Below are 72,089 nucleotides of genomic sequence, written 5' to 3'. Positions count from 1 at the left end.
ATCAAACTATCACTGGCTTTGTTCAGAATCAGGTCCATACTAAGAGCTTGACTACGGACTTCATCCCGGATTTCATTTTACAGTCAGGCAGTGTGTCATCCTGGTCATTTAGCCTGTCCACTCATACCTGCTATGCCTACTAAATAGTATGAAAGCCCCGTAAAAAACAACCTAGAATTCTACAGTGGTGACATGCTGACACCTGTTGGATGACTAGAAAACTGCACTCTATGGTTACGGACACAATGCTTAAGAGACACAAAATAAATTAGTATCTTGGTGATATGGTGTACTGTAGTATGAAATTGGTTTACAGTAAAAGAGCGTGAATGATATGTGTTGTATTCACAATGAAACAAAAACAAAATCAATGGAAAATAAATAAGAATATAAGATAAATAAGATTTAAAAAATTAAGAATCCCCAAAATCTTTGCTCTTTTAATTAATTTGAGCAAAATTTACTAATCATTTGAAAAAAAACAATAACTTTGGACATAAACCCAGTATTTTCACCTTCGGCTTCTCCTTTCCCTGACAAATATAAAGGTTGGGCTTTCGATAGTACATCAAACCACACCTCAAAGAAACAAATCTTCTCAGTTGATTTTTTTTTTTTAAATGAGGAGGTGGAAAATAACCAAGGTGAAATCAGCCAGCACAGTACCTCTTTGTAAACCTCTATGTATTTCAGAAGATAAAATCAGATGCATTCACCAGATATCTCAACAGATGAATCTCCTATCCCTCCAGTCCTCCAGTTCTACACGTGTTTACATCGTAATAGAGTTGAACAGTATTTGTTATTATTTACACAAGTGAAATAAGGGAATAGTCTCTGTAATATCTACAGTACAAGCACCACTGTGGTACTTTGGTACGTGTGCAAATCATTTGACTGAGAGACTGTTCAGACTGAAGTATTTCAATATGTTTGAATCGAGCGCGGTTTGTATAATTTGAGAGCAGTTTGAACATTGAATTTTGCAAAACAAACGAAATTAAACAAACCACACTCAGTCGACCTGAGGAGGTGATCATTTTACATTGTTGTGTCATGTCATGTGATTGTGTCATAGGGGTAATTTATTTTTACTTTTTGGGTGATTTTCAAAAATTAAAGTTGCAAACTCCCTCAACCTGGCTGAAAACGTGTAGTTTGAAAATCACTGTATTTATTTCTTTATTATAACCCCCAATCTGAAAAGGGTAGAAAATCTGAATGCAAAACCTGTTTGACATGTAATGAATTATGTCTTCCAGCAGAGGTCAGCAGCACAGAATTCTGGCACCGGATATGAGCAATACACATCAGTGTTTGATTCTTTAAGAAACACAATCGTTGCATCTTCACATAAAGAGTTCAATATTAATTTCTGCCATTGCTGCATCATCATGGAACATGATATTGATATTGAAAAAATGTAGCGTGAATGCAAATGTTTTGTGATATCCAGTGTGGTGTCAATATTCAAAACTGTGAGTTGGGGGAGCAAACCAGCTGGTGAATTGATTTGCATGCCGGTGAATTATTTCCTTATCTGAGAGTGGCGCATTCATGGTGAATGACGTTTATGGATTTGGAGAGTAACTATTACTACTATAGTACATATTGTTTCCTCTTCTGCCATGAATCCCCAGAAATTCAAACAAGGCCTATGTTTTTAATGTTTAACGGAAAAATACCTAACAATGTGTGAGCTAATATTCTACTTTGAAAATAGTGAAACAGTAAGCCTACAATCCTGACTTCACTGATCTTTAGGCATAGGCATCTTCAACTGAATGTAAACAACCCCCCATATTTGTGGCTCTCTTGAAGTGGTCTCTCCAGCATCTGGAGTAAGAATTTGGTAAGGTTTCATCAAATCAAAATGTATTTATATGGTACATTGCATACACAGATGCAATACATGCACTTTACGTAAATAAAAACAAATACCTTAATTGTCTGTCTAGTTAGTACTTTATTGTTTAAAACATTAAGATGCAGCTACTTCTGCGACATGCTAATGAACATTGTTGTGTAACCTACATTGACTAAATTCCTGACTAACTTTTTAAATCTTTAATTGAATCACTTTACTTTTACACCAGATATTGTAAGTTCATGGAAACCTGGCAGAATACATTTCTATAACTTTAGCTCTATTTGCCAATTATTTTGTAAATAAAGGTTTTGAGATACAGTACTGAAGTACTATTGACGTCTTCAGATCATGCTCTCTGTCCCATGCTATCCAATGGCTATTCCCCTGACTAACACATTTGAGAAGAGCTGAGTCAGGACCGGCAGTGCATTGGGCAAATACACATGTTTGCACACTGTCTCTGAGTCCAGGGAAAATCTGGACATCATCTCCAAGAAAGCCAACTCAGCAGAGCAGAGAAAAGCCCTTTAACCCTCAATCAGAGCATGGGCCTGGCCTACAACTTCAAAAGCAAGTGTCAAATCATAAAAAACATGACCTCTATCGACTGTCCTTTTCATACACTATGCAATGTGCAACATTAACCACAAGTTAATAATAGAGGCCTTGCTCAAAGCTCACTGCCTCCTTTTGGGCCCCACAATCCTGGTTCCGGCCCGGGTGACCCATGATAAGCTCCATAGCATGTGAGTTTAGCAGAATGTGCCTAGGCAGGTGGACTCAGAAGTACAAGCTGGGATTTGCTTGTAAATCTAAAATTATGCATAATATGTGGCCTAACAAAGTTGTTAAAGGGGCAATCTAGGATTAAAACAACAACACTTTTTCACCAATTTGATGTCCATAAAAAAAATTATATTGACAGAATAGAATGGTCATTTTTGAAACTCATATACTAGTTGGTAATTGGAATCAGGTGTAATGTCGCTCAAATTCAGTACCACCCCTGGCAATATGGAAATTCAAAACTACAGTACCCTCCATAGGTATTGGAAAAAGGAAGCATTTTGTCTGTTTTTAGCTCTATACTCCAAAAGTTTAGTTTACTATGAGGTGAAAGTGGAGATTCTCATCTTTAATTCAATGTTTTCTTTTTTCAGATTGGTTTCACCATTTAGAAATTACAACCCTTTTTATGCATAGTCCCCCTATTTCAGGGCACGAAAAGTATTGGAAAATTGGCTTGACAGATGTTTCTGGTTAGTCAGGTGTCTTCCATCACATCATTTGTGCAGGCATAAGAGAACTGTTAATGTCTAGTGTTGATTCTAAGCTTTGCATTTGCCTTTGGACACTTATTGGTGTCTGTCAACATGAAGACCAAAGAGATGTCAATGAAAGTCAAAGAAGTCATTCTGAGGCTGAAATATCAGAGAAATCAATCCAGAAACATAGCCAAAACCTATAGTTTCCTGCGAATCAGTTAAACACATGATTGACTTGACACAGCAATCACAGTTGCACCTTAACAGGTGTGGCGTCAATTAGGCAAATCAAATTTTTTGTGGAACACACTCAAAGTGCAGATACACCTTGAGAACAGAGCAATAGCCCAAATAGTTTTAACCATGTTTAGTGTTTGTTTATAATTACATTGTTTTCAAACAATGGAGTAAAACAAGAATATATATTGGGTTATCATGGGCTAAGGCAGTTGAACTAAACTCATGTTATACATTGTATTATTTATCAATCTTTAATTTAAAATATGAATTTAAAAGCCAAAACATGTACTGAAATGATTATAAAACAAGTGACCCATGTGTTTTCAAAGCCACATTAGTGGTAAATCTGATCAGGGATCGGCCACCCCTAATCCCGTTACAGGAAACACACAGTCGCACTGGTCCTTTATTGACGCGATGGTCATCCAATGGGAACCGCTCTGGAACGCCGCTGGCACCCGTTCCCACAACCACTTGCTTGCTTCAGACTTCTACCTCTCGGCTTCTATCAAGTGCTAAAACTCGACGAAGTCGAAGCCATGGAACGCGACTACACGAAAATGCCTGTGTAACTTTAGAAGATATGAAGGTAGGCCTATGTATAATTATATGTGATGTGTGTCTATTATAATAGAAGTTTAGAAGAAGTTTAGTACTGGAAGATAACTCGATGCTTGAGTATGTGTAGTCAGTAGCCAGTGGAAAAGTTTCGTTTCTAAGCGCAGCACTCGAGAGCCTGTCTATTTTAACTAGACTACATATTGGTAGAAGTATGTATGAAGCCTGTTGCTATATTGTGATTAATTGTTTGTGAGAAGAATGAAAGCATACCAGGTAGCCTGTACGCTATATCATGTTTATTTAGAAAAGGTTTAGATGAATTTGTTAATTATATAGTTGTATTACTTTAGTTGCAGTTAGTTGTAAATACAATGGTTGTTAATTCAATTAAATAGATTACAAAATTGACAACATTAAAGGTAGACAGCATTTGGGAACTAATTTCAGACCTATTTTGTAAATGTGACAACATTACAGTACCATAGCACATGAAAACACTGGAGACTTGGAGTAAATTCATTGTTGTATCTGCAGTCTTTATGCATTTACTTCAATTATGTATGGTAATCTGTCCCATATAGTACTGGCTGTTTCTTAACAGTTTCCAACCTCTACATTGAGACCTTGACAGCAGCCACTCTCTTCCAACTGCTTTGTACTTAATCAAAAACATTGTCCCTTAATTTCATCCTTAATTTCATGTTGAGCCACAAGAAATCCCTTCTCTATCTCACTCACTCACTCACACATGCACACGCACACGCACACACACACAGGGCTTGCTTGTTTGGGTAACCAATGTGGTTTGAGGGATTGAGATCAAACTTGCCTGCTTTGTTTACGTCTCTGCTGTGCTATATTTGTGTTCTAACCTGGCCTGTATATACGGGTACAAGTCAACAGAGAGCGAAGCACCCCATCAAATCAAATCCATTTCAGATATGCTTAGTTTGCATTTGTCTGCCTTTGTTTGCAATGTTGAGATTTGGATCAGCTGTCTCAGACTATTCCTAGGATAGTAACTTCCCACAGCACAATAAGTGCCCTAAAACCAATGCATTTACATGGTGGAACATATTGTAGGATACAATCCCTGAAATATTGCATGCGGTAAGACAATCTCAATCTCTAAACCTTTCCTTGTGTCCAGAGTGAAGATGAGACACAAGTCTGACATCAGAGAGCATGCAGCACACAGGTATACATTATATAAGTAGTAATATAAGTAAGTAAGTAGTAATATATAGTAATATAAGGACAATTTACGATGTGTACTAACACTGCCATTACCATAAGCGTACCATGTAAACCCATGGGTTTTAGAATGCTTGATGTTAATTGGGGCAGATATGACATGAACTTGGTTCAACATAGTTTTCTATGGAGTTATTTGTTTAAAGCCTTTTGACAATACAACACTATTTATGTTAGGCATATATTCTTGTTTGACATGCGCAAGACAGAGGTAGAAAAACCCCAGTACTGTATCTTACTATACTACTATCTTACTATTTTCATTTTGTAGATTCATTTGAGCATTTCCACATAAAACCCAGCAATTGATGTCATCCCGTTTTGTATGAAACATATTGGGTTCTGTCTCCCATCACCGTTTAGAGTGGAGAATAGATGGTGCTTGAACCTTCTGTGGGTAACATGACCATACTGTAGTGTGTACAGGAGCACGACTGCAGATGTGCATTCCTGCTGTCTGAAGTGGCATCCAGACTCTAAATAAAGGGTTGGAATGCAAACACAGGACCAGGATGCCTTCGGCGTCTCCTAAAAAGAAATGTGTGCAAAGAGACACAAATCTGACATGGCAAGGATGATGTTTTAATGGGCACTTTGAGCTCAGACTTCAAATCAGGAATGGCAGTCTACTTCTATCTGGTGGTAAGCATTGTTAGAGACCATGGCTTCTCTCCTGTGCTCCTCCCAACCCTAGCATGAATTGCTTTCAGTTTACTGTCCTGCCAACTCTAATTCCCCACATGCATTGCACATATTCATTTCCAGCTCACATTTCAAAATGCATAGAGAGCTTTTGTGTAATCAATTTAAAATTAAACTTGCCTGTTGATGTTCTGTGTGCTCTCTGTGTGTGTGTGTTTGAGAGAGTCCTACTCTGAGTGCCTGCTTGGATTGCTGCCGATGAGCCAGCCAAGTCTGTGAGGCCCGCAGAGCTCCAAGCAGCTTTCAGATTAAACTTACATGAGGCCCTAGATGGGGTTTTAAACATGGTCGCTGTGGCGGCTGCTGAAAAAAGTACTTCTCCCATTTTCTCTAGTTTTTAGAATCAATGGCTAGATAGGGGAAACGTCTGAAGTGTTTAATGACTGGCTGACTCACAGTATGTCCTCTGAGAAGTGTTTATTTTCAACAGAATGGAGGATAGCAGGGTGGGGGGAGGGGGGGGGTAATGAGAGAATAAGAACTAGGATGTGACTGCCTGTAGTAAAAGGAGAATAACTTCTCCTGTGACTCACAGTTCGAGGGGTCATATTCATGTTCGTTCATGACCTGGAAAGATTGACCGTACGTACTTCGACTTTGGGGGAAGGAAGAACAGGAGGTCAAAGGGAATAGAAATGTTTTGGCACCCTATAGGTTTCATTGACATGATTTATTTGTGGGTATCGGTGTCATCACAGTGGTCATTGGTGGAATTGGAGAATAACAAGTTATTTAATTTTTTGGCTTCTAAATGAATAAAGTCAAAGGTTTGAAGAGATTATCTGTATCAGGAATGGAAAAACGGTATGACGTAAGGTGTGTGACTGTTCATGTGATGCTGTCAAATGGGTGTTATTTTTTGGTCTTTTGATCGGTCATGAATATTTGATGAATATTGATGAGTGAAGTCATGACGGCTTGTACTGTAGTCTGCAAGTGAGATGTCATGTCGGACTATTACTCACACTTTGAGAACGTGCAACCCCCGTGCTTCAACTATGATGTCAGTATTGTAGAATTTTGGAATGTCAGAGTGAATGAAAAGATAAGTATCAACCCGCTCTAAGGTTTAACACCTCTCTGTCAGTGGAACATGTTTCTTGTCTTCATGGAAAATGAACTGTAAATTCTATCTTTCCTAAAAAAGACATGGATTGTGTCGTAGTCTGCGATCATGTCTGATTTGGCAGAAAGGTGACTGACTGATATGAATGCTTGAGAAACTGGCAAGAATCGAAGCGAAGAAAAACATCTACTCAAGATGTTTTTCTTCGTTTTTTAGAAGTCAATTGGATCTGTACTATTACATGAGTAACTCTGCAGATGAGCAAGGGGCACACATTTGAGCATCAATCCTTTCCTTTGTGCAGCCTATAACTTTGTTCACAGTGAGTCATGCTACTTGTAGAAAAAAAGCATCTACCAAAAACCAAAAAGGGTTCTACCTAGAAACAAAAAAGTTCTTCGGCTGTCACTGTGAATCCTTTTGAAGAATCCTGTTTGATTTCAGTTAGAACCATCTCAATGGAAGATTTTTACATGGAACCAAAATGGGATTAATAACAACTGATCACTAAATGAAGGGTTCTAAATGGAACCAACAGGGGATCTTCAAAATGTTCTTTCATACGGACAGCAGAAGAACCCTTTTAGAACCCTTGTTTTTCAAAGGGTACATATGGTCAGCCTATAAATGGACCACCATAAACTGCAGCCAGCTGTGGCGTTGAGGTAGACTGTTTGCTCAGGGAGGGTAGGCTTAACACAGGTGTGTGCGGTACTGCTGTCGCTCTGTGTGTGTGTCCATGGTTTCATCTGATAAGAGTGGCTAGCCTGATATGAGTTCAGGTTTGGTCACTACTCTGCAACCTCACCTCTGTGGCTCCAATTTAAATTGTTGTTTACTTTGCTTTGGCCCCTGTACAGTAACTTGCATATCTAGATGCATTTGGTGCATCTCTATAGTGTGTAGCCTCGACGCTGTTGATGGTTGTTTCTTTGGAAAACAGTCTGAGCCCTTTCCTTTTTTCTCATTGTCTCTTCCCTTGGCTGACAACCATAAGCTACAAACACTTTAACCTTGATACTGTAGATGCACAGTGCTTGTAGTGTCTGGGTCAGCAGCTATTGGCGAGTGAGGCAGCCACATTTCTGGTCTGTGAAGTTACCGACTGGCATCTTTAAGGTTCACATAATATTGCTTGACCTTGCCCAATTTAGCTCTGATAATGAGAGAATATGCACAATGGAATCTGTTGTTGTTGTTGTCATCTTTTTATTATTTTATTTTTTTACTCTGTCCAGACTTGCAATTTATTACTGACCCTCTCACTGATTTCTAATCACTCAAACTCGCTTGAATTCTTTATAATCCAATCCCCTCATGGATCTGCCAGTCTTTAACTTGTTTTCATGGCCTTGAAACCTCTCTAATATTATTTTCCCTCTGTGTGGATTCCCTCAAAAAAGTCGTAATTCATTTGAGTGAATTCACACTGCCAAGTCCAGTAAAAAGCTGAAAACAATTTACAAGCCAGCGAGGTTGGCCTTGCTCTATTGACTTAATACTCTTATACCAGTCTGCATTTATAGTCAAGATTTTTCCAAACATTAGCCTCCCTGAATTGGCTCAAATAGGCCTTAAGAATGACAGTAACTTGCTGCTATTGTTCCAGTGCCACATGGTGAAACCATGTCCTCCACTCTGAGTTTGAGGTTACACTCTGCAGACCAGCTACTGTGTCACAGTATGGACAAAAATGACAGCTAAAATAAAGGCTCACTCTGCTATTTGTTTTTCCTGAATGGTGGCCATGGGTGATACTGTATTTCTGGCTTGTGGATCTATGAGGAATTCTGCAGCTACAGCTCCGTTCAGTGTTCCCCTTTGATCCCACCGCCACTCTTTATCTCTCCCTTGCATCGGCCGTGTACCCTCTCTCTCTCTCTCTCAAAACACAACAACCCGTCTCTCTGGGATCACACAGAGTGGCGTTGGGACTGGGGGACCACATTGCTAATGAGCACTAGTTAGAGGTCAGGGACTCAGAGGGGTACACACACAAACCCCTTAGAGAGCTGTTATGATGGAGAAGCTGTGTCTGTCTGACTTGTGTTTGAGGCTGAAGAATGTACGACTGCTGACTGACTGTATGTTGGAACAGCAGTAATGGAGAATGTATGGTGTTCCCAGCAGCATGAGTCACCCCAAGAGTGAAGTGTGTGTGTGTATGTGTGTGTGTGTGTGTGTGTCCAATGTTTTTTTCTTTCTGGAGAGTACCACCAGTACACAGCAAAGTATTTGCTCGGTGATACAGTAGTCCGTTCACTATGTGAAATTCACCCTCTGACTCATTTGGCTCTGAAATAGATAGCAATAAATACATGAGAACACAATCCAAACCCCAGTCCCAGTGAATCGACACACACAGATGACAAGAAAAGAAGTAGAAGGTGTCTTCTCTAATATGCTTGTCAGGAACAACCGTGTCCCCTACACATGGGAAAATCACACACTTGGAAAGACAATGGCCGACATTTGACTCAAACCTAATTTTTCAATCTTCATAGTGCATAGTGGTGTAACAACGTTATTGTTGCCTTTTTAAGAGTGTGGTCTTTTACATGTGTTTTGGATGTACACAGAGGATAATTTCACAGCAAAGCTCCCCAGGTTTGTACCAGAACGTTCAAGGGAAGTGTCATTTGACGCTAACTCCTATGTCTCGTTTCTGGAACTGACATACTGTCATTGCGAACAGAGCGTTTAGTCCACACAATGTGGTAGTGTTAAAAAGCCGAGCTTTGCCCTGGTTCCTGCTCTGTAATTACTCTCAGCGGTAGCATGGCGCCAGCCGAGCCCTCGCTGCTAGGGCAGACGGAGCCGTCGAATCCCGGCAGGGCTGAGTGGAACTGGGCAGAGATACGGCGGGGACACGGCAGGGACGTCGGCACCACTGGACTTTAGCCTGGGTAGCATAGCACCAGTGGACTTTAGCCTGGGTAGCATAGCACCAGTGCTAAATCACCAACAGTAACTCCACTCTGGCAGTAGTCGGCTGGCCGTGATGGAGGGTTGCTTGTGCATGGCAAGTCATTAGATCACAGGGAGCAGATGTTTGTTAGGTCAACAGAGGGTTCGAGGCTCCTCACAACAGTGAGTCACCATGCCTGGTATACAGCTGCCTCCTGCCTGCCTGCCTGCAGTACATCATTGCTCAGTTACTGATGTTAGGTACCGGTAAGGGAGGCAAGGGCCTGTCCAGAAACAATCCCTGGTCCAGGGACACCCCACTTGTTCAGTTTGCACCCCAAATTGATACCATTAACTTCCTGTTACCGCAATAACTTGATGGCAGGTCATGCCAACACATAATAATGACATCCAAGTCTATTCTAATTTACTCAAATGTGCTTCAATTGGTTGGATTTGAACCTCAGAACATAGCGATTAGTGTAATGGAAGTGGTTCTGTGACGACGCTTGCATGATGAGTAACTTTGTGCTAAGATCTGAAGACATACTTTTACTCCCTGAGCTAATGCCCAGGCTTTAAGCTTAGCGAGTTTGTGCATGTCTTCCACACATGTTTGAACTCTGGATGTTCACATTTGCAAGATTGATGAAATTCCACCTAATCTATCAAAAGGAAAGGTGGAGCTTCTTCATTTCAGTCTTCAGGGTGAAGGTGCTACTCTGGGTTGTTTCTGGATGGGGCCTTTATCACTGCTGTACTACTGAGGTACAGGAGGCTATCTATCTAGGGAGGAGAGACGCAACTCAATGAATAATGATTGATCATTCATCCTGAAAATGACAGGACTGCTGCTCTTTAAGGAACGTTGTTAGAATTCCAAGGCTCTACTTTTAACACTTAAGACAGAGGACCAATGTTTTCTGAAGCTTTTAGAGATTAGCTGGGTAAAGGTTGAGGAAAATATCCAGCCATATAGAAAATGTGTTATTGTTAAAGCCAGCACATTTTTGCGAGTATAGCCTTCATCATGGTTTAAAAAAACAAAACAAAACAAAAAAAACATCTAAATTCCTCATCCATTGTCCCCCCAAGAATGGTAGAATGTTAATTTTCAATTTGCTCTTTTGTTCATGTATCTTGGTTGGAAAGAGAGGTTGCGACAATGTTATTTTTCTTTAGTATTGTTAGGTGTTGAGGGAAGAGTTTGACATACCAAGAGGTGAAATGGGAGTGTAGAGAAGTTCGCCATTTCCAGCAGCCAGTCTCTGCCATGCAAGACTGTAATCAGGTAACCTTGCCAAGACTGTTACCGAAGTACAAGGGAATCAATCAGTACCAGAGTACTTTCAGTGTCTCTATTTAATCCTGAAGTTAAGTGATTACACACAGGGTACCTTCAAGCAAGACTTGCTTTGGTGATCACAGACTCACACACACACACACACACACACTGTACCTTCAAGCCAGACTGGCCGAGGATGCGATTATCCTGGGAGGACTGCCAGACAGAGTGAATAGCTGGCATCTGGTAGCCATCTTGTGCTGGCTGTTGCTGCCTGAAGGAAATTCCAAGCTCTCTGGATCGGAGGCCATGATACTGGAGCTCGAGCACAGCATAATACAGCCCAAATCTCTAACAGCGCAACTCAGCAGTTGTTTAATGACAAGTCCATTGTCTGTACAAATGGATGTGTTTATTAGCCGGGATTCGGAACACAGATCCCCCTTTCTTAAGCTTTTGTGAAGATGTCAGTACTTTAACTACATTCATGGCCCTAGTTAGATTCTTTGTGTCTCCACACATCTATCTGCATGGATGGGTAAGTTAATACGAAATATTGGTCTTGTCATGATGGCACAACATACTTCCACATGTAGCCATGTTATGGTCAATAGAGATGAGGCATTAAGGAAGAAAATACAGATTGTTGATCGTTTGTCAAGTTGAATCATTATTTTCCAAATAACGGGTCGCCTCTATTTTAAACCTGTAATGATTGCGAAGCCTATCTAACTAACCCCACGTTATCCCTTGAGGACTCAGTTAGTAGTACTAACAGGCCCAAGTGTACTCTCCCAGACAGACCTTTGCCTAAGTGTACTCTCCCAGACAGACCTTTGCCTAAGTGTACTCTCCCAGACAGACCTTTGCCTAAGTGTACTCTCCCAGACAGACCTTTGCCTAAGTGTACTCTCCCAGACAGACCTTTGCCTAAGTGTACTCTCCCAGACAGACCTTTGCCTAAGTGCTGTGTTGCTCCTTTTCAACTCTGTCTCAACGCTCCACATGTGGCAGTCATTACCTCTCTATGTAAAATGTAAAAAAGAAAAAAAAAAAGACTTGCACCAGACTGGTTGACTCGTTGTATACTGTCCCAGAAATCAAATGAGTATATAATGGAACAATCAAATGTGTCTCAGAGAAGTATACTGTATCTGTGCTGGCTGCAAACTGTGCTTCTAAACTCTTAGCCTAGGGGATGGTTGTAAAGTGCGCTGGATAATTTCAGTGTAGATCTCGTTCCCTTGGTGACGGAATTCCTGCGTTTGGTTGGATTCCTGTCCTAAGCGACCCGGCAAAACCTCCCAGAGCTTTGACTGCAGTGGCCCTTTCCTCACCGTGCGTCAATGGATCAGGCAAAACCTCTTATAATAAATGTACAATAGCCTCTACTAGTAGCCTTTACTAACGTTCAGCCACTCTGCTACTCCTTTCATTGACCTTCATGTCTAGTCACTGGTACACCACTACTCTCCCTTGACCATACACATAGACATGTGAAATCGAAAACTCTCAATGTTTCTCCCTCCCTCCCTCTCTCCTTCTCTCCCTCTACCCCCCCCCCCCCCCCCCCCCCCCTTCTTTCTGTTTTTCACTCCAGTATGTGAACAGCCTGTGCCCTTCTGGTTCAGGTGTGCTAAGCCGGCCATTTCTGCTTGGATGATTTAAGAGGACCTCCTCTTTCCCAGAAAACAGAGGTCCGGTAAAAAAACAAAAACACACCAGGTTCTCACAAATTGTACTCAGTCAAGTGGAACTGTATAGAGACAGATGACCAGTATCTCCACAAGCAGAACTGTACAGCTGACAGGTATCTCCTATAGCACAGGGAGTTATCAGGACCTAATCACACATTTTGATTAGTTTCTAAACACAACGTCATGTAATTCCATGGCAGCTGTGTCTCTATAGATGTATGGTTTGGGTATCTCTTCCCCTCAACTGCTACCACTAGTATATGATAGAGACAGGAAACTGTATCACATCAGGCAGGAAGCTCCAGCAGAAGCGCATGCTAGCTACTTTGCCTTTTTACAACCAATAGGTTGTAACCTACACTGGACATTGTGGAGCCCCATTAATCAATGCATTGTTATCTACAGTATAAAAGGTCAGAGAGACTGAATGTTCCTGCTCCCGTTATGGGAGAGCAGTGTAAATAGTCCCTTTGTTCTCCCACTAACACAGCGGCCATTTTGGTTTTCCCACTCTTGTTGTTTTAACACATCCAACCCTCCAGTGATGACCTTTTTAGATGTTTGCTCCCAGGGGTGTAAATGTCAGTGGTATTGGTGTAGCTGGGGGTAATGATAACAACATTGATTGCATTTATAAGCCTATTTGTTATCCCGTTGGTACTTAGTTATCTTTACTTTCAGGACCTCCAATAATGTTTGTTTGTTTGTTTGTTTGTTTGTTTGTTAGGGTGTATTTCAGAACACCAAAGCTGTGGTATGTCTGATTGGAGGATTAAAATAACTCAGTAGTGCATTTTTTCTCCAACCTCTGCCCTGATACACTCCTGCCCTGTATTTAAAAGCCATGGGTGGTGAAAGAAACTGCTAACTGACTGTCTGTCTCTCTCTGCTTGTTCTTGTCCCTTTTTCCCTCGTAAAAAGTGAATGTGTATCTGCTTGTCAGGGGCGTGAGTCATCGTCCCAGAGGGTGCTGGGACTTGTGCGGCACTGAAAGGGTTCTTACAACTTGGACAAAAAGACTCTAAGACACAAAATACAGGCTGTTCTCTCTCATGGCTTACTGGCTGTGAATATGGACTTCTGGCACTGGAAATAGCTTGAGAGACATTAACTGATTTTGAGATAAATATAACTGATGGCACCAGTTTTATGGGCACCTCTCTTGAGTTGCCTGCCATGACACTGTCCAGTGCCCACATGGTGTATCTCAAAAGTGGTATTAATCTGTTTCTTTAGAAATCGAAAAGAACAGCATGGAGCATATGGAGTTTCAGCATTCCTCCGCCCCCCCCCCCCCCCCGTCTGTCCCTGGCCCTGCTAGACTGTTTGTCCTGTCGTGAGCCAGCTCGTCCCCTGCCCACCACCACCCACCTACCAAGTACCCTTGACCTCCCCCGACCCTCTCCCCTCTCACAGCCCCTCCCTTTTCCAGTGTGCCGCTGTGTTTCCTCCTTCTAATGATAAGAGTTGTTTTTTAGGAAGATGTGCGTGTGAGTTCAAGTGCGTTTGTCAGGCCTAGCCGTGGTTTCAATGTCAGCGGCTGCTGAACGAAGCAGAGAGGATTGTTTGTCTCTCAGTCAGCGAACATTCTGTCCATCATTGACACATCCTGCCCACTACATTGCTCTAGCAACTGGAGAACATGGAACACATCCCATGAGTGGGTGTCTGGGAGTGAGTGTTCAGAGGGACAAGGACCCTTTCTCACACACACACACACACACACACACATATATACTCTCTCTCCGGATCTGGTGTGACTATCTGAGCTCCCCTGAAACTGATTGCTGCATTCTTTTGTCTATTTTGGTCTGCTCTATAACAGCCTGAAGGTGACTGACTGTAAATTGAGAGTGTGAGTCACAGCATAAGGTACAATGATCACAGACGCATGCACACTCAATGCACCAAACATTGAATGGGGCGAGGATTGAAAGATGAATTCCATATATGCACACAGGGATATAGGATTCAGTCAGGTTTTTTCTTTGTAACCTTCAACCATTTTTGTGGTTTTGGAAAGTTCAGTGTTTCTATTACTTTATTTTTTTTATGGAAGTCCATGGCCTCCTTTAGGTAACGGAGAATCTCCAGAGGGGTCAGAGATGTTTTATTCTTCAGCGTATTAAATATATATTATCACCTAATTGAAACCAATGTATTGTAGTAAAAACTTAATTGAATTAAATTGAATGTATTGTGCTATGTTTAAGCAGGTCGAGTTTGTTGTTCACTGCACTGAGAGGGGCTGGGGAGAGAAAGAGGGGGAGCAGGAGATTAAGAGAGAGAGTGAGAGGGGGAGCAGGAGATTAAGAGAGAGAGTCTAAGGCAGGAGAGTTGGAGTGACATAATATGTACAGTGCCTATAGAAAGTCTACAGGGTCATTCAATGTCAAATGAACCAGGGTTGCAAATTTTTACGAAATGTCCTTAATCGATAGTTGATAACCTTAACGATCAATCAATCGATTATTCTTAAAAAAAAAAAAAAAAAAAAAAAAAAGCAAATTGTAGCTTATGACAGAAAATTTGTGTTTTCCTCAATCGAAGCTTTATTTGTACATTTGAGGCATATTTTGACAGCAAAACAAAAACTGAGAAAACAAAAACCAGTGTCGGCTGCATCGCTCGCTTCTTCATCTCTGGCTTCTTCACCTCTCTCTTCTTCACCTCTCTCTTCTTCACCTCTCTCTTCTTCACCTCTCGCTTCTTCATCTCTCGCTTCTTCATCTCTCGCTTCTTCACCTCTCGCTTCTTCACCTCTCTCTTCTTCATCTCTCACTTCTTCATCTCTGGCTTCTTCACCTCTCTCTTCTTCATCTCTGGCTTCTTCACCTCTCGCTTCTTCATCTCTCGCTTCTTCACCTCTCGCTTCTTCACCTCTCGCTTCTTCATCTCTCGCTTCTTCACCTCTCGCTTCTTCATCTCTCGCTTCTTCACCTCTCGCTTCTTCATCTCTCGCTTCTTCACCTCTCGCTTCTTCACCTCTCACTTTAGTGGCCACATCCACATCCACTGTTGCCTCCAATTCCAGCAATTTCGCATTCGCAGCCAATCTAACGTTGAATTTAAATAATGATTACACCAAAAGCTCCCACTCATCCAGTTCGAGACGAGACCACACGTTGTTCAATTTCATTGTTTATTTTGATGCACTTGGTCGATCAAATTCGATTAATCATTAACAACCCTAAAATCAACAAGCCATGACACCCACCATCTCATGTGCTGAAATCGTTTCTGTAGTTAGAAACAGTTTTGTTTCTTCATACTATTATGTATTTCTGGTTAATCTGGTAATCTGGGTGTTGTCCATTTCAAATATATTAGTCATTAAAGTTGTGTGACTAATATCCCATTATACAGTGTGATAGTACCATATGTTGTCCACTAAATGGAGCTGTGCCTGCTGTTAGGTGAATCAAGTGTGAAATTGTATTATTGTGTTAATTCACAACTTTACCTTCAAAGGAAAAATATTTATACATGTAGAGTGAAGAGTTAAAGTCAGAACAGTTTATCCATGTCACTCTCAGACCGAGAGATGGAGTGGGAAGGGGGAGATGGAGTGGGAAGGGGGAGATGGAGTGAGAGACAGGACATTGGGAGATAAACAGAGAGGGGGAGTGGTGTGGAGAGGAGAAGTAGAAACTGAGGGGAAAATGGAGGGAAAAGGGAGTCTGAGAGGAGAGGGAGAAAGGGGAGAGGGAGTGAGAGGTGTCCCTCAGCATAGCTGATTCTGTGGTACATCAGTGTTGAATGTAGCAGACCCATGTGAGATCAGACCATTGAGATGAGCCTGATAGGATATGGTCTAGTGTCTGCAGTTAGAGTTATGGCTATTGGGAGATGACCTCCAGAGAATATTTTACGACACTTGACACATCTTGTCTCTGTCAAACTGAAATCTGATTCAGTCAGGACACTTACGTTGTTTAATGAGAATGTTAATACATTAGGTTTGGCGTAATTGGATGGCTTCGCTCTAATATAGCTCCCCACCCGAAGTTAAACAATCAAATACAATATCATAAGGTGGGGAGCCAATAAACTTTCAGAACCCCTGTAGGTAGGTAAAAACACTGAATGAACCCTTGTGGAGCTGGCTTGCCTGAACCTACTTAGACTTCAATGATAAAACCATAAAGAAGGTATTCTACGTGACGGAGACTAAGACAGGTGACCAATCGATCTTCGTTAGATATGTCATGTTTTCCCACTACACAAACCATATTTGCTCATGGTTTATTAGGACACTTACTGGCTGCTGTAGAAACATCATAACCAAGATAAAACCACCCAACCCTTGTTGATATTGACCCTTTCTGTCTCAAAAGCTGTACAGTATCTTCACCTTTCTGTCACTCATCCATAAAACAATTCCATGCCTATAAACCCGCCCCACTGTTACCACCAAAGCACGGAATAGAGGATAATGGATCTGAGTTGTATTTGTGTATTTGCATAGTTGGATCACTCTCAAGGTCGCTGAAGAACCCCATCTGTCATTATTTCCGTTGATTTGAATGTTTCCATTGGTTTATGATGTTGTCTGAGTGGTCGTGGACATCCCAGTTTAGTTATTTTATTGTTTCGAGGAACTCGCTCTCTGATGATGACGATGATCAGTCGCCTGTTTTATATTAGCTCCTGTTTTCCTTCGTTGTGTAGTGCAGGGTCGGTCGATGCTGAATGACTCACGTCATAACGTTCTGACGTATTTCCTGAAGAATTCCGCCTGTTTGACTGGAAGGGGCAGGCATCGATGATGTCTTTTCTCACCACCCTCAACCCTGTGCTATTTTACCCTGGTAGTAATACCTTGGCGCAATGCCCACCTTGCCCGATGGTGACTGGCACAGATGGAATATTTCACCTCTGCGCTCTCCCTCTCTCCCCATTCTCACCTGTTCTAGAGGGTTAAGTTAAGCCCCTGCAGAGTGTCCTAATTCACTCTTAAAGTGTGGGTGTTGTTGAGCTGCGGTCTGTTCTCCATGTGTGGGTGAGCTGGTGCAGCCTTACAGGTGTAGCCTGTCTGCTTTCTCTCTCTCTCTCCCTCCCTCCTCTTCAGACTTCAGAAGTGTATTGTTAGGGTGATGTGATAGGGTGTTGATATCTCTCCCCTCAGGGAGCAGCTCCAGTATCAGCCCCATAAAGATGACTGACGTGTATGTGCGTGCGTGCGTGCGTATGTATTTGCGTGTGCACACAGTACCTCCATAGCTGCTGGCACATCACAGAACACCCACACTCGCCTGCGCTTCCTCTGAGCATTAAAATGCCATAGTCATTTTCAAATGATTACTGGTGCGTTAGAGCTCACCAGAACACCTTGAGGGTGTTTGATTCTGTGTTGAAAGAAGACAATGCTAGATACCGTCTGGAGTGTTTTAGCCTATACTCCTCAATGGCAAACTTCCACTTTCCCTTCATCAATCCATGTTTTTTTTTGTTTTTTTTCAGATTCTCTTGAGCTGGTAAAAGGAGAAGTGTTGAATTGATAACATGTTATTCATGATCATAGGATGTGAAGGAATGGCCTTCACTGTCATTTTTATACTGTATATTCAACTGCTGTGTCTGTGCAAGTCTTTAATTACATTAAATTACATTTAAATAGCTTGATTGACATGAAAGGGGAATCCAGTGTTGCCAAAGCAGTTATACCACAAGCATAGGCAACTAATCACAACATAACCAATGCAAAAGTAAACTGAAGCAATAGGAATGTGATCCGATTAGAACGAACAAGCATAAGAATGATCAGAAGAATACATCTTTGTCTTCAATGAATGCCCTCTCTGCTCCCATCCGTCTTGGCTGGTCTTTCCAAACGCCACCATTTCAGATTATTTTATTTCCATTCGCTATGTGTCCTACATCTGAACTCACCCTGTTTTGTTTTGTTTCTCTCTCTCTCTCCCACCCCCTCCCCCCCTCCCAGATGCCCTGTCTTGTGTCATGTCCTGGCGGTCTGATAGTCATTGGCCTCATCGCCCTGTCCATCACCCATATCCACTCTGAGATATGGAGCAATGAAGGTAAGACTGGCGCTCCGACCTGAACTTTGGATAATAAAAGACCTATTAAGATAGTGAGAGCCACTCGGTTATAAGCTTATAAGGTGTTCTTTTTCACCAAGCCAAGATTTGTAAATCCACCGTGGCAAGAGGACAATTATTCACACAGTATTTATATGGCAGTGGCCCTGCTGCTTTAAGATCTCTAGGCAGAAATGCGAGGAACGCTGTGGGTTTGCAAATAATACTGTTCTGCCAATAATTTCTGAATGCAGACATTGAAGCACTCCCAGCGCGGGAGTAGATTTTAGGCCCCAGGTACCCAAAGGCTATCCATGCCCCAGAGAGAGAAAGTGAGAGAGGCAAAGTGTGTGTCTGTGTGCATACTGTATGTGTGTGTGTGCGTGTGTGCATGCAGACGTGCTGTAAAAGTACCTACTGAAGTGTGTGTGTGTGTGTTTGCGTGTGCGCGCATTTGTATGCATGCAATTGTATGTGTGTGTGTGTGTGCCCTCTTTGTTCGGAGCCTGGCAGAAAGGCAGTTAAAGTGCCTGTTATTCCACTCCCAGATATAAATACCAGCCTTGCCAGGGGTAGTCGGCGCCAGCCCTGCATAGTATATGCTTTACCACAGTATCAGCCATAGTCTACCACTTCACTACAGTATATCAGTCCTGCATGGACTCTAACATCAACACAATAGAGCTGCTTTCTCTCAGCCACATCACAGCTTTAGCTCAGCTTGGAGAGAGAGACTGTACTGTACTGTACTGTAATGGCCAGGCCCAGGGGACGGATGCCCCACCATCTTTGGTTTGGTGGTGACTATTCTAAGCTATTGATTGCGCAGCTGTCTGTGGGCCTGCAGACTGTACAGTATGTGTAGTAGCAAGGTCATAGATGCAAGATGTATACAGCTACAGACTGGGTCACAGCTAATTCTGACTGCTCATTATTGTTAGCTTAGCTAGAATTATGTTTGCACTCTTCCCTGTACTATGGTCTGCTTATTAGAGAACCGTTTGTTCGTAACTGCAGACCTGGGTTCAAAGAGTATTTTTAAATAATTTTCAAATACAGACCTTTGCTTGATTGAATTTGCCTTGCACAATGGAACCAATGGAATGGTCTTAAAACTGCCAACCCTGCCTATCTGGCACTCCAGACAGGTCCGGCTAGGATATTGATTGAAGATCTGTTTGTAGTCTGAAGTGTTTTGCATTGAAGAAGTGTTTGTCTAGCAGACATCTAGGCGCTAACACCTCTCCTCCATCTCCTCCCTGCTGTGTCTGGTCCTCGTCTAGTTTCAGACGTACAGTACGGGAGGCTGGGATCCAACGTCACGCTGGCATGTGGGGCATCATCACTGGGCCGGTATGTATTATTATTGTTTTGTATTTCCCGGTACGCATGGCTCTCGGGAAGGCTATATTAGTACATATACTGTAAGAGACTCCTATCTTTATCATGTGCACACGGGCCTCGCTAACGTTACAGTACATGTACATACCGGACTGTAGCCTAAGGCTAAGCCTGCCAGTAAAACAGTCTGGTGCCAGTCTGTTTCTAACATGGAGTGTGTGGTGGTTCTTTGTTTGTTTTGCATTTATTTATTCAGCAATTTAGCTAAGACATTAATCAAGATATCAGTTGACACATTAATGTAAATGTGTTGGAGTTTGATAGAGCTAATTTGTTGTTTGTCTGTTTGACATTGGAGTCTGTTGTTTCCTTTGATGATTAGATTAGATTCAACTTTATTGTCATTGTGCAGAGTACAAGTACAGAGACAACGAAATGCAGTTAGCGTCTAACCAGAAGTGCAAAATAGCAGAAAGTGCAATGAACAGTATTTACAGGTAGTGCAATATGAGCAGTAAGTAGTGCAGTATAATATAAGTAGTGCAGTGTAAGCAGTGTAAGTTTGAGTGTGTAGTTACTTGTGTGTCGGACTATGGTATTGCATATGCGGGACTGTTGTGTGTTTGGAAAGTGTGGATACAATATGTGTGAGCTATTGTGTTTTTAATGGTGTAGTTGTGTTTAGGACAATGTTGCGCATAGTGTAAAGTTAGTTGCGTTCGGAAAACATGGATTTATCGACTGTATAAATGTGATGTCTCAGCAGGACATTGGTTGAGTGGCGTCTGAACCGAAGCTCTGCGTTGCCATGGCACAGATTGACATCAGATGGGTCTCTGGTCCTCATACACGCCGATCCCACCAGTGAGGGCAACTACAGCTGCCATGACGACCGCGGCCTCCTCATACGGACCACCAGACTCAGACTGGGCTGTAAGTCAGTCTGTCTCCTCTTTCTCTCTCGGCTGTGACGGCAGCAGCAGAGAATGTATTCTGAAGTGTACAGAAACATCTTGTCTGCTCGAGTGTAAGCAACTGCCTCTACGTCATACAGTAAAACAAGGACCCCAAACACACTGACATACTGTAGCAACTAGGGAGTTTTTCAGGGCCAAAAAGTGGAAAGGTCTTGACTGGCCAAGTCACTCAGTTCAGATTTAAATCCATTTGAACATGCATTTCCTGATAATAAGGTTTTAGGCAAAAAGACCGCAAAACAAACAACTGAAGATAGCTGCCGTATAGGCCTGGCAGAGCATCACCAGAGAAGATACATGTGACACATCTGTTTCAGAGAAAGACATCTGAAGTGAATCAAATCCTCATGAATCCTCTCTTTCCCAGACCCCCCTGGGCTGCTGAGTGTTTCCTGCCGTGTGCCCAATCACAGTCTGGTTCAGTGCTCATGGGTGGAGTCTCTAAAGACTCACCTTCCTGCCCAGTACCACGCCTCTTACAGGTAAGCACTATACAGTACAATACAACTTTATTGTATTTTTGTTTTACTTTTATTGGAATAAATCGTACTTGAGGTTGCTTTTTAGTTTTGGTATAGCTGTACACTCGTTCTGGAAAAACTGCCTTAAAGTGTGCAGCCATTGAATTCAGTACAGTAGCATGGTTTGACGTTATTGTGTGTGACGTTGGTACTGACTATCCTAGCTTGTCCAGGGGAAGGACCCATGTGAAGCCATGTGTGGTGGACTCGCCCGCGCTTCGCCGCTGCACCATCACAGAGCCCACCATGTGGCAGCCCCGCCACGAGATCAACATCACAGAGACCAACCCCCTGGGTTCGCAGACCACCCTCATACGGGTCAAATTCCACGAGCTTTGTAAGTCTCCAGACGGACACTGTGATGTGTGTGTGTGTGTGTGTGTGTGTGCGCCTGTCTGTCTGTTTGTCTGTCTCTCTGTCTGTTATAGGTCTTTTGTCTGTGTGCCTTAACAAAACACAAGCATATCACCTAGACCTTGTTTCCTAGGCTACGAGCCTTTGAAGGTTCTTCACAAACTTTCTGTGTGCGTGTGTGTGTTTACAGTGAAACCAGACCCCCCGGAGGCCGTGATGGCGGTAGGAGTAGAGGGCTATCTTATGAGGCTGCTGGTGGATTGGCGCTACCCTGCGTCCTGGCTCAACGACACGGTGCCCTTCCCCCTCTCCTTTCAGCTACGCTACCGACCCGTAGGCTCCAGTGTATGGTCCACGGTCCGTAATGGCTTGTATTAATTAATATATCCTGTTATCTACCACTATCTGACATCTTGACATGATCTGTCCCTGGTCTGCTGCCCTGATATTTGTTTACCCTGCGCTTACTCGCTGTCTGTGATGCTGTCGCTCTTTCTACCTCTCTCCCTGTTCTTCTGTCTCTCCCTCTCTTGCGGTCTACATCTTTCTCATTCCATGTTTTGTTGTCTGTCTGTACATCTTTTGGCCTCTCTCTCTCTCTCAGGTGGATTCCAAGTCCAGTCCCCTGCTCATCACCGACGCCTTAGCGGGACACCCTCACCAGCTTCAGGTGCGAGCCCAGGATGACATCAACTCAGACAGCCAGTGGAGTGACTGGAGCCCCCTGCTTGAGGCCTGGCCCTGGAGAGGTAAGGGTCTTTTGTCAACTTGCCTGGTAAAATAAGGGTTGAATAAATAAACAATATATACTGACACAGTGACCCATGCAGTGTATAGTGGAACACACTCACACTGACTGATTGTGTGTGTGTGTGTGTGTGTGGCTTTTACAGGTACTACTGCAGAGCCTACAGAAGAAGCTATTCTTGTCGACTTGGACTACAATGAAATAGATCACACCTCCACCGCCAACTCTAAGTCTGAGGGTAAGACATATTGATAAATCAAGTCAATCTAGTACCGGGTTGGACCCCCTTTTGCCTTCAGAACTGCCGTAATTCTTTGTGGCATAGATTCAACAAGGTGCTGGAAACATTCCTCAGAGATTTTGGTCCATATTGACATGATAGCATCACACAGTTGCTGCAGCCCTACCCAGTATTAGTGTAGTGTTCCTAATAAAGTGTTGGGTGAGTGTATATTCAACTGCCAGGGCAGCATGGATACAATATGTATACTTTAACTCTCAGCAACTCCAGTGTAGTATTCTAGCTATGATGTCAAGGTGACATACTCTGTGCTTACGGAGTACAGTGAGTTATTTTTTGATGCACTTAAATGGAAGGCTCATGAAAGTAACTCCTTGCAGAAGGCGATCCCTTTCTGCCTTCTCGTTCTCATGCTGTTTTTCCATGAGTGCACTGAGCTGGCAGAGGACGAGAGGATGAATGTAGCTTTGATTGAGTGTGCAGTATCAGATCCCTTTGAGCTCCCTCGCCAGAGTTCTTTTTTTTCTGCCTTTGCCAGATGTCCTCCCATGAGAGCGTGTGTGTGTGTGTGTGTGTGTGTGTGTGTGTGTGTGTGTGTCTGTGTGGCCTGTGTAAGCAGAACCCAGTATTTCCACATGCACATACACATACATACACACACACACACACACACACACACACATTGTGGATGTGGCACAGATCAAACTGACTCACTTGATATTAGCTTTTTACTCATTCTTACAAGTTGGCAGCAAACATAGGCCGTTATGACATGGGGTGTGTGCGCATGTGTTTAGGCGTGAATGAAAATCATTAACATGTTTGTGTGAAGGCTCTGAATTTAGTTCACCCATGAACCCAAATAAACTCCACTGAGGAGAAAAAAACATCTCTAACTCCAGCTACAGTACAGAGATAATGAAAGGCACACACACATGATGTACTTGGTTCTCTTTCTCTGTGTGAGCCACAGTGTCAGAATAACACATTACTAGCTGTATAAAGACTAGACCATCTCAGTACATGTTGGTTGTTTTGAATTGAGAGGCACAGAAAAATTGTCATAAATTTGAGGTAAAAATAAGCACTGTTGACTGCACTCACACTGCACTCCATAGTATTGGGGATTGGAAAACATGATTTCCCATATTTTGGATATTATATGTTATGCTATTGCTCAGTTTCTGATATGTTTTTGCCCTTTTCCACATGTTCCATTGGATCCATTGGATGTTCAGTTGTAGTGCCATGTAGTGTTGATCTTGTGTAGTGTTGATCCAGTGTGTTTTGTTTGTGCTAAGTGATCTTCATCCTGAACTCACCCCATTTCTCTCTCTCTCTCTCCATCCCTCCTTTGCTTTCTCTCTCTCTCTCTCTCTCTCCATCCCTCCTTTGCTTTCTCTCTCTCTCCCTCTCACCCCGACCCCAGATTCACAAGCAGAAGACCATGGGAGTTTGGGCTTGGTCATTTTACTCTCCCTCTTTGCTGCGGTCATCTTAGCCGCGGTGTTCTCCCTATTCGTCCTGATGTGGTAAGAGCCTATACCATGTGTGTGTTCCTCATCACCATAGCATCAAGCGTTTACAGTAAACAAACCATCTATACACAGGAGATGAGTGCACAACTGTGCTTTGCAGACTCTGGTTCAAATAGTATTTGAAATAATTTTGAATACTTTATGTGCTTGATTGAGTTTGCCTGGTACAATTGAACCAATGGAATAGTCTTAAAACTGCAAACCCTGCCCATCTGGCATTCAACCAAATACTTCGTACTTATTAGCCGCCATCAGTGTGCTGACCGTAGTTTCATAGAGTGTCAACTAATATCATCGTTGTATCAAAATAAATCTTTTGTTACATAAAGCTAATTTAATGCAATGAATGTAACCTTTGTGCTGTCGTTGAACACACATATAACATGATATGATATAGACACTTTTATCATGTGTCTTTGTATTGTGAATTGAACAATAAATGATCACAATGACGGAAACGTGTCTTGTTTTGTCCGCCATCCAGGGTGAGGCAACGAAGGCGGGACAGTGTGATGAAACAGGAACTGACCTCAATGGTGAAGATGAAGTCCATGCCAATCTAATGTGAGTTTGTTTATAAGGATCTCTTTTAGCCCATCATATGCTAATCTCCCAAGTTAGTCAGACCACCGCCTCCCTCCGTAATATTGGAGATCAAACGCTGGCCCTCCTGTTGTATGTTAGTATAGTGAGACTAAACATACTTTACGCATGACTGGCAGGGTTTTAAGTTGAACCTGGCTCTCCCACGTGGAAAACCCAAGCATCTACCATTTGGCCAAGAAGACATCCTCAAGGTCCAATGGCGACGCTTGAGTTTACATGTCTCAGGCAGGGCTAGCTCATCACGAGAATGTGATTCCAAATCATCTCTGCTACACAAGGGCTGAACAGAACCGTACTGTACGAGCTTAGATATTTTATTTTCATATTGTCCTTGCCAGCACTGTTTCAGCAACTCTGATGCATGCGTGGCCAGGCCAGTACATCCCTTAATCTCTTTTTTTTCTTTATTGTTCTTGTGAAGTTTATTGTATTGAAATTGTGTACAAAAATGCGCTTTCAAAGATTGTTTGTTGATTGATTGAACACAGACACAGAACTATATAGCCTGAATGACTAAGACCCATCCACGCTGCTACTCTAAATGGATTCTACTAGAAATCTATCTGAGTGTATCAAAAGCCTTGCGTGAAAAACGCTTGTGGACCAGTAACCTTGCTTCAAAAGGATGGTGTACTGTAAACACATCCATAAACCATTGAGCCGTCAAGGTTTTTTTCATCCCATAACCACGCTGTACTCATCTCTATATTCATCAGCCAAGTCTATAATTTCCCTGCTGCCTGTCAACAGGGCTTGATTACAGTAGATATGATTTACACATGTTTTTTAAAGAGCCTCTTCTCTTTTTTTTCTCTTTTTTTCCCTCTCCCCAGCTTGTTGGGTTGGCCCGATCTCCTCCTCAGCCCTTATAGGGCTTCATCACAGGGACACACCACCACACCACAGCGGGGGTGCATCTCCCACAACTCAACAAAACACACACACTACCCACAATGCACCTGGACCCACGGCCCATCTGAAACGCGTGCCTGGTTGCCTTCACAACGGGTGGGACTGACTGACTCCACCCACCCTGGAGTTAACCATCTCCTGGACACGGAAACCTCATTGCTATACTGTATGAAGCGCAACCAAAAACAGAATAAGAGAAAGAAAGGAGCGCTCATCTTCTTTGACTTTTAAAGCAAACTGCCCTTTTCTTATTTGGACGGAATATCGTCACAGAAGATTGTCTTGGCTCTGGTCCTGCTATTGGTATACTCGTTGTTCGTAGAGGCCCTTTCAGTCCGTTGTTCATTTCAATTATGTTGTGACATTTTCGAATGCTGTGAAAAAAAATCTTGCAAAAGAGCTTGCCAGATTTGCTATTATTGGCAAGCCAGGCCAGTTTGCTCTCAGCAAGCAGCTTCATAGGGGCATTATAAAGACAGGGGTTGGCATTCTCTACTCTTCTCTACACTGCTTCAGCAAGAGGAGACGGTATGCCTACTCTGGAGGAGAAGGAACACGGCGCATGGCTGCTGCTATTGGTCATCACGAGGATGGGGGGGGGACACCGTGCCGTCGTTTCCATGGCAACCATACAGGCAGTGTGAGGGGGAGGGCCACACAGGGAGAGTGATGTGCTCCTCTGTGGTGTACATGGGAATTCCAAGATGACTGACTGTGGTTCGGAAACGGCTTTCCTCTCTTTTTTTAATCCGTCCCCCTGCAGTGTTTGTGAATCTTTCTCCTCTGGCCTGGTCAAGCAGAGCTGTGCTCTACTGTGTTCAGCAGTTACACTTATACCAGGAATTAAAGCACAATTTTACTCAAACATCTTTTTTTTTTTATGTTTCTTGTCAGTCAGCTATTGATATGGTCCCAAAATATCATGACTTAAATAATAGATAACCATGAAGCCCTTTGCGCAAAATGATGATATTTTGGGACCATATCAATCAGGTTTGGGGTGTATTCCTTTCAGCAATTCCATCAATTCAGGAAGTGTTTTGAAACTTATTTTCGATTTACAGTAGAATGTAAAGAACCCATACAGTTGAGTTGCTGACCATTGCAACATACAGTATACCAAGATATACCCACAATTTTATTTTTTGAAAATGACTGCCCTTTTTTCAATTAACTAATTGGAATTTACTTCACTACCGTAATCTATGTAATTGAACAGGAATTCACCCCTTTTATAAAACCCTGGTCTAAAAATTGGTCTGATGAGAAATATACTTGAACATGATTTTTGAATGAAGTGCTCCTTTAAGACCCATGTCCTGATGTGAGCTTTTTTTCAGATGGTTAAAACGTGAGTTTAGATTGGGGAAGGCTCACTATTAGGTGCTTACTGTCGTGTAGATAAGAGCAGTGGCATGTACAGTGAATGGAATCATAGTATAGCATTGAGTAGGCAAGAGTTGCATATAGCTTAGCGAAGGTAGCAGGCAGTAGCCACCTCTTATCTCAAAAGAGTATTTTTCAAAAAAGTTTTGAAAAAGAATGCCGTTAGTTAATTAATGGCAAAATAAAGGTTAACTAATGTAGTCTTCAATTTCACACCTTTCGTGGGATTTCCTTGACCAAATGTGATTTCCCAAAGTATTTGTAATGATGTTTCAAAACCATGATTCCCAAAAAATATTTTAAAAACCATCCTATGGTATTACTTTTTGTGACTGCCCCTTGGTAGGGACATACTTTTGGCACTTCAGATACACATACAACCAACTCATCAGTTCTCTCCCCTCCGATCAAATATCACACAGCAACAAATGTCAGACGGCATGACAGAAATTATGCTTTAATGCAAACAAGATGCTAGTTCAGTTTTTTTGGGTTATAACCTAATTATACAAAGCTGTGTAGTCATCAAAAACAACACTCAGTCAAGGTGCATTTAGTCAAATTCCTAGTTTGGGTTTGACAACTCTTATGTTCTCTCAAGCTAGTACATATGCATGAATTATATCGAAGCTTTTTGTATATTGTATATTAACCAACAGAATGGTATGTAGTTCCTATATTTTATGTTATATCTAAAGATCTATATAGAGAAAAGGCATATAGTGTTGTGTGCACCATTCCCCAGTGATGTAAAGCTCTACCACAGTGCTGTTGATTTCCCCCTTGTACAGTAGATTTCAACTGAGACTTTATCAATACATGATCATGTTGTTTTCATGATCATGGAGGCTATAATGAATATTTCATCTTTATTTTTGACATCATATTTTTATATGTTCATAAATATGATATGGTTGTTTCCTTGATATTTGAAATAAGATTGAACTTATGAAATGTATGTATTTTAATTTGGCTTTATATCTCAGACCAGAAGATGAGTTTGTGAGTGATTATGCTCTACTCTACCTCTAACAATACAGAGCGCTCCATTTTGCTGGAGCAAATAGTGCTGAACTGAACAGAAAATACCGAACAGAATACTCTACAGGATGATTGATTGTACATTGTCTTTAACAATGTTTTTGAGAAGTCTGAAAAAGCATTTTACATCCTGCAAACGCTATTTGCAGTATTCCACACTCCCCATTTGAATGATGTCTCATCACATCTAATCTAAATATTACAGTTAAGTAATGGGATACGGATGGTTGACTTTTTGGCACTGTTTTTCTCATGCAAATTGGAGCCCATTGTGTTATTTGTGCATATATGCAGTTTCATCCAAAGCCTCAAGGCTACAAACAATGCAAACTCCATTCTTTCAGAGCAAGACAGGGGTTCAATGGTTGGAAAAAATGCTGCTAACTATTGGACAAGACATGACAAGTGTACTGTAAACAGTACAGAAAGTGTGTAAATGACACTTACACATGTTTTTGCCCCACTACATCTCTGGTTATGACATATCAAGTTATCACATTTCACCCCAAGATGTTCTTAGACCACAAATATGTTCTAAGATGTAGTACATCTCACATCTCAGTTGCAGTCAGGCTGAAGTACATTTGATTGTCAGTGACAAGCTGGAACTTACCACACACAACTTGTATTTTTCCTGGTTGTCTTTTGACTTCAGCTCGTTCTGCCATATACTCTGCTACAGCAGAACAGCAGGGATGCTTATGTCTCCAGTTCTCTGAACCACAATTAGATTGGTATACTGACATGCTAAGAAACTGTTGCCTTGACAGTGGTGTTTCAACCCTAAACCTTGCTCAGAAAAGACATTGACTGAACTTATAAAACATTTTTTTTATTGAATTTGATTTGTCTGGAGCATGAACAGCCTACACACAATGTCTGCTTGTTTTAAGGCAGCCAGAAGTGCTGAACTTGTGACTGAGACGGTTTTGGAGATGCACCCACATGGGTACTTGGAATTATTTCTTGTTTGTTGTGATGGGGCTTTATGAGTAAATAGCTAGTTGTACCGGTGTTGACCACATGATAGTGTGGCTCCTGAAATGTGGGGATATGGTGAAAGTAGTTTGTAGAAAGTCGGCTATATAATGATGATTTAATTCGACCTGGTTAAGCAGAGGGTCTGGAATGTCAGAAATTGATGGTTTAGTTGGTAAAGTATTTTTTTTACCATAAGTGCTCTTAAATAGACACAAGGCTTAGGGACTTGTCCTCTGAGCTGTGGCACCATCATATACATTGGGAAGCCACAGTCCACACAACCAGGACTTGTACAGCATTTTGCCCTTGTTGTTTTTATGTTTTTTTTTGGTCAAGACAATCATCTTTAGAGGTGAATATTAAACCACATATACACCACCACCACCCTTTCTCTCATGCCTTATTGCTGGGAGTAAATGCCTTGTAGTTCAGTGCGATATAGACTCACCAAACACTTTATTAGGAACACTATACTAATACTGGGTAGGGGCCGCCCTTTGCTCTGAAAACAACCTCAATTCTTTGTGGCATTGATTCCACAAGATGTTGGAAACATTCCTTTGAGATTCTGGTCCATGATGACATGATTACATCATGCAATTCCTACAGATTTTTCAGGTCCAAGCTGTGAATCTCCCGTTCTACCACATCCCAAAGGTGTTCTATTGGATTCAGATCCGGTGATTGGGAAGGCCACTGAAGAACACTGAACTCATTGCCATGTTCATTAAACCAGTTTGAGACAACTTTTGCTTTGTGACATGGTGCATTATTATGCTGGAAGTAGCCATTAGAAGATGTGTAAATTGTGGCCATGAAGGGATGCACATGGTCAGCAACAATACTCAAATAGGCTGTGGCATTCAAGTAATGATTGATTAGAATTAGCGGGCCCAAAGTCTGCCAAGAAAACCATGAGAAGGTGTACAGGTGTTCCTAATAAAGTGTTAGGTGAGTATTTTATATATATATATATATATGAAATCAAACGTGTTTCAATAATGGTAAAGACAAACCACTCTTGTGAGCATGTTTGGTTTTATTAATAACTCTTGAAAAAATGGTATAGTTTAGCATTGTTGTTTTCAAATAGATTTTCTTTTTCTTTTTCTATCTTTTATGATCAACCCTCCACCAAATAATAATGTGAGATCAACGATTTAGTACCTTGTATGCCCTGAGTTAATTTGGTCACTCGAGTCATAACTTTCTTTCTTGATTTGCATTGCTGTTGCCTCAACAGTTTGAGAGGAAGTAGGACTGTTGTTTTTCTATGGCTTAAAAAGATATATCGATGTCCTTTAGAGATGTACATAGTGTATTTTGCTTTTTCTGTACAACAATATGATAAGCTGTTTTCTTACTTTTAAATGTTTGTTTGTACTTCTGTGAAATAAATATTATTTTATCACATGCTTGCCCCTATGTATTTGTGAAATATGACAACCAATTCATAAATATTGGTTCCCACTTTATAGTAAACAAAGGGTAATAGAAGAGATCCATACATCTGACACTTTGCCAATTGTGGCACAACCCTTTTGCCAGTAACCCTTCACATATCATATTTGCTTATGAATAGTTTGGGAAGCATTATAGGCCTTATAAATGGCGTAGGAAGGCTTTGCCATGCCCTTAAACTGATCCTAGGTGGGGCCAAACATTGTACTGGGGATATTCCACCGCCCTTGGCTGTCCTGGACAGAGGAAGCTGTGTATCCTGTCTGACCGGGAGGCTCATTTCCTGTCATGAGAAGTGCATGGGTCATTTATGTTCTCCCAGAGTGAGGAGGCGCCCTAGCAATACTACTGATGAAGCCACTTACAACCTATAGCTTCAATTTGAAGACGACTCTCAGCAAAGTGCATTTAAGGCAAATCTGAAGATGTTTTATAAATCTTGTGTCACTGAATTGAACCCAATTAATTTCAGGCAGTTTGTCTCATGAAAATGCAATACATTAATTATAAATTGTTGCCCTAATGAAAATTGTACTGGACTGAAATTACAGTGCTGCTTGACAAGTGTGTCGAGAGCAACTCGCCCACACACTCTCTCTTAAAGTCGCGAAGTGTAAATCGCCTCAATTATCTGATTGAGCAAAACACATCAACACAGGTCCAGGGCATCGATTTATTTTGGAAAAAGAACACGTTTAATCCACAGTGTCTTTACTACAGAAGATACCAATAAGAAAATAAACAAGTTAACATAGAAAATACATATTCAATAAATAATATTAAAAACAAATAAATTATGTGTGCAAAATTCAACATATTGCATTAATTAAGGACACATTGTAAACAACAAGAGCAGCAATTACTTGGTTATGCAGAGTGATGCATGAATGGACATGGTTTAGGCCAGAAATAAGTTTCTGTGACTCAATGATGCCCTCTACAGAGCAACAGTCTCACAGTAAAAAAGCATCGGCCTGCACAAACACACAGCCTCGTCGAAACCCACTCCAAATGAAGTGTTCTAGAGTTCAACAATTTAGTCTAAAACCCATTAAACTGATATATCAGATGTCATGACCACACAATAAAGTATGAGGAATAAGAGGAATGTTCAGATAATGTTACTCCTAAAAGCAATACTCCCTGGACTACATGGATAAAAATAGACCTTAAAATGTGATGTAACTTGCTTGGCTAATGTGAACGCCAGTTTAATATCAGGCAACGAGAGGCTCCACCACCAAGAAGCCCTGAAAGGCTCTATTATGCACACACATGGAATAATGTACCTACCAGCGTTCCCTAAGACTTCCAGCTTCATGATAGGTCGTGACACATTCACTTCAACATCATTACCCAGTGACATGTCCCCCAACAACAGAAATAGCACAATTCCACCTTATCATTAACCACAAACACTTCAACAAACTAGTACTGACGCTCAAACAGGAAACCTCCTCTGGGCCTGATAGTGACAAGTGGGGGAGGCATTTTCCAAAGGCTAGTGGGAGGTTGTTGATGGTGCTCATTCAGACTTTCATTGCGTCCCAATTATCAACCCTTTCTCTAAAGCGTGCACTTGTGCACTCCCACACATGAACTTGCAACAGAAGTAGGTATAGAATAGTATTACTATAGTATTAGTATAGTACTACATGTAGATGTAGTGGAAACTACCTAAAGCCCATCCAACAGGAATAGGCTGGTTTTAGAGGGGCTAAAGCCCATCCAATTATTTGACATCCGTGGAGGGGAGTGAATGCACAAGTGCACACTTTATTAAATAGAATAAGAAACTGGGACGCAGAAATTGATAAGGAGATGAGAGAGTGAGGCATGGTGGAATAGTGGAAGTGGCTTGTTTGTCAGACATCGATGGCGATGCCGTGTTTGGTGGAGATCACGTCCCGGGTGCCCGTTATGTACATGAGCACCGAGCAGAGGTGGGGCAGCGTGGCTGTGATGCTTACGTACAGCCAGTAGTATATGGGCGCCGTGTTGCCGAACGGACACACCCAGAGGCCGTGGCGCACGCCGTCTCGTACGTGGTGGGAGGCCATGGAGATGAACAGCATCCAGGGCAGGGAGCACCACGAGTCCTTTAGCCTGCCTGCCCACATGAGTAGCCTCAGGGAGAAGCACAGCACAGGGATGAGGGAGGAGCAGTGGAGGGGTGGCCGATGGGGAAGGCTCACCGCAGACTGGACGGAGGAGAAGGCAGGTATGAGGAGTCAGGTTAGCTATAGGCCTGATAGTAACTAACATGGTGCTAATCTATCATAGCATTTGGAGAGATATCAGCCAAAAAGATAAGAAGATGTCAGTGTAGACATGAGTTATTCAATGAAACACACACTATATTACTTTTTTTCTTTGGAAAGTGGATTCACAAGTTCGGAACCAAATCTGTTTGCTGATATAAATGGCAAGTTGTAGAAGGGTATTTGGTTATCTTACCCTGTAAGGCTCTCTGAAACACACTCAAGTAAAATTTTACTTGCTGTAGTAACACCTGTATAGGCCTACAAGTTCCACAAATCTAGATTTATACCAACACATTGATCTAGCATTGTACCAAAATGTCTCACCTTGAGTGACAGGGAGCCGGCCATGTAGAAGTGGTCCAGGTCGATGAGGGAGGCCAGGAGCCCCGCCAGTATAACTTCATAGAAGTCACTCCTCTTCCTGAGGCCAATGACAATGGCCCAGGACCAAAGTCCGATCAGGCCATGGACGCTGTTGTCCAGTGTGGCCCGCACCCACAGGTGCTGCTGGAGGAAGGAGAACTGCAGGACGTGGTCGACCAGGACGCAGAAGACCCCAAGGCTGGCGCTGGCGAGCAGCGAGGCGGAGCTGAAGGTCTGGAGGAGGGCCTGAGCTTTCTCCGTCTCCACGGCCAGGCTCAGAGGCATGGGACCGGGGCCACGGCCACCTGCTGAGGAGGAGGAGTCCAGCTTGGAGTAAAATCCTCGCATGGCGGTGCCTCTCCCATAGGGGGGTCAGCACCTAGGCAATCTGGAGGGGAGGAAACCATTGGATTGATTAATTAATTAAATTGCATTTTTGTGTCTAGTCATAAATTACCCATCCCTCATGGGATCATAAGACACCATTTTCTCAATGCAAACAACATTGTACTTATTTAGGGCTATAGGCCTACCTGAGATATGGTGGAAGGTACAGACACACATATTGGGGCAGAAGAGAGACCTTTTGTCTTTGCATTTTAACTGCATGACTTGAACTGCCATTTTGATAACCCAAAAAAAACTGTAAATTGAACAGGGATACGGTGAGAGTACATCATCTGAGGTCAGAGCTGTATATAGCCAAGGTCTGTCGTAACTGCTGAGAAATTGAGGGCATGCTCCGATTGAGTATTAGGACTAGACTGCAGGTACAATAGGAAAGGCAAGCTTTTAATGAATCCACCATCATAGTTATAACCTATACAACAGCAACAAAAAAAGCATACTAGTAGCTTCCTGGCAGATCTGTCCACAGAGGATTAGGCAAGGCTGAATGCAAATGTTTACTGATGCAAAATGATGAAAAAGCTGCCAGAGGCAGAGGGTAGTCGTGTTTTTTTGAAGATGCTTGACTCTTTCCAAGACCTTTCCCTAAAGAATACAGTACAGTCACAAGACATTTCTTATTCATTGTACAACTAGCCTATGGTTTGGAAGATGTCAAAAATGCATTAGCCAGCTAAGGAAATACATATAATTCAAGACAACAAGCATCTTGTGATGTCACTTGACGTGAATCCAGGGGGATAGGGATGCCAACCCGAGGTGTTAGCTAGCTTGGTTACCATTGAGTGAGACATTACCAATGCTACAACACTGGGCCATATAAGCGAGGTACCTAGCTAGCTATAACGTTGCCGTATTCTGTGCGTGGGCAGACAGTAGACTGATGAACTAGACTCCATTGTTGTCAATGTCAAAGATCTTGCTAACAACGTTAGCAGCTAGGGAACCCCTCATTAGCATTAGCTAGTTATCTAGCTAGCTAGATGCCTTTACAAGCGTTGGCTATGTTACAACGATTCATTAGCAGCAGGTCGCGTTAGACTTCAAATTTCATATAATGGGGCTGAAAATATTTAAATGTAAGAGTTCATAATTCACTCACCCCATTGTACAATCCCTCCATAAGGGCTTTCTGTGTACACCGGCTGACGACGACCACACACATAAGCCTCGCCTAAGCCCAGCCCCCTGATAAGGCGTGTGGGTAAGAACTTAATTTCATTGGCTAGTGAAGCTGTCATTTTAAATGTTGCGGAAGACTTTACGTCCAATTATAGAACAGTTGGTCCCCAGATTCAGCAGAGAGGAGTCAGCTTATCCTTTGTTTGCCATCCATCAACAACATCTTCTTTATTGGTAGATAACAATACAATTGAACGAAAATGTATTCGTGTAGCAAATAGAATAACATCTCGTAATGTGCATGCATCTGTAACGCGTTATAGCTTGTTAGCTGTCATATAATAACTAACCTTTGAAATGTTTTGTGTGTGTGTGCGTGTGCGTGCGTGCGTGTGTGTGTGCGTGTGTGTGCGTGTGCGCGTGTGCATATGTGAGTGATATAACTTTTATACCACAGGAAATTGATACCCTAACATCTGTGGATTAATAGTAGTACAGTTGTAAAATGTCACATTTCTCTCTGTTGGATTAGAATTGTTCCTCAATTACCATAATCAATGTCAAACAGGATTCCCTCATTATAATATCAAATATTACATTTCAGTTATGAAAAGGGTGCTGATTAAGATAAACAAATACAGGTATAACCAAGTTAACCATTACTTCTCATGTGTTTCAAGGGATTACGTGTAGGTCTACAGTAAAGGAGTTAGCTTTGTACAGCACTGCACTGTAAGTCAGTCGAGGTGAACGGAAGTGGTGTGGGGTCGGAGAAGATTATTCAGGTCAGTTCAGTGCTCAGTGAAGCGATTCCGGATCTCCTGGTATGAGGGACAACGTCGCACGAGAGGTGTCCCAGCATCTCTCAAGCTGTTGCTCCAATTATATTTCTTATTTCCGATGTAGTCTTCTCTTATCTGGAAAGTCTAAAAGCACTAATAGCCTGAGTGAAAAAGAAACATGTTTTATTTCTTGAATGGCCATGAACATGAAACAGTAGGCCTATTGTGCTCAAACAAGTCAACGCTTCCTATAGGCTGACACATCTTGTTTATTTTTTCTCTTTAAGAGGAGGCCACCATTTAGTATAATGATGACTAATCACATGCAGCTGTAATGATGACATAACATCCTCTCTTTGTCACTGTTCTCCAACCACAGACAGACATGTTATCATGGTACAGTACAGTATGAGCTGGAACATGTTTGAACGTCATGGAAATGATTGCAAAAGCAGATATATCATAGCATATATCTCATAAACCTTAGACACTGTCTTGTTGTAAACCTAAAATAACTCAAAATGGCAATATTGGTGTTGAAGTAAAAACCCTGTTCTTGACAAGACGGGACTGCAAGGAGAAAAACCTGATATAAAATAAACAATTAATTATGTAACTTGGCTCTTTCAAGCTAAATCTCCTTAATATATTTAAAAGGGTGTCTCCTGTTGAAATGCCTCCATCTGAGGAGGCTGGCCTCCATGGTATGTTAAGGTATTCAACCAGCTCTTCGTGTTTACCTACTGAACAAATACTCCCCTTCCTGAGGCAATAGACAGCACCTATTAAGGATCACTGGGTCCAAACACTGTATATGTAGGCCTATTAATCCTGATTCAGTTAGATGGTAGGCCTGTTCATTCTTATTCATTGAGATGGTCCTGGTCTTTATTATCATTAGCAGGAGATCTACCTCTCAGCATTCATTAAGTTGCTGATGACCAGGTAAAGAGCTTAGCTCAGCAGATTGTACTGTCTAGTGACAGCAGGCTAAAGGGATTAGGCTAGCATGAGGATTAGTATACTCTAGAGACAATACTTATGACGTTTTTGGGGGACACTAGCTTGCACCCTGACTCATTGACTGCGTACTCACGCTTTGCGGGTGATTTTGACTCAGAGGTCTAGAAAGGTCCAACCTTTCATGCATGCATAGGCCTATATGTACAACCACACCTACATACACCCTCGCAAGCACACATACACTTGCGCATACACACACACACACACACACACACACACACACACACACACACACCCACACCCACACCCACACACACACACACACACACACACACACAAAGAGTCATCTAAATGAAAGCCCAGGCTGGCTCAGGGCTGTCATTGCCAGGAAGGGTGTGGACTTAACTGGCTTGTTAAACATTCCATGGCTTAAATAGGGAACTCTCTCCCTCAGTCAGCTGCACAGTTCCTCCCCAGCTCCCAGTGGACTACAGGACTCTCGTCTGCTCTGGACACCATGGCTCCTCTGCTCTTCATGCTGCTCTCGCTCATCTCAGCTTTTCAACTAGCCCAGGGAGACCAGCCCGCAGAGGAGGAATTGATCACAACCAGTAAGTCCTGGACGACATGGAAACCTAGCTCAGGCAATGACTGGCGACTGGACACTAGTGGATACTGAAATTGCATTGACTGAATCCATGTGCTTTACCATGTCAGTTTAAGATAAAAAAACATACGATTTTGAGATATTTCAGGAAATGTAACCACAATGATGTAGCAGAGAATATAATCATTACTGGATCTTGGAATTACTCTATTCTAATGATAATTGCCACTTGAAACTACAGTAGAAGTTACACAGTCTTTCTTTGTAGGATGATTTTAATGTTATAGTCCTATAACCAAACTCTACACTTTATTTTCTTTTTTTATAAAATAGCAAGCAAGGCTGTCTTCAAATAGATTATCATGTTAATGATGGTTGCAAATCAAAATCCCCAGCAGGACATACTTGAAATAGTGTATTCAAACCGTCATGAGTTGTTGAGTTTTGTGTGAGCAACCGATTAGAGAAACCGATTAGACGTTCACAAAACATTGCCTGGATGACTGCCACCATTTGAGACTCAAAAGCACTCTATGTTAAGGAAATGAATTCCCAATTAGTCATATGTTTACTTAGGAAGGCCAACGCAAGTGATGTAACATGTTGAGATGGGCACTCTGTTCTTGTACTTAAACATTGATGCCGTACTGCAGCCTCAGTGGCTCTTATGAGTCACTGTATTTGGATGGTCTTGTGGTTCTGAATTACTGGCTGGCTTTGCTTGGTGAGCCACTAAAAATGTAGCTGCAGTATGTAGCTAAAAAGAAAAGAAGCTATTTTGTTTAGCTCAAGCTAATCAGTTTGTTGTCCTTTTAGAGAACGTCCAGCTTCTGGGCGGGTGGTCAAAGAGAAACCCAGAGAATGCTGAGATCCAGGATGCTGCTCAATTTGCTGTGGAGAAATTCAACTCAAAGTCTAAAGCCAAGAAATACTTCAGACTGCTTACTGTCACGTCCGCTGAGACACAGGTGAGATTGTACCTCTTTCTAGAGCCCTGATTTGTTGAATCTATCAAATTGTTTAATCAGCATTTATTGATGCATGTTTTTACTTATTTTCATGAACACAGGTTTCTATTTCTATCTCCAGTTTTTTAAACACAGGTTGTTTTTCACAACATTTCCACTACTCTTCCTCTTGCACATACAGGTGACAAACATGATCAACTACAAGATTGAGGCTACAGTTGGAAAGACAAAGTGCCTCAAGTCTGATAACGACGCAGATGTGGAATCATGTGTTATGGGAAAAAAGGTTTGTTTTTGTTTTCATCATTCATGATATCTTGAAAATGTGTGTGGTTTTTCTGATTTTGATGATTTTGATGATCAATCAATTAAGTGTATGAATCTTAAAGAACAGTTCCATTCTGATTTTTCCAACAAACCACAGACACGTATGCAACAGTGTTCAAGACACATGCCTTTTGTACTGTGTGTGCTGCACAGTTGGCTCTTGTGGTTGTGTAGTATAAACTTTGATTTTACTGCCTTTGTCTGTTTATGCAGACATTTAACATTTAAATAATGTCATAAAGTAATGAGCGAGGAAAACATGCCCAGACATATACAGACATTTCCAGTTTTTTTGCATTTAATTTAATGCACATACAACATACAGCAAAATTTTTATTTTTGAAATAATGTTACATATACAGTACAGTGTCTAATGTGACTTTGATATTTGTTTTCCAGCGGCTCATGTGCACATTTGAGGTTCGGTTCGATCCTCGCACTAATAAGCATGACCTCGTCAGCTCCTCCTGCATGAAGTGATCAGCCTCGGATCAGCTCCAACAACGACAACTGTCATCTTTCAACACTTGACTTTTTATATGCACAGATTTAAGCACAAGCATTTCTTTTAGAACTTGTTGTGATTATGATGATATTTTAAAAACAAACGTTTTCCACTGTCTGTTCATAAATGTTACACAGTCATCTACCAAATTGTCCACTTCGCAAATTGCAGTGATCTCTGCAAGGAGAAAATAAGTCATATTACTTTTAACTCTATTCTAAGCCATTATGACAAATTTCCAGTTGTAACCAGCACTTAGCAACCGTTCCTAAATAAAGGGCTCAGCGTATTGCAGTTTTTATGAGTGGAATATCCCCAATGGCTGAATGAAAAGGAGCCAAACATGAATAATGCACACACATCCATATTCTAATTTGTTTTAATGAAAATTCTCAAATTACAGCAGAAACATAATCATGTACGTACATACTGTACATGGCGCCACAACTTGAATACATCAACAAACAGGATGTTTGTATATCTTTCATAGTAGTATCAATTTCATAGGCATATTTACAGAATGGTCTCTTCCTCCTCTTTGCCCCTTCTCCTTTTTTCTACATTTAGTCACTTATTGGCATTATGATGTATGGCAAAATGACATCAGTGTCATGTGTATGACATCACTATATCAGGTAACCCTGAACATCCAGCTGTCTCAGTGTGGTGTGTTCTAGGTTAAAGGTCGTTCAGCAATGTGACATCATCATACAGAGCGGGGCGACTTCCTGCTTGCCGACAACAATAACAGAATTTCATTGCAAATTAGCCCAATCCCTGGAAGCACGCCCATATTGGGAAGAGGCAATAATGGAAGCCCTGGATTTCTAGTTTGGTTATTGTTGATGTTTGTAAGCAGGAAGTCGCCCCAATATGATGTCTTATTTAGATAACCTTGCATTATTACCTGATAATTGCATATGAATTACGGTTGCTGATTATTTTAGATTTACTGACTCAAGCACCACTAGGTGCCATTTCAACACAGTCTCCAAATGATTACATTCTGGGTGATCGTTCCTGCAGACCAAGGAAATACGGTCCGGGAGATCGTATTATCTGGCTATACCAGCGTAAGATACAGTACATCATACAGTACATACATACTAAAACTAAGATACAGTACATACATACTAAAACTAAAACTAAGAGTTACATGAATTACGACTTGTGTGGCGGTTATGTAGTATTAGGCATTAACTTTGACTGGTTAAGGTTAGGCATTAACTTTGACTGGTTAAGGTTAGGCATTAACTTTGACTGGTTAAAGTTAGGCCGTATAACGAGATAATACGACTGCACAAATCGTATTGTTTGGTCTGCAAAAACAATCCCGCAGAATGCAATAATTTGGAGTCTGGGTTGTGCTATGTACTACCTGGTGGTTACCCATCATGCTGAATTTATAGAGGTAAGTACCAGAAAGTACCCCTTGTTACCACATAGTTACCATCTGGTTTCTTAGAAACTACTGGGTAAATATCGGCTGAAACAGGGCTGTAAAATAAAAGGTTACCCTTATTTCTGAGTCCACCTTTAATATGCTGTTGTTTTAGTGAGAGTTGTCAGTTCAGCCATCACACTGTAGTCTCTGTCTTTGGGGTTATCTTGGAGCTCAGGAACTGGGACAGGAGTCTCTGCTGCTGGTTGTACCTATGCCACAAGGACAAATCACAGTTAGAACACACAGATGGCACAAATGGTAGATTTATTTATTTAGCAATGGTGACAGGGACAGTACATATTCATCAACCGTTCAGTTTACACATCAGCAATGTGTCAAGTTAACTCAAAGGGCTAATTTAAGCGAAGACATTTTACAACTGTTTACTTCAACTCACTTGGTGATGATTCTCTGGATCTCTCTGTTCTCCTCCTCTTTCAGCTTCTGTATAACCCCCTCTAGGATGGGCAGCTCCAGGTTCAGATACTGAGCCACCTGAGCAGAACCAGTCCAAAACAGGGGTTAGTGGATGAGTTAAACTGAATGATAGTTCATCTGAGAATTGGTGGTTCACCTATTTTGTGTTTGATACTCATTGTCTGATCCCCCAATCCTGCTGCAAACAGCGGTATTGTCCAGAAATAACCCTTATAACCCTTCTACCCTATACTGTATACTTGTATAGATATGGAAGTATTTGATAGGTATATGCAGTGTGACAAAGGTTCCACATAATTACTGTATTCAGACATTTACTAGGGTCCAACATAGCCATTTTAGCTATGACTACCATTTTGCTAATACCTATCCAATAATTTCAGATCTACACAGTATAGGGCTTACAGGGTACAGCTACTTATAGTGGCTTGGGGGGATTGTCTGGCCGGGCTAGACACTCACATCAGTGCTGACTTCCTGTTCGTCTCTGTCCATTAGAAACATCTTCATGATGTTCTCCGAAGGTCCCTGGAGAACCCTCTCCCATAGAGGTAGATCTGAGTCCCCCAGCTTTCTTTTCTCTGTATGGGGACACAGCGGTCACTCATTTTATTTAGCCTTTACTCTTTTTTTATGGATGGAGGGTGAAAGACGGAATAGGTTTTCTATCAAATTGACTTTTTCTTCTCCTTCAATTTTATTGTTATATACTGTAAGATGTTTTTGTCTCAAGATCAAACATTGATTTTAGCTTACATCACACACAGAATATTTCTTAAAACTTGTTTGTGATTTCAAAAGGATGGCATCAGCCCCTTAATTAAAGGACGCCAACTACTTTATGAAAGGATAGCAGCAACCACGTTATCAAAGAGAGTGAAAAACCTACCACCGCTTTGACGAACGCAGTAGAGGGCAAACTCTTGTGGAACGTTCTCTATCTGCAACAACGCAAGTGGGAACAGAAGCATAAGCATACAGGTAAACAAGAAAAAAGTACATTTGATCCTAACTTGAATCAAATGACTTGTTAATCTTCTTTCAAAGTTATTCACATTATGCTATAAAGTGTAAATATTTCAATTGGTCTGCATATTAACATAGATACCAACCAAGATCACATTAACACAATAAGTACAACGAGAGGTTGTTCAAAGTCACCTTGAATTTCTGTAGAAGCTGTGCTATGACCTCATGCGTGGTCATTCTGCTGTTGATGCGTACGTTAGTGGGGGTGCCATAGGATGGGGTAAATATCGACGTCTGCAGAGAAGGAAAAGGAGTGAAGGAATACTATTACATTAGACACAGTATGCAGTGACAGTCAAACATTAACATTTAAGTCATTTAGCAGACGCTTTTATCCAAAGTGACTTACAATAAGTACATTTGTCCAAGTAAGTAAAGCAACTATACAACAGTCATCGTAAGCAAAACCTTTGATAAGAACAAGTGCCATCGGCAGTCACAGTGCTTTTTTTTTTTTATTGGTAATGTAGGGCATTGGGGGGTGGAGAGGTCTGAAGAGGAAGAGCCCAGGTGTACCATAAAGACATGGGTCTTTAGTCTACAGTGGTGGGAAGCTCATTCCACCACTGGGGCGCCAAGACAGAGAAGAGCCGTGACTGAGCAGGGTGACCACTACATCCTCATAGAGATGGCGGTGCCAAGCGGACAGCAGAGGTGGAAGAACGGAGTGGTCGGGCCAGGGTTTGGGGACTGACCATCGCTTGCAGATAGGGAGGGGCTGTTCCCTTTACCGCTATGTAGGCGAGCACCAAGGTCTTGAATCTGATGCAAGCTGCTAACGGGAGCCAGTGAGGGGTGCAGAGGAGGGGGGAGACATGGGAGAATTTGGGGAGATTGAACACCAGACGGGCTGCAGTGTTCTGGATGAGCTGCAGGTCTGATGGCGGAGGCAGGGAGTTGCAGTAGTCTAGGCGGGAGATGACAAGTGCATGGGCAAGGAGTTGCGCTGCTTCTTGGTGTATCCTTTGAATGTTGTAGAGGAAGAATCTACAGGAGCGGGCCATTGCTGTGATGTTAGCCTCACAGGACAGTTGGTTGTACAGGATCACCCCAAGATTCATTGCTGTCTGGGAGGTGGACACAGTGGAGTTCCCCACCGTGATGGAGAAGACTGAGGGAAAGGCTTTCCCAGGAAGGAAGAGGAGCTCCGTCTTGTCTTGATTTGAATTTACATATCAAAAAAATACCTTGTCCCATTTGCAATTATTGATTTTTAATTTTACTTCACTTCTTGAAACTCATGTCCCTAGTAATGTGAAAATCCCACTATGAAATTGCTACCTTGTAGTTGTAGAAGTGTCCGTTGATGGAGAAGCGATGTTGTCTGGCACTGTCTCTCTGTGCTGCCGTCTTACTCTTCCCTCTCCTCTTCACTAGGGAGGCGTCACTCATACATCGGAACAGGTTGGACTGCTCCTCCTCTCTCTCAGCGACCATCACCTTGCCTGGTCGGAGTGTACTGCTCTCATACGCTCTGTAGCCTGACAGAGAAAATGACTACATTTTAATAAAATCAAATAGGATGTAATACAATTTAAATTTAAAATGTCTAGGTAAGAAATCTAGGTAGAGACCTGGTCATGTATCTACTGTAAAATATTGCGCTAGAATGACATGGCTGTCGTAAGACAATGGGCTTTGGGCGTCTAAGATCTCTGTCTATATGTACAGTATGTGCTTCATATTCAAAATATGTTGGCCATATCTATGTGGAAGTATATAGTTGATCTAGCTTCCAAGAACACTTAAAAAAAATTCAATACAGATGATGGCTGTTATTGTAATGAAACTCTAAGGGAACCTGTTGCATGGTTGTTGGTCCCCTCTACAGGATCCTGTGTCGTCTCCTCTATTTCATCAATGTGATGAAGGTCATCAAACTCTCCCCACCTGGTCATCCCTCTACAGATATGAGAGATATGCAATGCTTAGCCAATATGCTCTTACGCTGAATCCCAAAACAACCCCTTGTCCTTGCTCCTGGGCACTTATGATGCATTCATGACATGTCGGTACGACTGTAGGAAACTCAAAAATATCGGACTTCTTCGTTGTACAAAGACGATACTCACGTTTATCACCACAGAGTATAATAATCAACCAATAACATATATTTTAACTCAGAGGTTGCGAGTTTCTGACTTGTCATGAATGCACCTTTAGGTCTGACGACTGGATGGATGGTTTATTATGATATAATATGGTAATAGCACCAACTTGACCTTTGATAGGTGGAAATTCTGCTGTCCACTCAGACCTAGATCAGGTCTAGATCAGAGGTACCCAAGAATAGATCAGGGGTACCCAATTACAATATGTCAATCTGTCACTCAGGTTTCTAGAATGGCAATGGTCCAGACTAGGGGCAACATTAAATCCATTTGGAACCGCCGGGTCCCAAATCCAGACAAAATCGGATCATAGCCTGATGGTGGTAGGGGCTATGGGGTTGATTGGAATTCAGCATCAGATTATCACCCTTTCATACTTCATTCTCTGGTATAGACAGGATGCATTATAAACTTGAAGAGTAACCTCTTGCCTCCGAGAGGACTCATTGGACTAATCGGGTCAGGTGACACCAGGCTGACGAATGGAAGCATCTGTTTTTCATCCTGTATTTTGAGCCTGATAGGCTTCTGTACACCCCAGGAGATATTCAGGAATCCCTCGACCACCACCTCTCCTGAACTCTATTGGGGAGACAGGAAAATGTGCTTAGTCCAATGTCATTGGAAATAGATTAAAGCATTTATTAGGACTAACTCAAACTTGGGAGCAGTGACGGCCTACCTCATAGAAGTTCAGCTGTTGTTGCGTCTTGTCTTTTAAAAAACAATTGTAGGTGTTCAGCAGGGATGAGAACTCAGGCCTAGAAAGAAATGCAAAATGTTGACTTTTAAGATATAATCCACTCAAAGAAAGTGAATTGCAAAATGGTTCTAGAACTAAGAATAACTTAGAACATTGTAAGCATGTTAGATTGTGTACTTAATAGCATGGACACATTTCAAAACACATTGCCTCCACCAGTGTTTATAGTGTTGTAACTTTGAACTTTAACTGACACTCCATTCCTCAGCAAGTTGTATTGGAGGCCTCGGCCCTGTTTGAATACTTTAAATGCCTGTTTGAATACTTTGAATACTGCCTGTTTGAATACTTTGCCCTTCCTTCCTCTCTTCTGTAGAAATCACTAATCTGACATGACTTGGTGGAAGCAATGCATTGTAAAGCTTGCAGTCCAGTGATGTTAGATCTGTGATTTCCTCAATTAAGGATGCATTTTGAAAGTATTCGGACAGGGCCCTATTTTTTTTCTTTTTTTCTTCTTATGTAACACACTGCATATCAACTCACTAAAGCACATGTCAACATGTTATTGAATATGCACACTCAATGTTCCTTATGGTTAATTTCATTGTAGATATAAAGAACCTGCCTGATGTTATAATGCATGGCAGAAAAAACATACCGAGATTACCAAGAGTCAGTATACAGTATACTGTATGAGCAAAGCTGGGACATACCTGGACAGGACTCTCCCCTCTCCTACATGGACGACAGATTGAATTGGCTTCATGTCCAATACAGTACCATCCAGACCTGCAAGGAACACTCCATTTGCTATGATTCAAAACTCACTACACATCACTCTCTGAATCTTTAACTCAGATAAGAAGATAGAAAACCAAAGGACAGTCTATATTACAACTCAGCATATTTCATATCATGACGTACATCTGCCTTTCCATCTCTATCTCTCATAGCACGGTCAAAGTCATGTTGGACCCAACAGCCTGTCAACAGTCACACCTCTCTGTCTAAACCTGTTTCTTGGAAAGGAATCTCAAGTATTCAAATCACACTTGCTGTCAGGCCCATCTCTATACAGATTGAATGGAGGGTGTCACAGTAAGCGCTCCATTGTACTTTAGGCCCCTTGTTTTCGCTTTTACTTTATCCATAGAGGCAGGAAAGTCCTGCTGCCATTTTGTGTGCTCAGCATCTATTCAAAATCATTGACTACTGCTCTCTGCTAGTGAGCTGTAACTTGCTGCAGGGTGCACTCCCAAGAGAGTGGTATGTCTTGTCATGCCTGAACATGTGTGTGTGTGTGTGTGTGTGTGTGTGTGTGTGTGTTTATGTGTGTGTGTGTGTGTGTGTGTTCAGAATCACAGGCAACCTCACAGTCAAGAGCAAACAAAACTGAAAGACTATAGAGAACTACTGCTAGTGTCAACATCGCTGAGTCAACAATGGTGAAAGTCCTTTAACAAAAATGAATTGTCCCTCCTGTCTTCCATGGTTTGAATAGACCACAGAGTATCTACCCAATGAATGAAGGGGTTGGATACAATCCTCATCAAGTCCTTGGTGCTCAAAATCCATCGCCGGAGGGATCATTCCAGTCTTTCTGTAGTCCACACCCATGTTGAGCCAAAGCTAATCTCTCAAATGACAAGGCAATAAAGACCCTCAGAAATGAAGTCAATTTTTCCTATCCTCACGCACATGGGATTCAGATTACATGAATGTGTTATGAAGTTAAGATATTTTGTCTACGCCTAAAGATTCAAAGACACTTTCACACCCTAGCTGTATGCAAATAAGCATAAAGCAGAGAATGAACAATCTCTGGGAATAAGCACTGAAACCTGGTCAATTTATTGCAAAAGTAAACACACTCTTACTGACCTTTTTACAGCCCAAATCCTACAGCGGTTCAATCCAGTGTGGTTCAGTACGACTGTAATGTTGTTATTCCTCCATAGTAGAGTTGTGATTCGCTGTGCGTTTCTGTGTGTCTGTTCTACGTTCAGAAGTTCACAGTGAGAGGTAAGTCCAGTGAGAGACGAGAAAGAAGAGCGCACACACTCACGTACACACACACACACACACACACACACACACACACACACACACACACACACACACACACACACACACACACACACACACACACACACACACACACACACACACACACACACACACACACCACACACACACGCACACACACGCAGGTAGTTAATCATTGTTGAGACAGTGTTTGGAGGGAGGTGGCTGTAACCAGATATGACTCACCTGTTCCCAGTGCATTGTGGGGATGTGTGTGTGTGTGTGTGTGTGTGTGTGTGTGTGTGTGTGTGTGTATGAACCAAGGGCATAGGAGGTCAGCTGGACATGAGGGGGCATGCCCCCCCTGGGAAGATAAAAAAAATAAAAATAATAATAATAATAAAGAAGAAACTTTTAAATTCTAATTTCGAGTGACTTTTGAAAAAAGGATACAAACACATCTTAACTTACAATTGAAGCACTAGGGGGCGCTAAGGGCGGCCTTGCAGAGCGGCACTACTCAACATACAGCCCGATCATTCTTAGGGCCATTCATACTGTACTGAATACCAGTGCATTCACCGCATTGTCTTACTACAGGTGTCGTCATTCTAGTGCAGCCCGTGTCGCCTGAATTGCCTGTCTTGAGAGTTATCGGACAGATTGGTGTGGACAGTGTCGCGCTATCGTAAAGAAATGGTGTGACTGTGAATGTGGATATATTCAAATAAACAATCATTTTTAAGTACTCTATGAAACATTACTCGCTAACAGTTTGCCCCACAGCCAGAACTACCCAACGTCAGCTAGCTAACTGAACAAGCACTCGAGATAAAACCTGACTCTGCAGCTACAGTATATGCTAGCCAGGGGAAAGTAAACATCTAAAAGTGTATTCACGTGTTACTTACAGTATATTTACTGTTACATGTTACATGTCCCCCACGCCCTTGGCCCCTCTGTCGCCTGCGCCCTACGCTGACAACCTGACAACAAGAACAATTTCTGTCTCAAGCTTCCATTGAATTGTATTGAATCATACTGCACTTTGATGCTGTTTTTTTTTTTTTAAGTCATGTACCCATCTTATGGCAACATACTGTGTGACATAAAGTTCTATTGTTATTTCTATTAACTTTGTAGGACAAAATACATCTAACTGGTTATGATGACTGAGGCGGAAACAACCTTTTAAACTGGAGAATGGGTGACATGTTTTATCTGTCTGGGTGTTTACAGTCTGACAGCACATTTTACCACCTCCCAGTGACAGCTGTGTGCCCCATGCAAGACTCAGTTACAGTCCAGCCCCGCCATCGCAACACCTCGCTTCTAGTAGGCACTGCAGTGACATTTACCCATATGGCATGTTGGATATTGAGTCTTTAATTTGTGTTCTATCCATCTTATCCCAATGTTTTGTTTTCCTTATCTTTAGTCTATGCACAAAAACTGGAAATATGAATCCATGTCATGTGTCATTTGAAAAAAAATATTTTTAGTTTTTCCTTCTTTTTGACATCTGCGAGAGAATAAGGAACTGTAGCTACTGTACTGCAATAGGTGGAACCTGTGACTAATCTGTTATGTATGCTCATGGTGTATTTCTCCTCACAGACAGCAGAGGGCAGTGCAGTGCTGTTGATGTGGTCTTAGCAAGCAGGCTTTGGTCAATTTACAGTAGAGCAAGAGTCCCTCTGCTGCTGGGAAAGTTTTGCTGATGTCTTGGATCTATATAATGTAATATGATAACCGACTGACTTAGGCACATTGTCTCTTCAGGTTGATAAGAGCTCAGTCTCACCAAAGATGGGCCTCACACACACACACACCCATATCAGAGTTACAGTACAAGGCTACATTAGAGTTAGGGTTAGGGTTAGGTTTTTTTATGCACCGTGGGTGCACTCTCTTTCCTCATAGCCTATGTCAAACTCTAGATTCTGGCAATGAGCTGCATACATTGCACAACATAATCTTGTGTCCTTCCAGTGAATTGTGTTAGTGTATCAATGATGTGCTCATCTCTCCATAACAGCACACATACAGTGTACACACACACACACACACACACACACACGTGTGCACACTCATGCACGGACAAAAGTACACAAAAATATGCCAAAATACACACAACATGGGAGCACAATGCCCATACAAGGCCAAAGCTGTGTGGATGGGAAGCAAACAAATGCTTTGGGAAATGTCATTCCTTGCTTAAAATAAATCTGAGGTCTCCGGGTGGCAAACAACAGGTGGACAGCCCCATTCAAAGGCTGACAGGGTGTGTATGCCAGAGACATGTTATTACGTTGTGTGTGTGCGTGTGTGTGTGTGTGTGTCTATCAGTGTAAGTGTGTGTGTGTGTGAGTATCAGTGTGTGTGTGTGTGTGTGTGTGTGTACGTGTGTGTGTGTGTGTGTGTCTGTGTCTGTGTCTGTGTCTGTGTCTGTGTCTGTGTCTGTGTCTCTCTGTGGAAGTGCGTGATTGGGTTTTCAACCCAGTTTATTTTGGGTCTCTCAATGGGTGTTACACAGTTAGGGACATTCACTGACACTAACACTATATCCACTTATGTCCCTTTATACTTTGCAGTGGTCACATTGGGTATTTGAGTGGATATACTAACTATAGCCACGGAGATTAATTCTTCGCTACTGTATAAGCAAACATCCAACAGGGATGGCTATAGCTATGGCTATACAGCAGTGATGTGCCATGACTGCCCATGAGTAATAACACAGCAGCTGCTGCTGTCTATCTCCTTAGACAACACTGAGAGGGGAAAAAACAGAACCCCTGAGCGCTGTCAGTTAGCTAGCTAGCATGACAGGGCCTTGGACTCACACAGACTGTCCTGTCTAAAGAATTATTGTCCTAAAAAACAGTCAACGCCAGGATCTCAAACTCCCAAAACCGCACAGATGGGATTGTAAAAGGCTGATCGAGACGAATCCTTCTCAGAATAAGTATGAAGCTCATAGAACACATTCCACTTCTTCAGATCTTCCTTCTGGCCCATATCACCACCAGCCAGGGAGTACAGAGAGGTTTGTTCCCTTCCTGCCTGCCTGCCATGTTCTGTCTTAAACGCTTCACTAACTGGAACTAATCATGCCTGGTTCTTGTCATTGTTTCTCGGCATTGATGGCGGTGGGTATGAATTCCACAGCAGATGGAGGTTAGTTATTGGGAAGTGGATTTTTTTCAAGCATCTTGAGATGTTTGTCAGATATGCTCTAGCAGAGCCAGCCATAACTTTACAGGTATTTGTTTGGAGAGTAACTGTGAATGAAGTGAAACTCACTGACGTGACAAATGTTGTGTTTCTTTAATGACTTTAACTTGACCATTAGTCTCAGAAGTCTATGTGTTGTACTGTATGTTAAAATAGGTTATAAGGTACAGTGCTCCTGGCACCTAGGCACCCTTCCTGCATATACCATACCGATATGTCATAGCTCATATTTTAGCTAAGTATCTGAGCCATGGTATGATTGTGTACCCTAATATATGTACATGTGTTATGGGTGTAATGGTGTTATGGGTGTGATAAAGTGATCTGATGTGTTATAATACTGAAATATCACGTCAATCCTCTTTGGAACTTTGAATAACAGTGTGTTAAAAACAAGGACCAAGGGACCTGTATTGTGCAAGAGAAGACAAGAAACCCCAAGGGACTTATGGAAAGAAAATGAAAAAAAAGTGCTCAATGAGGATTGTACACCAAAGAGACCTATAAGTAGTTAGCATAGAAAATCAACAACAAAAAAACATACAACAATAAACTAAAGCAAATGCTATTGCATCAAAGGTAATTAATGATACCCTAGAACACACTTTGATTTACCCATACTGATGAAAGCCTGACCCCTCAACTGCAACTGTGCAAAGGTCTTCATTCCAAACCTTTTCATCATGTCCTACTAGAACATTATTTAGTTCAAGGGAATTAGCTCATCTCATACCGTATTCAAGTAGCACAGTGGGAGCAGCATACTGTACCATAGGTCATTTTGTTAAACCACTGGACAACTTCAAAGCATACCGTTAGTTGTTCTCCCATTTAACAACTTCAGAGCCTTATGTTATGTACATTATGTTATTCTATCTCCGCAGTTGTTCTATACGCAGTTCCCTCCAGTTAGAAATGTATTTGATATTTAAGAACATATGGAAAGCGGAGACACGGTCGAGGATATGTGAAACAACACAATTATTCACCCTCAACATTGGAAGAACTGTTTGGGTAATCCTCGTTTTGGCTTTAACGCAGGACTGCTTTTTTGGAGAGCATATTTGTGTCATGACTGTTTGAATGTGTGGGCATCTGCATCTACTGTACAATTAGCTGTTCTGTTTCAAAATCAGTTGACATCATGGAAAGTTCAGAAACATTTCTCACATACACAATTTCAAATTGGAACAATACATGACCTTATGATGTGGCTCATTTCCTTTGAAGTCATGGAATTGAAAGCTTTTCATTTGAACAAATGTATAAACTGAATAGAGCACTATTGAATGTTACAACTTATACCATGGCATTGTTGAATACTCAATTGTGATTGCTCGAGAGGGTGCTGATTATTTTTCTATAAACGCACATGTAGACCCAGGAATAGCCTCCTCACCGCTCCAAACTAATGCGCTTAATATTGAAGCGGGGCTCAGAGTTTACATGTTATCCACATGACTGACAAAGTTACAAAACCAACTCTGGCAACCACACAAACCGGAATTTGATGGTTTGTGTGGTTGTCCTACATGGATGTCCAACAAGGGCAGAAGGGGAATGTGATCACAGCTAGCTGGTACTATATGTTCGCTGGCGAACGATACCAGTAGCGTCACATTACGTCCGGCTGGCTAATGGCAACAGTAGCTAGCTGGCTGGCTAAGAGCTGAATTAAAAGTGTACACCCCATGGTGTGAATCATTTGTACAGCTCAGACAGTTTGTTGCAATCTAGCTTACTATCTAACTGTAGTTAGCTTTGCGGAGGTGGCGCCTCAGGCCATTTTACACCTCCAAAGCGTTGATTATTTATTACAACCCTGTCTCGCCCCTCTGTGAAGAGGAAAGTAACTGTTTCGTTGTCGATTATCACTTACATAAGAACATGTCATATGCCATATTCTACATGTCTAGGTTTTGAGTAGTGTAGTTGATGGTAATTCGCAGGGGCAACGAAGACCCTTTATCCCAAATCAACCCTGATCCCCTACACTCTTGTGTACAGGAGATCTGAGGGGATTGGATAGGTCTAAACATGTTCATAGTGGCTAGATTATGCTCTCGATAGACCAGATATATTTCTCTCCCATATTGCTTTACACCTATCTAATACTTTCAGATCTGCACAAGTGCATGGAGGCAAGGTGCTAAGGGGGTTGTTTTGGGTTCTTGAGAGTCCTTGGCATCTCTCAGACATGTTCAGGGGGAACAGGTGACATTTCCCCTGATTCACCCCCAGCGGAAGCAGCTAGGTTGGATTGCAAAGTCCAAGGAGGGCCAGTTAACACATGCAGATACAGGCGCACAGATTGCGTCAGAGCCCAGGCTTGCACTGCACTGGACTCTGGAGATAAGCATGCGTGCCAACTGACTCAGGATGTAAAACTGGTGAACACTAGAGATAAACTTCTCTGTTAGGAAAAGATACAATTTAGTGACTATACATAGACTGAAGCAAGGGAGGTTTCCGGAATGAACGTTTTTGTTGATAAAAATGATAACCAAATGTGTTCTTGCATCAATTCACTTAGTTTGAGGTAGTACCCATGTCTAGCTGTCTTGGTAGTTTGTTTGAGGTAGTCCTAATAGCAAGACTCTCCTGGTAGTATTCAGGCCTAGACTCACTTGGTAGTCAGAGTGACTTTATATTCCTGCTTTAAAAATGTGTTCTAGCCCTATAAGTGTTTTTAGTTTACAGTGTTTGTGAATATGACCTGCTTCCCTGTAGCCCCTGTAGCCCAAGACCTAGTTCATACTCTAATTCCCAATTGATGGAGCCCAGTGTTGAAGTGTCTAAATAGATAGCTGCCATGGAGCTGAGAGAGTCCGGATGTAGCAGAGAGGGGTCTGATGAGAGCCAGCGACCCTGGCCCCTGACCAGCGCAGCTTCATGGCCAAGTCAAGGTCACTGGCATTGACACACACACACACACACACACACCACACACACACCCTGGAGCAGAATGGACACATACACACACACACACACACACACACACACACACACACACACACACACACACACACACACACACTAGGAGGGGAGGACAGGAACACTGACACACACATACTGGGACTAGATGGAAGAGGACACATTGGTAGCTTTTCTTGAGCGAGGAGTTGAAGACCTCTGCCACCTCTTATGGAGGCTGTGTGCTTTTTTATCTGCTACATATCAGGAATGTGGCAGTCCAGAAACACAAGCTGCTTTTTCTGTGTGATTACTATGGGTTGGTGTGCTTCTCACATTTGTCGATATAGACTCTAGAATTGCACTGCAAAGACGCCCAACATTGCTGCTCACGTGGTCGATGTAGCAGGTAACAGGTAACTAGCCCATTTCAAGACCATGAATTTGACGTGCCTGATGTTCTGTAGCAGCCCTGTTGGATGCAGAGCTTCAGTGTTTCTTATCACTGCTCAAAACATCAGTATATGGCATTTGTATGACAAACAAGAGGGTTGATCTTGTTCTTTACATGTAAAACAAAACCACAAGAATAGCCTTTGACACTGATAATGATTAGTGTGTGAATTGAAGCAGTGTCCATTCTAGGCTAACTATAATCCCTCTTTAAGACTAGTAATCACATAACAAGCTTTTAAGATGAAAGAGCCTGAGATTCTTCAACTAATGAAGGCCATGGTTGGACTGCTGATATTTATAGTCGTAAAATATAGTGCTGCTGACCAAAGAGCTGTCTATTGCTCTTGACGTTGCTCTTGACATTCCTTCAGTGAGATTGTATTCTCAGTCATGTATCAATGATAAAAGTTTGTTGATGTCGGATTTTTGGCCAATTTCTAATAGAAGTTTTTGTTATGCTTGCAGTCTCGTTTTATGACGATGATTGGACTGGTGCTACCTTTCGTACATGGAGGCACCAAAGGCCTAACAAACTGAGAGACTAGGAAATGCTGACCCATCACACACACACTCACACACACACACAGGCTCGAGTCGACATCAACATTGTGTTCCTCCAGGTCGTATCCTCTGGTCAGAATCAGAATCAGAATCAGAATCAGAATCAGAATCAGAATTCTTTTATTTGGCCAAGTATATTTGCACATACAGGAAATCGACTTGGTGGTGATGCCATTAGATTGTCACCCCCATTCCGAGCACTCCTGCTGCTGCTCTCTTTGACCTGATGTGAGGTCATCTGTTCATGACTCAGCACAGAGTCCAGTATTCCAGCTATGTTGTTATGTTGCTGAGAAAGCACCGTTTCACAAGTAGTCATAATAAGCAGTTCACTCCTTTCTTGAGGTCGGGCAGAGCGGCGTCTTATGCTCGAGTGCTAGCCTCTGATCTGATTACACAAATAAACAAGCAAGCCGGACGTCGACCGCCAAATGTGAATGCAAGGAATGTAGACCGTTTGGCTAAAGTGATCCAGCTGTTATCTGTACTTGGTGACATTATTGTCCATGGAGGAGGATGTAAAACCAAGAAGACTGACTCAGACATTCATAAACGTGGTTAATGGGTTTGCACAACGACTGATGCTAAAGCCTACTGTCAACAAGTACAATCTGTATTGCCCTACACTCTAAGACAGTGCTATGATAACATGTAATGAATCAACTGTTTGAAGTGAGTGTGATGTGTTTTATTCTATTCCTCAGCACCCCGCATCATCACTGTGCTGGAGACAGTAGACGTTTTGTTGGATCACAACGCTACGTTTATCTGTGAGGTCGACTCACGACCTCCAGCTGACATCACATGGACACGTAACAACTACCCCATCCCGTAAGAGTCTACCCACAATCCCTGTCACCCAGCAGCATCTCTAAGAGTGCATAGACTCAGTTCTTCAACTGAATGTCTACTTAAACTAAACAAAAAACATTATATTTGTATGTAATTACAAAGCAATAGCTAAAATGCTATCTTAATATAATGTTGTAATAGAGTCATTACAGTGTTATAACACAGGTAGAAAACTTAGAATACTGAATTTGCTGAAGTATGCTACCATACTGTGTAAAATGTTCTAAGGTACAGTTTATTGCTTTATATCTCTGTGTCCAATGTCCTACAGATACTATGATTCCCGTTACATCACCAGAGAACATGGCCAAATGTTGATCATTCCCAATGCGAGAGACACGGACAATGGAGAGTACTGTTGCATCGCGACTAATGGCATTGGACAGCCTGCCAAAAGCTGTGGAGCATTGCAACTTAAGATGAGTATGTGTTTGAAACACGTGTTCCCCTGCTTTGTATAGTTTGGATTGTTCCAGATTCTAGCATTGTGTAACATACTCCAATAGTATCATGACCTGATGTACCTGAATTTCAAGGAGTTTCAGATATTTCTATATTGCATACTTGAGAGTGTGGCAATGATAATCAGTTTGAAGCGTGTTTAACAGAATCCCGTTTAACCTAACTGTCCTTGTCAATCAAGATAGTGTGAACCTTCCAATATTCAAAACATGCCAACAGTGCCAGTTGGCTGACTAGCCCTTACCCTCAGTGTCCGATGGTTGAGGGTACTTTGCAATGATCTAAGAACTTCAGTTTGTGGCTGATTTTTGGCACTGTAATGGCGACAGGTGGTGTGGATTAGCACTGAGACATGTGTGTTGCCTACCACTCCAAACAAGAAGCTCCCTCAAGGAAAAAATAAAGTTACTGGAATCAGAATTTTTCTTTCAGAGCCACAGATCAAAAGACACGCCACAAACGTAACATTACTGATTGAGGCGAAGGCAGTGTTACCATGCGTGACATTGGGAAACCCCAAACCAGACATCTCCTGGATCAAAGATAAGGATCTTATCCAGGTAACACAAACAGACTCCATTCTCTCTTCGTAGACATTGAATCCTCTCTGATGATTTGTTTGGAGAAAATAGCTGTAAAACAATAATGCATGTTTACAATTATTATATATACTGTAGATACAGTATTAGAATATTATCAGATGTCAGAAGTATATAGTTTCTAATCAACCCAGTCTCCAAATTATTACGTTCTGGGGGATTGTTTCTGCAGACCAAAGAATATGATCTGGTGGATTGTATTTTCTAGCTATACTGGCAGGTAAATATGGAAGGCAGAATGCAATATTACGAGGTAGTGGGGTAGAAACCACTTGGCTAGTAACCTGAATGTTGCTGGTTTGAATCACGCTGAGGACACTATTTTTTTGTTGTTACTTAGACTAATATTTGCTAATGCCTTCCCCTGACAACTTACCCTAAACTTAACCGGTCGAAGTTAATGCCTAAACTTAACCAGTCAAAGTTAATGCCGAAACTTAACCAGTCGAAGTTATGCCTAATGCTGCATTAACTATGTTGCAAGTCGTAATTCACGTTACTCTTACGTCAAAACAGGTGGTCAAACGCTGGTGTAGCCAGATAATGCGATCCCACAGGCCATATTTCCTGGTCTGCAGAAACGATCTCCCAGAATGTAATAATTTGGAGACTGTGTTGTCTCTAATATAAATTACAGTGAATCTACATGGCTGTGTAGTGCAGCCATTTCCATGATGAGATTGCTAAGTATTTCAGTTTTTCTTCATTGTATTGTGTGAATTTGGCCTCCCAAATATTACCAACAGGTCAGCGATCGCATCATCATTTTGGATAATGGTGCACTGAAGATCCATAATATAAAGAAAGAAGATGCAGGAGAGTATCAATGTGTGGCGAGGAACAGCTTTGGTATTGCCTTTTCCAAACCAGTCACAATAGAAGTACAGAGTAAGTCCAAAGGTCTGAAATACTGTAAAACATCTGGCTATCGTACACCCTGTTGTGTGTTATTGCTTATATAAAAGCTTTTAACATTATTGGGTATCATATCAAATTTAGTGATATGCAGTATCTGGGGTAGCAATAGGGGTGTCACCAGATGTGACTGCTGCTATTTGGTGCATTTCAGTGTGACAAGGGAATCACTGATGGAACTGCAATTCAAAATTGGAAACATTATAACCATCAAATGGGTTCACTGTGCTGCAAGCAAAGTAAAATCAGCCTTAATCTTTATTTCCTATCGAGGTGAAGTGCATTTTGTGAGATAAGCCTGGACAGGGAGAAATCGTTATTGTCACATTGTGTGCAGTGATCATTCAAATAGAACAATAAAGTTATCATTGTTTGAGCACGGCTGGAATGCACCTTTTAACCAATAAGGTTGTGCCAGTCAGAGTTGCCGGATCTAACCGTTGTATAATTGTTGTTTGTTTGTTTAGCTCCCGCTAGGATACTGAAGGTCACTAAAGAGAAGAGAGTGGCGTTCGGAAGTAAGGTATCACTAGAGTGTAACGCCACTGGGAATCCTATCCCCACCATCACCTGGCTGGAGAATGGGAATACTGTGAGTATGAATACAAGGTATTCATCTGTTCTCCTCCTCTTCTTCTTCTTCTTCTTCCTCCAACTCCTCCTATTTTTCTCCATATGCTTCTTCCTACTACTACTCCTCCTCTTCTTCTTCTTCCTTATCCTCTTTTCTTGTTACTCTTCTTCTCCTGTATCTTCTTCTTCCTCCTCCTCCTTTTCTTCTTGTTGTTGTTGTTGTTCTTCTTCCATAGAGACATGTCAAGGCAAAAATAATTGTGACCTGAGCAGGCACAACCTTGGCCATCTCAAAGCCGGGTCCTTAGCAGAGATCAGGTGAAATGTCAGACAACACATTACTCCTAGGCATTGTTGATATCAAAGTCTTCTCTGAAATCTGCAGGCACAGTCGATACCCAGGCCAATGGCAAGATTAACACCATTCCTCTTCAGTTAATGGCCTTGACAACATTGCTGTTTGATCAGGGATAAAAACAGAATAGGAATTCTAATTTGGATGCCTATAGATACTGGAGATATACCCTACTCCAGTTAAAGCAATGACTGGTGAATGCTAATTGTATCTTTTTTGAGAAGGGTATAAGAAGGCCTATTATCTGATTTGGTAATGAATTACCAGAGAGAGGACTGTTATTGAAGACAAGATGAAAAAGACTCAGAGAGTCTTGACGCTGCAGTTGTATAGTACAGTTGTATAGGTCTCCCCATGTCACACTTTAAACACACTTGGTCAGCAGAGGGCTGAAAATGTGTTATTATGCAGAATAAGGCTGTAACATCACAAAATGTGGAAAAATTGAAGGGGTCTGAATACTTTCCGAATGCACTGTAGTTAAACTGGGATCAATAACTTATTTGTTTTATATCAAATGTAAAACTTTAGGTGCACTTTTGGGATTATTCCATTCATTCTATTGTGCTTGGAAAGAAAACCAATGAAATATCAATGCAGCTTTGGCTGCTGTTTCCTGCCAGTATTAGATCAAGCACAAACAGTATGCTTTGTCATAGTTGTCAAACTATTTTGTCGACAAGATCCTCTCTGCTAGCTGTTGATTATAGGGTCAGTTGAGCTGTAAATACATGTTGTGAAGCAGTTTGTGGCGGGATATTGGTGTAATGATTAAAATGACTCCGTGGGATAGAGATTTTGGCAGCTTGCTCAAGTCATTAATTTCCTTTAGCCGGATGAACCACTTTCTAAAAGAAGACCACTGAGCACACTGTCAAATATAGATCAGTAAAATCAGCACTTTGATCGGTTCATCCAGAAGGCCAGGAGGTTCTCACACATGACTGTTTTTATCTATTCCATAATAAGCATAAGGAGATATACTTTGCATAAGTGTGATGACAGACTTTTGGATATACATTGAATTCTAATACAAGTAATTTGTATCACCCCCTTGTCTTAAAACACGTGTATGTCCTTAACTGTGTAAAGATAACAAACACACACACACACACACACACACAGTCATTTAGTAGTCTTGTGTCACTGGAACAGATCTCTGAGGGCTCGGTGGAGGAGACTATGGTGGGAGAGGTGATCCTGTCAGTCCTCCATGTTGTGGTGAACAAACCAGCTCTCTACACCTGCCTGGCCTCGAACCAACACAGTGCCGGGGCCAAGACAGTCAAAGCCCCAGCCAAGGTCACTGTCACAGGTAGGTGAAGCTAAACTCCCAATAGAACTACTGATAGACTTACCTCCAAACTACATGGCGCCCATCATGTAAGCAGAATGTTTGTGTCCCATCGGGGTTGGGCTGTGCTGCACCAGGCCCATAACGGAAGTGTGCTGTCAGAGAGGCTTTGGGCAGACTCAACTTGTGACAGACTCAACTTGTGTTGTTTTGATCTGATGGCTCTGCTAGCGCCACAGACAGATGGAAATACACTTAAAGCCTATACTTGCACTCCAGCCCCACGAGCCAGACATGATGTAGCCCATGTAGCATGTCTCATAAGCAATTGTGGGAGCGACTGATGGTCGATGCTTCCATAACGGAACGCAATGTATTTTGACCATATTACTTATAAGCAATATAAGAATATACTTGATATTTTACATGTTTTTCTCCATCTTGAGATTTTTGCTTAAGCAAACTACATATCGTGTGGCATCTCTGTGGCTTTTTAGCAGTACCAACTGTCTTCAGTTCCAAAAGAATGTTCCTGTTGATGTTTATGCGTCGGCCAATGTTTTGGTAGCTGCTATGTGTCTGTTGTGTCTCGTGAGTGTCTTCAGCTGTGTCTTTGACTCAACCCTGTTGTTTCCCCCACTCTCCATTTGGTGGGATGATGTTTTTATTTCAAGGAAATGCCAGCTAATGATCATCTTTAGGTTACATGATTCCGTAGCACATTCTGTGTATATTTAAATACAAGCGATGGAAAACGTTAAAGGGTGCCTTTCACCCAGACCTTAGTGTTTCCCCCTACCCCTAGATTGGACTAGTAATGCAAGGCTGTTAAAACACACACCTGGCAATGCCACCCTTTTCCCCGCCCCTCTATCCCACACACTCACACTTATCCACACACACACAAACACACACACACACACACACACACACACACACACACACACACACACACACACACACACACACACACACACAGGCCTCCCAGACCATCACGACCACCACCACCACACAAGAATTCTTTGGACAGTACACAAGCATGGTTTCTATACTGACCAGCCGTGGACTAACCTCTCTCTTCTTCTTGGGTGCGGTGCCGTTTCTGCTGGTTTCGGGATCCTGCCACTTCCCCATAGAATGGAGGTAAGATCGACCTTCTGGTTGTGCTTTGTTTTACAATAAAGCAATTACCAGGTTACTATGTATTGTAAGGTGAAGCTCTCCATTGCAAAGAAGAGTTGTATGAGCATAACCTTCTTTTCTTCTCAGGTATTTATGTACAAATTAATGGTAGAATGGTAGTGAAATGATAAGAACTGATGATAAGTTGTTTATTTGCTTTGGTATTCATTATACGAAACGCAAGCACCATTTAGTGAAATATTGTTGCAGTACTAGATGTGTTACATTCTTTGAGGAAAAGTACCAGAAAGTACAGCATTATACCCAAATATCTGTGGAAAATATTCTGTAGAAGAAGGAGTTACCTCCTTTCCTCTCCTCTGCTGTGGAGAATATTCTCTCCTTCAGCCATCCTTCTCTTTTATCAAGAGCCACTCTTCAGGGCACTTACCAGCCTTTGTAAGTGACATTTAAATGAATGGAACGATGATGATGAACATTACACAGGCTATTAACGCAGGCAGTTAGATGGAAGAGTGTCTAATGCAATCATAGAAAGGGGTTATTTTGTTTGAGGAATACACTCCAAGAAATGAGAATAGTATGCTTCCTGTGGAGTGCATTGTGACAATAAACACTCAGGCTTTGTAAATAAATGTGTTGCCATGCGAACACAGAGGCACATATGGTGTGTGTTTGATGTGAACCCCGGTGAACTGTCTACTCCACGTCAACATCTGGACCAAGTTACGGCAGGGTTACACACACCGCCATGTTGACTGGAGATGGGTTTTACACATATAATTTACACATTCATGCACGCAGGCACAGACACACACACACACACACACACACACACACACACACACACACACACACACACACACATTGCAGAGACAGAGAGAGTGTGGAGAGTGCAAGAGTAAACACTTTGGCAAGGCTTCAATCCATTGTAAATAGGTTTTGCAAATCCAAGACACTTCTGAAAGACACAGAGTGGAAATTAAATTAAATCCCTGCCTCATGCCTCTATTTTGTATGATATGTCATCCCCAGACAGTATGTCATTTCAATTATTAGAAACATCTCTGACAATGAGTGCATATAACATGAGTGCATATAGTTTGGGTCATTTACAAAACAAAACAGACATACAGTACTCAATCAATGCTTAAATATGTTATTTACATTTCAGAGAAAATCAAGCCAATACATTCCAGTTAATTAAGACTCCTGCTATTTGAATGTGTTGTGTGCAGGCTATACAAAGGCAGTGCCGGGTACTGCAGTGCGTACCATGGGGAGGTGTGTCGAGGCGTGTTACGCAGTGATGCACTGGTTTTCTTTAACTCCTCGCTGATCGACCCTGAGGATACACAGGAGTTCCTGGCTCAGAGCGCATGGACAGAGCTGGACGGACTGAGCACGCTCTGTAGCCCTGCGGCCCGCTCCCTGCTCTGCCATCTCACCTTCCAGGACTGCAATCCATCTGGCCTGGGGCCCGCCCCCAAACCGGTCTGCAGGTAGGACCCATCCCCAAACCAGTCTGCACAGGTAATAATCTAGTTATGGTCCTGCCCCAAACCAGTCTGAAAATACTCAAGAAAATACCACTGGCCACAGGCCCACACCAAATCAGTCTGCAGGTACTTACCCTGCTCCCAACCCTGATTCAAGTAATGTAGCTCAAAAACATAAATGAGAAAGTAATTATCACCATGTGCAGTGCAAAGCCTATATACAACATATGATATGTGGTTTGACTTTTTAGCTTAGGGGTGCACAAACACAATGTCATTCTAGAGCGATTTGGTGCCTAAATGGAAAACATTCACAATGATATAGTAGGTGGTTTTGAGATCATCTCTTGGCCACCATCTTTGGATCCAGTGTGGTTTTCTCTGTTCTCTTCCAGGGAGCACTGTCTAGCTGTCAAGGATATGTACTGTCATAAGGAGTGGCTGCACATGGAGAACTCTCATAAAAGCCTGTACTCCTCTGGCCTGAGTATCCCCTTGCCTAACTGCATGGCCCTACCCAGCCAACACACAGCGCCAGGGGCCTGCACTCAAGTCCCCTTCCTCGGTAAGAGCAGCTCTGACACACACACACACGCACGCTCAGAGCACGAACAAACACCTGCACCAACGCGCACACACACACACACACACACACACACACACACACACTAAGGTAGGTGAAAGCCGAAACGTTTGTGTGGTGTGTCATTTATGTTGGCATGTTATCTTGAATGCTGTCAAATTAAACTGAATCAAGTAAGTGCTGGCCTTTTTTCGGGTTCCTATGTGATTCACCCTTGACTTCAACCCTTGGCGTCATCACAATTGAGGATGTCCCACCCTTATTCGACTCTCACAAAAACCTGAACCTGTCCAGCAACAACCCCCTAGACAAACAGGATCAAATTTGTATGAATTCATACAAAAAGCAGAACACACAATTCGTCTTACAAAATCTTACAATGCGGTTTGTATGAAAAGCTACGAATTCCGTTGCCCTAGATCATACTCCCCTAGACATTACAATATATCTGCACATGACTGTACATCTGAAAGGACAGGTATAGACATTATGTAAGTTCATCCTTGATCCGCCTTGGCCTCTTGATAGGCTAGGTGGAATTTTCATCATCATTTTTTAAACTTGTTCCTTTCAGATCTCAAGTGTCCAGGGCTAGAGGTTGTTTCTGGACAGGGACCATGTCAGGCCAGTGTAGGCTGGTGATGTCATGGGGAATGTGTAATTTAATTGATTTAACATCCTTTGCACAACAATAAATCAGCATGTTTCCTTTCTGAAAAAATAATCAATCTTTCTTACTTTTCAGATATCAAGAAAGATCAAATTACAAGTAAGTCTGGTTTCATAACCTATTCGTCTGTGCTGAGAGAGTCATACTTTTATGAATATTTTATGTAAATATAAAATCTTGATGAGAACAACATCTCTCCACAATCTCCTCTTGTAGCCGAATATTTCTGATTTTGTCTCAACAGTGAATTGTTACAATGAGAAAGGACGGTATTACCAAGGCACCCTCAGTGTTACAAGCTCTGGTGTTCCCTGTCAGCGATGGAATCAGCAGGTAAAACATCTACTCTGTGATGTACGCTTTGCCCCGCAATGAGAGCATACAGCACTCTCCTTCAAAAGGCTCCTCTCTCCTTCTCTCAGAGTAAATGAGCAGAGGGGCTTGTGGGCCAGAGGTGTGTGTGTGTGTGTGTGTGTGTGTGTGTGTGTGTGTGTGTGTGTGTGTGTGTGTGTGTGTGTGTGTGTGTGTGTGTGTGTGTGTGTGTGTGTGTGTGTGTGTGTGTGTGTCTTAGTGTCTGTGTATCTGTGTGTCTGTGTGAGGGTGTGTGTGTGTGAGTGTTTAGGGGGGTTGAGGGATTGGGGGGGGTTGCTGGATCAGCAGAGAGGGAGGGGCTCCCAGTGTCACATCCTGTTCTGGAAGCAATTAGTCCTCACACGCATGCACTTACAGGCTCTTCTCTACACATATGCACACACATGCTCTCTCGATCACACACACCCACGCACGCACGCACACACACAGACACACACACACACACACACACACACACACACACACACACCAATTAGTTTATGCTCTGTATATGAGGATCATTACATCACCCTAATTCGCCTCTTTGTGTCTTTTTCAACAAACAACAACTTTAATGTAATTACACATGACAAAATATACTGCCCTCTTGCTAATGTCACCTCAGAACTGCTTACAGATGTGCCATATGTCCAAGGACTCTCCAATGACATACTCATGATGTCAATGAACAAATGTTAGTTCAGGAATCAGAGGGAAAAGGGCTTGAATACGGTACAGCATGCCTTTGGGATGGGGTCCCAATGGACCAGTATAATTGTACTGACATTGAAAAAATAACATCAGACCCGGGTCAAGGTGCATTTGATTTATCTTACCCAATGGGGGAATGAAACCAATGAAGTAGTACTAAATATTCAAACCTCGCCCATAGAACTACATTGTAGCTTGTATGTATAACACTGTATGTCAACCCTGGTCTGATATAACCACACATTCTACAATATAGTCGACATTTTAAAGCCCCATTCAGACCAAATAATCCAGGTATTACCAGGTTTGAAAGGTTTGACCCAGGAATTACCCAGGTATTGTGCTACTGTAGGTGCCCGAGATGGGTAATACCCGGGTTGACCCATTTACACCAAACATGACCTAGATATTACCTTAGAATTACTTGGGTCGATGCTCTGGTGTAAATGGTTTACAGTAATACATTACTGATCATTTTCAATAACACACTCAAAAGATGAAATGTAGATATTGTTGTAGAGTTGTACTCTCTGTTCCCTCTGTGCTCTTTTAATAAATAACTACGTTGCCCTTCGTAAGTATTTAGACAGTGAATAATTCCATGTCCAAACTTTTGGAGTATAGAGCCAAAATAGAGCCACTGTATTTCTTTCCCACTGTATATAGGATACACACCTGCATCGTCTCTCTGTGGACGTGATCCCTGAGCTCCGGAATGCTGAGAACCACTGCCGCAATCCCGGGGGAGAGAGCAACAAGCCATGGTGTTACACAACCAACCCCAACATCCGCTGGGAATATTGCAGTGTTCCGAAGTGTGGGGAGGGTGAGCAGAAGAAAGTAGAATGAGGAACAGAAAAGCGTCCTCCTCATCTTTTTATATAGGCTACACTCAGGCTTGAATGTTAACTTGAGAACCGTGCGCACCACAGACACAAATCCTTACTTCAGATCTGTGCGTGTCAGGGGACTTTTGCATAGATCATGCATTAATTTCAATGGGAGACTTTCACGAATATTCAAGTTACAGTACCTACGTGGATCTCATGTTAGGATGGGAGACTGTTGCAATCAAATTCCATGCTTGTATCCCAAGTTATGGATGATTCAGCCCCAAATGACCAACACAGCTACCAATGGAGGTTTGATGTTTATTTCTAAAAGGCTTTTTTTGTTGACTTTCTGTCTCTGCCTCAGTTGTGAAGACCTCAGAGTCCTCGTACCCCCGGCAGACCCCTACCATCCTCCTCCCTCCATCTGTGTCTCCGGCCTACTCCATGAGTGTCATCATCTGCCTCCTGGCTGGCGTCGCCGCTACGGCGTTCCTCACCATCCTGGTCCTCATGTGTCGGAGGAGGAGGAAGGCCTGGAGGAGCAGGAAGAGGTAGGGGGCTGGGCATTTGCAATGATGCAATGAAACTAGAAGCTGTTACTGTGTCCTTAGTTTGAAGCCAGGAGCTAAGTGTTCCTGAGACTTGCGTCTTCTGTGTCTAAGGGCTGATATCCATCTTCTGTGTCTTTCACACTCTCAGTCCTGATATAGTTCTACCCCCTGATATAGAGTTGATATAGTTCTACAATACCTCCTCCTCCTAATATCTAGAGTTGATATACCTCCATCTCCTATATCTGTCAGAGTGATGGAGACTCCCACCCTGACGGCTCTTCCCTCTGAGCTGCTGTTGGACAGACTCCATCCCAACCCCATGTACCAGAGACTGCCCCTGCTGCTGAACTCCAAGTTGCTGGCCTTGGAGTACCCCAGGAACAACATTGAGTATGTCAGGGATATCGGAGAAGGGGCCTTCGGCAGGGTCTTTCAGGCAAGGTGAGAGAGAGAAACACTCTGGTTACATTAGATTACATTCCCCAAGTCTAATAAGACCTAGATATCCAAAGGGTAAATCAGGTTCCTCATCCCTCCAAAGGTTGCTGCGTCAGAAGGGCTGCTGGCTGTGATTTCTGCAGGTGTTTTTTGTCTGTATTGTTAAAGTGCCATTACGTCAACTTTGACAATGGGTCAGACATAATCGTGGACTGTCTCAGGGAAAGCCTGTTTTTCTATGATTTGATCTTAAAATGTTTAGAAATTATGCGAAACTTGGGGAGATTGACTGCTGTTGGTTTTTGTTTACAAAATGCTAGTGCTTGTGACAGTGGCTAGATGAACTGAACCAAAGTGTGCATTGAATTATTTCCTTTTCCATAGTCCACTTTCACGGTAAGCAAGGCATATATGTGATTTTGTAATTTGGGTGAACTACCCCTATATGTCCAGCTGAAGTGTATTATTAAGTAAGAGAGAGGAGCAAAACAAACATAAATACTGATGCTATCACTCTTTTTCTCGTGTTTGCATTCTCCGGTATAAAAAGTTTCCTATTGCAGAGACATATGTGGGTTTCTTCATCAGTCATTTTATTCATTGCTGCTTTACCTATAGTGCCATCATTCCAATATCTGAAAACAGACTCAAAGTCGTCACTGGGCAAAATAAGAATTTGGCCTTTGGAGCCCGTAGAGCACCTCTAGCTCCAAGAATCGTCATATCTTGCTCCCGGTAATCCCACGGCATCACAGAGGAATTACTCCAGTATATGGGAGACTCCTGGGAAGAAGCAGCATGGGATATCTTAGCCTCACACCCCTGCCTCTAAATAGACCCTGGGACTCAATATCAACCCTTCATCAGATGGGGCCCCCAATGTGACGCTTCCCACTGTAGACATGAGTGTGTCAGCAAAGATGGCCAAAGCATGCTATTTATAAGCCCCCCACACATGCATGTTGACTTTCTCCAGGAACACTCAGGAGACTGCTTCAGGAAGTAGGGGTTGAAATGGCATGCCAGGCCCTCCCTGAACGGCTGCCATTATGGCGCAGCTGTGTGTGTGGTTACTGACTAGGCATTCAATATTCAGATCGACTGTGTGGATCCATGTCATCAGGCTGCCATGATAGTTGCCTCTGTTATGTCTTCCATTCAGGTGGCCATTATATCCCTGTTGTTAGAGCTAGTTCTGACAGATATTCAGATTCTCTAGATGGAGTGGTTGTCACCAATATATTGTATGTGGATACTGTGTAAATAGCCTCGATCTCCACTCTCCCACTCACGTTGCTCAATAGGTAGCAGAGCAAATGCGAGAAGAGTACAGTATGTGCAATATTTGGCTCAGTATGTACAGTATGTGCAATATTTGGCTCAGTATGTACAGTATGTGCAATATTTCTCATTTTCTTCATTTCAAAAACTTAGCTGTGATTGACTAAGTTTGGCTGGAACTATGGAACCAATGTAATCGTCCCAAACGTATGTGAAAGGTCATCTCTGGTCTGGTACTGTATTGAGTCACACTTCTCAAGGCTGTGATTCAGCACAGCAGATTGTTTTGTCCACCAGGGAGAACACATGCAGAGTGGACACTGTTTGTGTATGATGCGTGATGACCAGATATCCAGGATCTACAGTGCCTTCGAAAAGTATTCAGACCCCTTCACTTTTTCCACATTTTGTTGGGTTATAGACTCAATGTAACATGGATTAAATTAAAAGAATTTGACATCAATCCACACACAATACCCCATTTCTATGCATATCAGAGACCCTATAAAAACAAAGATATTTATTCCAAAATTACATTAACTATTATCCTTGCATTAAGATGGACTCAATTCAACTTATTGAGTGATTTGTTGATAACATTTTTGCATTATAGCAAAAGCATTATTTTAAGAGTGTCATAGCAAAGGGTCTGAATATTTAGGTACATGAGGTATTTCTGTATTTCAATTTTAATAAATGTACTGGTATTTCTAAAAACCTGTTTTCGCTTTGTCATTCTGGGGTATTAATTTGTCTATAACACAACAAAATGTGGAAAAATTGAAGGGGTCTGAATACTTTCCGAAGGCACTGTATACCAGGGGGTTCCAAAACCTTTGAGAAAAACTGACCTATAAAATATGCTTATGGTTTGTGTTACAGTCTACTGTGATGATCTATAACACTCTTGTCTATTGTGTGTATTCTGCCCTCATGCCCCTGGTTAGGGCAGTTTGTGTATTGTGTGTATTATGATTTTGAAGGTGTGTGTATATTTGTATCCTCAGAGCCCCAGGTCTGCTCCCGATAGAGCCCTTCACCATGGTAGCAGTGAAGATGCTCAAGGAGGAGGCATCGACCGACATGCAGAACGACTTCCAGAGAGAAGCAGCCCTCATGGCTGAGTTTGACCACCCCAACATCGTCAGACTGCTAGGTAAGCTCTCCACAGGGTGTCACACAAGCATAACTAAGACATTTAGGCCCACATATGTTACAGTAAAAGGGAACCGTAGATGCATTATACATGTAGAGTCGACTTCGGGGTAAATGCAATGGCTTGGGACTATCACGAAAGGATGTGCTCATTTGATGTGAGAAGTTGACTGTACAAAGTGTCACTCCCCTTGTTTTTTGTTAGCGGTGGATACTTTCAGGATAAGGAACCCTCTGACAATAAGATGTAAAATATGTATCCTTTAACATCCATCAACATCATAAGGCCAGTGTTGCATGACAAGTTCGACACCAAAGAAGGAAGCCTTATATAACGTATGGATCAATAACACTGTTGACAGCAGCACTGTAATTCTTACTTTCAATGGAATGAGGGGACATCATCATGGGATCTCATTGCCATAATTTGACATGCATCAAACATAGAACTGCATTAGCGTCTGTACCGTATTTAGATTAGACTGTGACATCTTGATCAGATTACTCGATGTCCTTTACTCTGGGGCACCATACTACACCAATGTGCCCTAAATAGAGTAACTCATTAATTAGGGAACTGGCCCTGCATATGACCTCCCGGACGTGAACAAACCATGCATTACATCCCCCAGTCCCAGAGTCAACAGGAGCTGAGGGTTATTTTGGTAACATGCTAAGTTTACATAAGAGAAGGAGAGGCAACTGTATCCTGGATGAATTTGGTTTATGCCTGCTGTGAGGATGTTGGGTTTAAGGACCCTGAAATGGGTGGGCAGAGAATTTCATTTCTGTCAAAAATAGTTTGAGCCTATTAACACAAAGCTGATTATATTGTTATATATCAAAGGATGAAAAGGGTTGAAGTTCTGACAGGCAGTTTCTGTCTTTGCTGACTCTTGTGTGTGTCTCTTTCTCAGGAGTGTGTGCTGTGGGGAAGCCCATGTGTCTGATGTTCGAGTACATGGCCAATGGCGACCTGAATGAGTACCTCCGCCGACGCTCGCCCGCCCAACAGCGCAGCCTGAGCCGAGCCAGCCTATCCGGACGCAGCTTCTCCTCTGAGCTGGAGGTGGGGCCTCTAAGCAGCGATGACCAGCTCTTCATCTCCAAACAAGTGGCGGCGGGCATGGCCTATCTATCCGAGCGCAAATTCGTCCACCGAGACCTTGCCACCCGCAACTGCCTGGTGGGCGAAGACATGGAGGTGAAAATCGCTGACTTCGGTCTCTCAAGAAACATCTACTCGGCAGATTACTACAAAGCCAATGAGAACGATGCCATCCCCATCCGCTGGATGCCTCCAGAGTCCATCTTCTACAACCGATACACCACAGAGTCGGACGTGTGGGCTTACGGGGTGGTCCTCTGGGAGATCTTCTCCCACGGGATGCAGCCCTACTATGGAATGGCTCACGAGGAGGTCATCTACTACGTACGAGATGGACATATCTTGGGTTGCCCTGAGAACTGCCCATTGGAGCTATACAACCTGATGAGACTGTGCTGGAGCAGCCATCCCACGGACCGGCCCAGCTTCAGCAGCATCCACCGCATACTGGAGCGCATGCACCAGCAAACACTGAGCCCCACAGCCCTCCCCTGCCTGACCGGGGACCAGTGATGAGACACCAGGAGGGAGGGGTTAGAGGAGTGGCTGTCTGACCAGGCACAAAGCGTGGGTAAAGGGGTCATTTTATATCAGCTGATCTCCCCATTGTGTCTTGTATCAGTCACACATCATGTTGGCCAGGTGGTACAAAGAAGAATCCTCATGGGCGATGGTGGACCCTTGTTTGCCCTCAGCAGGAGAGGACTAACATGCAAACCTGGATTCAGATAGTATTTGAAATCGTCATGTACTACTCTGTGCTTGATTGAGTTTGTCTGGCACAATGGAATCCAGCCCATCTGGCGCTCCATGCATACCCAAGCAAACAATCACATTTCGAATTTCAAATACTTTTCGACCCAGGCCTCCTAACATGAAATTATACTTTTCAGCAAGCAAACGGAGATACGGAGGAAGCTTTGGTTTGGGAGCTGTTCGACTACTGCTTCTCCTCTACCATGGCTGTGCTTGGAGAGAAACAACCAGAGAATAGAACTCCAAGAGCCAGAGTTGCTGCTACTGCTACAGAGGGAATGTTACAAATTAAGCCATGTGAAAGCCTCATTGTTATGTAAAGGCTTCCATGTTCTGTAACCATCACTTTTATTTTGTAAAGGGTTTTGGAGCTAGACATAGTGTGTTTGATGGTTAGCCATGTGTGTATTCTTCATTGATCTGATGTTTGACATCTTTGATTTGGTAGCTGGCAAGAAGTGTGTGTGTGTGTGTGTGTGTATGTGTGTGTGTGTGTGTGTGTGTGTGTGTGTGTGTGTGTGTGTGTGTGTGTGTGTGTGTGTGTGTGTGTGTGTGTGTGTGTGTGTGTGTGTGTGTGTGTGTGTGTGTGTGTGTGTGTGTGTGTGTGTGTGTGAGTGAGTTTGAGAGAAAGATAAGAGACAGACCCAGAGACAACAAATAGAGGGCACGAACACTCTGTACCTGAGAGGATAATCTGGGCAATCTGGGATGAGTACATACAGTACATTTTGGAACTTTTAATTATAATTATAATTATATATAGCAGTTGATTATTGAAGAATAAACCGTATAAATGCCTCATGAGCATAATTCAATCAGAACCCAAAATATAAGGTTGTTTTACTCCACTGTTTGTAAACAATGTAATGTTGTTTGAATCCCAGATTGCCCCTTTAAGAGTAGTCATGTCATCATTAAATGTCACGTCATCGTTCAGATAGTCTCTAGCATATTCCAGAATGGCACGCTATCACTTTAACATTTAGGTTGTTTTTAGATACTAAGTTGCTATTCCACTTTTGGGCATTCTTATTATTTTGTCTTTGTTGTCCTTTTTTAAAATCTCTAATACGAATAAAATATACCATGTTTAGACACAAAATGTATTATTTCTGACAAAGCTCTAGATTTACATGAGCATATTGCTTCCCACCAAATGTCTTCTAATAAGCTCTTGTTGGGTAGTTGTGGATGGGTTTCAGACTTTAATATTATACTGTATACATTAATATTCTAATATGAAAAGTGTGTGATCAGCACAAAGTTGTTAATTTATATTACATTTGAACCGGGAATGCTTCAAAACGTTTGAGATATTTTTAAAACCTTGTTTGATATTGATTGATAACATATTAATGGATTTACTTTTTAATTTTCTCATCTCTTGTTTTCATTTAATCTGTATGATCAACCATAGCATGTGTAAAAAATGACTACACTGATGTACAATACTTAGACCCTAACAAACTTGGTATACTAATGAGCTTGAAGGACAATTATATTGAATGTATATGTCGAACAGTTAAGAATGTTTCGGACAATTTCATAATATTTGTCATTATTGATAATCAATCTATAAAACTATATTCGGAACAGTAAATGCTGACACTGTTTCGACCCTGTAAAGCAGCACCACGTTGCATAAACATTTCTTCATGTTTGTTACCAATCCTGTGCGATAGGTGGCACTGTTTTACCACAGTCATCCTCCATTCAATAAAGTTTTTCTTTAC

The 72,089-nt window shown here is 42.1% G+C and overlaps 5 protein-coding genes across 6 annotated transcripts; 3 read left to right on the top strand and 2 right to left on the bottom strand.

The window, feature by feature from the left end:
- Positions 1–18,791: 18,791 nt before the first annotated feature.
- il11ra (interleukin 11 receptor subunit alpha) lies at positions 18,792–30,939 on the top strand (the record flags this gene model as incomplete). Of its 2 annotated transcripts, none has more annotated exons than XM_083669936.1 (11): positions 18,792–18,888; positions 20,172–20,241; positions 20,996–21,162; positions 21,574–21,688; positions 21,901–22,064; positions 22,272–22,438; positions 22,686–22,830; positions 22,975–23,067; positions 24,500–24,602; positions 25,093–25,172; positions 26,048–30,939. In XM_083669936.1, the coding sequence occupies 10 exons, from the start codon at positions 18,792–18,794 to the stop codon at positions 25,169–25,171; spliced, it is 1,200 nt and encodes a 399-aa protein (XP_083526062.1). In that variant the 3' UTR covers position 25,172; positions 26,048–30,939. The 2 variants fall into 2 exon arrangements, with proteins under 2 accessions (XP_083526062.1, XP_083526061.1); XM_083669935.1 differs by having other exon boundaries at positions 20,993–21,162; positions 21,892–22,064.
- A 741-nt stretch (positions 30,940–31,680) lies between these two features.
- tmem267 (transmembrane protein 267) lies at positions 31,681–35,212 on the bottom strand. The gene is made up of 3 exons (XM_083670917.1): positions 35,133–35,212; positions 33,584–34,010; positions 31,681–33,196 (listed from the first exon to the last, which is right to left on the bottom strand). Exons 2-3 carry the CDS (start codon positions 33,968–33,970, stop codon positions 32,861–32,863), a joined length of 723 nt encoding a protein of 240 aa, XP_083527043.1. The 5' UTR covers positions 33,971–34,010; positions 35,133–35,212; the 3' UTR covers positions 31,681–32,860.
- A 2,098-nt stretch (positions 35,213–37,310) lies between these two features.
- On the top strand, positions 37,311–39,653 carry LOC310804970 (cystatin-C). Its single transcript, XM_083670437.1, has 4 exons — positions 37,311–37,508; positions 38,321–38,472; positions 38,654–38,758; positions 39,199–39,653. The coding sequence occupies exons 1-4, from the start codon at positions 37,415–37,417 to the stop codon at positions 39,277–39,279; spliced, it is 432 nt and encodes a 143-aa protein (XP_083526563.1). The 5' UTR covers positions 37,311–37,414; the 3' UTR covers positions 39,280–39,653.
- Positions 39,654–39,667: 14 nt separating this feature from the next.
- rassf6 (Ras association domain family member 6) lies at positions 39,668–47,216 on the bottom strand. The gene is made up of 11 exons (XM_083670436.1): positions 46,914–47,216; positions 45,746–45,821; positions 45,009–45,087; positions 44,751–44,908; positions 44,017–44,117; positions 43,497–43,696; positions 42,348–42,449; positions 42,076–42,127; positions 41,649–41,767; positions 41,146–41,243; positions 39,668–40,957 (listed from the first exon to the last, which is right to left on the bottom strand). The coding sequence occupies exons 2-11, from the start codon at positions 45,796–45,798 to the stop codon at positions 40,882–40,884; spliced, it is 1,038 nt and encodes a 345-aa protein (XP_083526562.1). The 5' UTR covers positions 45,799–45,821; positions 46,914–47,216; the 3' UTR covers positions 39,668–40,881.
- Positions 47,217–50,027: 2,811 nt separating this feature from the next.
- On the top strand, positions 50,028–70,113 carry musk (muscle, skeletal, receptor tyrosine kinase; the record flags this gene model as incomplete). Its single annotated transcript, XM_083669982.1, has 16 exons — positions 50,028–50,106; positions 54,929–55,055; positions 55,348–55,499; positions 55,971–56,098; positions 56,884–57,025; positions 57,520–57,644; positions 59,136–59,299; positions 61,656–61,919; positions 62,312–62,481; positions 63,245–63,268; positions 63,414–63,502; positions 64,898–65,057; positions 65,429–65,615; positions 65,868–66,059; positions 68,345–68,493; positions 69,410–70,113. 16 exons carry the CDS (start codon positions 50,028–50,030, stop codon positions 70,111–70,113), a joined length of 2,856 nt encoding a protein of 951 aa, XP_083526108.1.
- Between the last annotated feature and the right edge of the window lie 1,976 nt (positions 70,114–72,089).

This window comes from Argentina silus (assembly GCF_951799395.1).
Source record: "Argentina silus genome assembly, chromosome: 5".
NCBI lineage: Eukaryota > Metazoa > Chordata > Actinopteri > Argentiniformes > Argentinidae > Argentina > Argentina silus.
The sequence above is the reverse complement of the archived record's forward strand: the minus strand, read 5'-3'. Positions and strand labels throughout refer to the sequence as shown.

Excerpts from the sequence above, each read along its gene's own strand:
- tmem267 (XM_083670917.1), bottom strand. The coding sequence starts at position 33,970 with ATGCGAGGATTTTACTCCAAGCTGGACTCCTCCTCCTCAGCAGGTGGC. Across the intron at positions 33,197-33,583 it reads CCGGCTCCCTGTCACTCAAG|TCTGCGGTGAGCCTTCCCCA; the intron begins GTGAGACATTTT and ends TCCTCCGTCCAG.
- LOC310804970 (XM_083670437.1), top strand. The coding sequence starts at position 37,415 with ATGGCTCCTCTGCTCTTCATGCTGCTCTCGCTCATCTCAGCTTTTCAA. Across the intron at positions 38,473-38,653 it reads TCACGTCCGCTGAGACACAG|GTGACAAACATGATCAACTA; the intron begins GTGAGATTGTAC and ends TTGCACATACAG. Across the intron at positions 38,759-39,198 it reads CATGTGTTATGGGAAAAAAG|CGGCTCATGTGCACATTTGA; the intron begins GTTTGTTTTTGT and ends TTTGTTTTCCAG.
- rassf6 (XM_083670436.1), bottom strand. The coding sequence starts at position 45,798 with ATGAAGCCAATTCAATCTGTCGTCCATGTAGGAGAGGGGAGAGTCCTG. Across the intron at positions 45,088-45,745 it reads GAGGGGAGAGTCCTGTCCAG|GCCTGAGTTCTCATCCCTGC; the intron begins GTATGTCCCAGC and ends ATTTCTTTCTAG. Across the intron at positions 42,450-43,496 it reads GACACTTCTACAACTACAAG|ACGTCGATATTTACCCCATC; the intron begins GTAGCAATTTCA and ends CCTTCTCTGCAG.